Genomic DNA, 72,089 nt, shown 5'->3' on the forward strand with positions numbered 1-72,089 from the left:
CTGGGAACGCGTTCGCACGGTAGGCTCTGGGGCTTTCTTGCCGTGGGATCAAAACGACAGAGGAAATAAAACTGCTTGCTCCTTTTTGTTTTGTCAACATTTCAATGGGGATGTTATGTTTCATAGCGGAGGTACGAGGCATGCCTTGAAAGCAGTAAACTTCAAAGCAGTGTGCTGATGCCTGTATCACTTTATCAGCAGCATGTCATCAATGACGTCGTTTCATCGAACAACCACCTGATTGGCACTACATTGTTTGTTTGCTTGTTTGACTCTGTAGGCGACTGCCAACTGACTGATCTTCAAATCACCTTACATCATAAATAACGACTCATTATTATTTAAGCAGTGTGTCCCTTTATCAGCATTGATCAATGACTTTTGAAGATTAATTTTCTCCCATCATTCTCTATGTCTCTGATCTTTTGATCTGCAAACACGTTCAGGTTTTGTTAGTTTGGTTCAAAATGGTCTCGGTGCTGGTTGGCTTTTTTTGTTGTTGATACAATTGTCTGGAAAGAGCCAATGCTTCAGGAAGCTTTTAGTAGTTGGTCTCGCTGACCATAACCGTACTGGTTGGCGACACTGGTTAGGCTAATAGCTAGTTGGCTAAATAGCTAACGTTAGCTGTTTGGCTAAGATAACTGCATATAGCTAATATTATTATATTAGCTAATATTATTTGATATTTGGTTAGATGGCATTATGTATTTTCAAAACTGTGGGTTTATTTTAATAACGCAAGTCATGAGCGCAAATTATTGGTTTATTGGTTTAATTTAAAGTTATACATTTTAAATTATTTATGTTGTATTTTACATTATAGGGACTAGGCTGGTCATGCATATTACTTCACACCTGACTTTGGCATTCTTCTGAATTCTGATTGGTTTAATGTAATAACTCCAAACATAGAACTGTGAGGGGTTACGATGCATTGGAAATGTTTTAATATTTTATTTGAGATTTTATAAACAATACAAAACATACACATACAAACATGAACTACATCACACCTGCCCAGACCCACGAGAACACACCCCCATCTCCATTAACTCCATCACACCTGCCAAGACCCACGAGAACACACCCCCGTCTCCCGTATCAGCACCATTTTATTTCTCTACGTCCACTCACTTTAACCCCAAGAAAGAAGACTCTCTGGATTGATCACTGGAGTCAGATGTGAAGGAGAAGGTTGATCATCAGGAGTCAGATGTGAAGGAGGAGGTTGATCATCAGCAGTCAGGTGTGAAGGAGGAGGTTGATCATATACCTATACTAAAAATACTATACATTCCTCTATTTGACAACCCTATGTTTTGGCGCAGCACTTAGCTAAAACCATTCTTTTGTTTGTGTTATCTAGGATCAGCAGACGATGTGTCTCCTCAGTTTCTAGCGTCTCTACGTCCTACAAATATGTGAACTATGTCTATTGGTCATCAGTTAGTCATTTGACTGACCCCCTCCTTTGTATATCCCTCTGGCCTTGGTATGTCCAGCTATTCTGTCACCTATGTGTCCTTCTCTTCATGTAGTCTGGTTTTAATGTTCAGCTATTCTGTACATCTTATGCATTTGTCTATGTGTTATATTTGCTCCCACAGTTGAAATTAAGTGTAATGTGATGAAATACTCCACCTATCCTGTGTTTATCAGATCAATGCAGATGAAGGGCATTAGATGTTGAGATGAACCAGTGTTAGAGTATTTACATGATGCATAGGAAGTGTAGTGTAGTGTTTAAAAAATATATATTTCTGTATATATGAATTAACTAGTTAAATCCTGTTTGTAGTCTTAATTACAATGTGTAACCATTAATGTCCCAGGACCAAGATTGGTAAACACTGTTGAAGTGTAGAATTGTAATACATACAAGCAGACACAGCGTCATTCAAATTCATTCCGTGTGCTGAACCGATAGGACGTTTAAGATGCGATGGAACGGTTGACGAAAAAAAAAAATAACAGAAAAAATATATTGACTGATATTGATTTATTTAGGTGGGGATAATTAATATTTTAGCACAAGCGTCGTCTCTGATTCCTACCCTTTAACTTTTTGTCTGAAAATTCAATAAACATTTTACTCAACTGCGTTACCCACTCCAGTCAGCAGATGGTGGTCTGGGAATTTATGGTTATGCTGTTGGTGTGACGTATAATCTAGTGGACGGAACGCTTCTTTCATCAGCAGCAACAGTGAGTCAGCCACCTCGGTAGCTTGCTAGACAAACTAGCCGAACCAATAAAGCTCTTTAGACGCTTTCGTGTATATGAGCCACTGTGTTTTAAACCCATTTCTGTCGTCTAGTTAGTTATCCGATGTAATTTCATATTTACGGCGTTGTTGTTATTATTCAGCTAGCGGGGTGGTTAAGTTAGCATTAGCCTAGCTAACATCCCCGACCATGCGGTCACTAAGCTACTCTCCTTCTAATGAAGAGAAGGATATCACAGTAAAACAAGAAGTAGAGAGTGGGGCCTTTGCTGTGAAAGAAGAGGATGACGCGTTCAGGGTGAAAGAGGAGGAGGATGTTACAGTGAAAGGAGAGGATGTAGTTTATGGCGTGAAAGAGGAGGGGGAGGAGATGACTGTTACGTCGAAAAAGGAGGAGGGAGAAGAGGAGGAACCTGGATATCTGGGCCCGTTTTCCCAAACGCATCTTGAGGCATCCAATGGTTCTAACGAAGAATTTAGCCATAAGATGGTTTTGAGAAACCATTCCCTGATTAACACTGGTAAGTACTGTCTTAACAACAGAGGCACAAACTCTGCAGTTGAACTGTTGTTTGGCGGAAATCTCCAATGCTACATCCATATTGTGACCTTTAAATTATTTATTTACAGCCATTGATTCTTGAAGAATATAACACATGCCTCATGAGCTTAGTTCAACTGTTGTACCCCATCAGAACTCCAAATAAGTTTTTTTACTATAATGTTTAGAAACAATGAAAATCAACACTGTATAGCAGTTAAGAACAAATTCTTATTTTCAATAATGGACTAGGAACTGTGGGTTAATTGCCTGTTTAGGGGCAGAACGACAAATTTGTACCATGTCAGCTCGGGCATGTGAAGTTGCAACCTTCCGGTTACTAGTCCAACACTCTAACCACTAGGCTGCCTCAACATAGTTAAAACTATAATGTTGATATCATGGATGGTCAGTCCTTGCATCCATAGATCAGTCTGTAGTTACATTTTTCCAAACCCATAATCATTTTATTACCAAAATAGTGGTGGAATGACAGATTTGTTATTGTTTGAACTGCAGATTGCTGGGTTGTGTGGGGTTTTTCAAAAGCAACAAAATGGCTGCCCAGAGACTTGGTTAACAGCTGAGGGATGGGGGAAGGAGAAGTGTAACCACTCTCAAATTCATAGAGAACGATATTGTAGAAACCTTAACCCAACAACTAGCGACCTCATCAAGAAGTTCAGACATCCAACAGTTATAAGGTGTTGATTTGACTGTCCCTGGGCCCAGGTTTGAGTTCAGCTCAGGGCTACCCCCTGAATTCAATACACTATGAATACAACGACTGGCCATCCATGAGATCATAATGATAATTTAACCAGGTTTCTAGGCTATATAGTATATTCTAGAATTCATCCATGTCATCAAAATGATAGTTTAACCAGGTTTCTAGGCTATATAGTATATTCTAGAATTCATCCATGATGTCATAATGATAGTTTAACCCGGTTTCTAGGATATATAGTATATTCTAGAATTCACCCATGATGTCATAATGATAGTTTAACCAGGTTTCTAGGATATACAGTGTGGGGGAGAAAGTATTTAGTCAGCCACCAATTGTGCAAGTTCTCCCACTTAAAAAGATGAGAGGTTGAAGTGTACCTATGATGAAAATTACAGGCCTCTCATCTTTTTAAGTGGGAGAACTTGCACAATTGGTGGCTGACTAAATACTTTTTGCCCCACAGTATGTCATGCAACAACAACCAAAGTGCTTCTTCGTTCATTACAGGTATATTTGTTGTTAGGTGAAGTTGTGGGCCAATTTGGCAAACAGTGTACAAACCCTCATTGTCAGGTTGATGGAAAAGCCAAAAAGCATTTTACTGGTTGAAGTGTTTTTTGATTTGTGATGATGACACAAACATGATTTTAAGCAGGACATTCAATCGATCCTTACAATTAACATCCAAAGTAGTGTGAAATGCTCTCATAAGCAACCTGGAAATGGAGGTTACTTCCCTGAGTTTTTTCACATTCAGAATACATTGTGAAAAACTAAAATTTTTGCTCCTGGCAGATATACTACATCCATAACTAGTGGTTTCCTCATTAGCAGATATACTACATCCATAACTAGTGGTTTCCTCATTACCAGATATACTATATCCATAACTAGTGGTTTCCTCATTACCAGATATACTACATCCATAACTAGTGGTTTCCTCATTACCAGATATACTACATCCATAACTAGTGGTTTCCTCATTACCAGATATACTACATCCATAACTAGTGGTTTCCTCATTACCAGTGTCACGGTGCTGACATTTGCCTTATACCTTATTCTATTGGTTATTATGCTCGTCAGCTAGTAGTCACTTGGAAACTAGTATTGGTATATGTTTTGACTCTCTTAAAGATATATTATTGTCCACACAATGAAATATTCTTTAGTGCAATCACTTTAACCTATAACCAGGGTCACTTTCTGTTCAGTGAGAGTGTCAAAGGCGTTTGCTCTCCAGATCGTTAACCTCTTGAATCTAGGGGCGCTATTTCATTATTGGATAAAAAAACGTGCCCGTTTTAAGCGCGATATTTTGTCACAAAAAGATGCTTGACTATGCATATAATTGACAGCTTTGGAAAGAAAACACTCTGACGTTTCCAAAACTGCAAAGATATTATCTGTGAGTGCCCCAGAACTGATGCTACAAGCGAAACCAAGATGAAACTTCAAACAGGAAATGAGCAGGATTTTTGAGGCTCTGTTTTTCATTGTCTCCTTATATGGCTGTGAATGCGCAAGGAATGAGCCTGCCCGATCTATCGTTTCCCCAAGGTGTCTGCAGCATTGTGACGTATTTGTAGGCATATCATTGGAAGATTGACCATAAGAGACCACATTTACCAGGTGTCCGCCCGGTGTGCGCCGAAATTGGTGCGCAATCCTCAGCTGCAAGTATTTTTCCATGGGATTCAGAGAAGAAAGCAGGCTTCCACGGACGATATATCAATGAAGAGATATGTGAAAAACACCTTGAGGATCGATTCTAAACAGCGTTTGCCGTGTTTCAGTCGATATTATGGAGTTAATTTGGAAAAAAGTTTGCCGTTTTGATGACTGCATTTTCGTTTTTTTTGGTACCCAAACGTGATGTACACAATGGAGCGATTTCTCCTACACAAAGAATCTTTCAGGAAAAACTGAACATTTGCTATGTAACTGAGTCTCCTCATTGAAAACATCCGAAGTTCTTCAAAGGTAAATTATTTTATTTGAATCCTTTTCTGTTTTTTGTGCAAATGTTGCCCGCTAAATGCTACGCTAAATGCTAATGAGCTTGAGGCTATAACTGGATACAGGTTTTTTTCATAGCCAAACGTGAACAAAATGGAGCGATTTGTCCTACACAAATAATATTTTTTGAAAAACTGAACATTTGCTATCTGAGAGTCTCCTCATTGAAAACATCTGAAGTTCTTCAAAGGTAAATGATTTTATTTGAATGATTTTCTTGTTTTTTGTGAAAATGTTGCTGGCTGAATTCTAGGCTTATAGCTATGCTAGCTATCAATACTCTTACACAAATGCTTGTTTAGCTATGGTTGAAAAGCATATTTTGAAAATCTGAGATGACAGTGTTGTTAACAAAAGTCTAAGCTTGAGAGCAAATATATTTATTTCATTTCATTTGCGATTTTCATGAATAGTTAACGTTGCGTTATGCAAATGAGCTTGAAGCTATAAATAGGATCCCGGATCCGGGATTGCTCGACACAAGAAGTTAATCTAGCCTAGTTGTCAAAGTTTCAAGCTTTTATTAACTTTTTGGATATAGGGGGGCGCTATTTTAATTTTTGGATGAAAAACATTCCCGTTTTAAACAAGATATTTTGTCACGAAAAGATGCTCGACTATGCATATAATTGACAACTTTGGAAAGAAAACACTCTGACGTTTCCAAAACTGCAAAGATATTGTCTGTGAGTGCCACAGAACTGTAGTTACAGAAAAGACCCAAATAAAAATCCAATCAGGAAGTGCCGCATTTTTTGAAACCGCCTCATGCCAATGACTCCTTATATATGGCTGTGAAGGAGCTAGGAGTCAGCTTACGTTTTCCACTTTTTCCTCAAGGTGTCTGCAGCATTGTGACGTATTTGTCGGCATATCATTGGAAGATTGACCATAAGAGACTACATCTACCAGGTGGTCGCTTGGTGTCCTCCGTCGCAATTATTGCGTCATCTCCAGCTGCATTATTTTTCTGTTTACTTCTGATGAGAAGCCAACTGCCACCACTGATAGATTATCGAATAGATATGTGAAAAACACCTTGAGGATTGATTCTAAACAACGTTTGCCATGTTTCTGTCGATATTATGGAGCTAATTTGGAAAAAAGTTTGGTGTTGAAAGTGACTGCATTTTCCTGTCTTTTTCATTTTCTTTTTCATCAAACGTGATGAACAAAACGGAGCTATTTCGTCTACACAAAAAAAATGAACATTTGCTATCAAACTAAGAATCTCGTCATTGAAACATCCGAAGTTCTTCAAAGGTAAATGATTTTATTTGAATGCTTTTCTTGTTTTTGTGAAAATGTTGCCTGCTTAATGCTATGCTAGGCTATCAATACTCTTACACAAATGCTTGTGTAGCTTTGGTTGAAAAGCATATTTTGAAAATCTGAGATGACAGTGTTGTTAACAAAAGGTGAAGCTTGTGTTGGAATATATTTATTTCATTTGCGATTTTCATGAATAGGAAACGTTCCGTTATGGTAATGAGCTTGAGACTATGATTTTCTCCCGGATACGGGATTGCTCGCCGCTAGAGGTTAAGTCACTCTGTTTTTTGTCTTATACACGTTATTACAATTCAATGGTTCTACAGTTTCAATGGTTCTACATCAATAATGCTCAATCAATCCTTAATGCTTTAAGCTATGCCAGATAATATTGCAAAACTTTAAATGCGTTAACACTTCTGACAATATTGACTAAATAGCGAAAATAGTTCAATTACCTTAAATGCTCAGCCCCCTGGTCACTTTCCTGTAATTGGTATTCTCACAGCACTAACACTAGATTCCGAATTCCAATATCTTAATACACTTCCAACTCTGTGTATGGACTCAATATATTGTAACCGGTACTTGGCTGTGTCCTTGTATTGCTAATCACATCTGTACCTGATGTCTCACTGTGTGACTGCCGCTTTGTCTGTGATCAAGAGGTGTCTAGACCCCTGTGTTTCGTAGACTCAGTTTCGGGTTCACAAAGTTCAACCAAGTAGCTTCATATAGTGATCCAATAAGTACTTAGGCAAAATTATCCAGTTCTCAAATATTGTTCTAGTCCAACAAAAAGCATATATCCTAATACTATTCACTTCCAACTCTGTGTATAGACTCAATATATTGTAACTGGTACTTGGCTGTTTCCTTGTATTGCTAATCACATCTGTACTTGATGTCTCACTGTTTGACTGCCGCTTTGTCTGTGATCAAGAGGTGTCAAGACCCCTGTGTTTCAAATATGGTTCTAGTCTGACAAAAAGCGTATAGTGCAATAGTAAACATTTAAATTTACCTATGATGATTCTCCATATGAAGTCTGTCTCATATGTCAGTGAGGATCATGCCTCTCTTATGATCTCTGTTCTCTTTATATACCTTTTTACAGGGGAAGTTCGCAAGTTTCTGGAGCTGTGGCTAAACCACACTTTCACACTGACACTGCCCTGCTGCTTGCACCGGCCGCTTACTCGGGGATTGTAGATTGCTTACACTGAGTGCTTACACTGGGACTGTAGATTGCTTACACTGAGTGCTTTCTCGGGGACTGTAGATTGCTTACACTGAGTGCTTACTCGGGGACTGTAGATTGCTTTCACTGATCGCTTACACTGGGACGGGAGATTGCTTATTGCGTCATCTTAGACCTGTGTCTAAATGGAAGCTTCTTATTCTAAATCTAGGTCATGCACTACTAACTCCCATTCTGCTGCTTCCGTGTTACTGTTGGCAGATTCTACTTACTGATACCAGCTGGTTGTTTCTACCACTTGAGGCGGCGTAGGTGGCATGTCAAGCGTCAGCTGGGAGAAGTCTATGATAGGTATCTCCTCTGCTTCCCCTTGTTGTCCAGTTTCTGCAGGTGTGGTCCATGTTTCCATGAGGTCCCGTGAATGCCCTGTGTTGCTGTACCCATTGCTTGATGGAGTGGGCAGATTATTTTCATCTCTTGTCACACCAGATATACGACATCCATAACTGGTGGTTTCCTCATTAGCATGGAGGAGTTTATGCAATCAAATTGCCCTCGTGCCGCAATTTTAGAAAACACAAAGGGGCCTGTATTGTAGACCAAAAGTCTTCTACCACACTGCTTAGAGCACATATGTCAAGTCAAACATGAAGAACTTTTTTACGGCCCCTGGGATGATCTTGATTTATTATTAGATGCCCGCAGACCGCAGCAAGCCGGCAGCCCGCAGATCTTTTACAAAATACTGACATTTCCTTGCTCATTTTAAGAGCAATAGGCTGCTTCATTTAATATTTATTACAGACATCAGCATCACAGTAAAATTAACTTTCAGATACCCATCAAAAATGGCAATGCGGAAGGTGGACACTGAGAACCGGGGTTTCAAACAAGGTGGGAGTCGGGTATATGTTCACGGAGGTAGCTGGAAAACCTGTGTGTCTTCTGTGGAGAAAGTGTGGCGGTACTGTTGTATAATCACGACATTAGAAACGAAACACGCGGACAAAAACAAGAATATGGACATGGAACAAAGGCTACAAAAGGCAGAGGAATTAAAACGAGGCCTCAAATCTTTTCAGTAAATTTAGCCCACTTTTCTAAAATAGAAAATATGCTACTGATGGTGCCTTGAAGAGTTTCTTTCATTTAATGTTCATGTTATGGGGATTTTTATATAAAGGAAATTTGTCTTTTGTGTCTGTTGAAAATTAAAGATTACTGACAGAGCCATAAGAAAATATTGCTTTATTTATCTGATCATATTGGAATATATTTGTTAGGTTTTCAGTAGGTTCAATTAGGTTCACTAGACTAGGTCATTTAAAAAAATTTCAATGAACATTCGAACAGTCCTGTCGGATCTAAATTTGGGTCCATTTGACTTTGACACCCCTGGCTTAGAGTTTCAACAACATGAATAACTTATTTCTAGTCTACAATCTTAGATGTTACTACTAATGTGAAAACAAGACAAAATATATGACTTCTTGCTCATTTTAAGACAATAATTTTAACATTCATTACAGACATCAATTGTTGTACAACATCATGGCTATGCTGTTGGCATCAAATTTTACACTGGATTACCGCTGTTGTGGGCCTTTAATCATCTGTCTGACTTTGTTGTTCACACAGGAGAGAGACGTGACTATCGTGGATCCTCTGCTGAGCCTCAACAACCTCATGATGCTGAGGAGACAGAGAAGAGTCTCTCCAGGTCAGAACACCTCAATAAACACCCGCAGAGACCCACAGGGAAGAGAACCTACTGCTGCTCTGACTGTGGGAAGAGATTCACATCATCAGGCATTAAAATTCATCAGAGAACACACACAGGAGAGAAACGTTATAGCTGTGATCAATGTGGTAGGAGTTTTAGTCGATCTGGAGATCTGACAGTGCACAAGAGAATACACACAGGAGAGAAACCTTATAGCTGTGATCAATGTGGGAAGAGATTTGCTACACCTGGCCACCTGACTCTACACCAGAGAACACACACAGGAGAGAATCCGTATAGCTGTGATCAATGTGGGAAGAGATTTGCAACATCTGGCCACCTGACTCTACACCAGAGAACACACACAGGAGAGAAACCTTATAGCTGTGGTCAATGTGGGAGGAGTTTTAGCCGATCTGGAGATCTGACAGTGCACAAGAGAATACACACAGGAGAGAAACCTTATAGCTGTGATCAGTGTGGGAAGAGATTTACTCAGTCACACAGCCTGATACACCACCAGAGAATACACACAGGAGAGAAACCTTATAGCTGTGATCAATGTGGGAAGAGATTTGTGACACCTGGCCACCTGACTCTACACCAGAGAACACACACAGGAGAGAAACCTTATAGCTGTGGTCAATGTGGGAGGAGTTTTAGTCGATCTGGTTATCTGACAGTGCACAAGAGAATACACACAGGAGAGAAACCTTATAGCTGTGATCAATGTGGGAAGAGATTTGCTACACCTGGCCACCTGACTCTACACCAGAGAACACACACAGGAGAGAAACCTTATAGCTGTGGTCAATGTGGGAGGAGTTTTAGTCAATCTGGAGATCTGACAGTGCACAAGAGAATACACACAGGAGAGAAACCTTTTTGCTGTGATCAGTGTGGGAAGAGATTTACTCAGTCACACAGCCTGATACACCACCAGAGAACACACACAGGAGAGAAATCTTATTGCTGTGATCAATGTGGGAAGAGTTTTGTTCAAGCTTGCCATCTGACTCGACACCAGAGAACCCACAAGATTGAAATCTCATAGCTGTGACCAGAGATAATCTGATAAAAGATCTCTGATCAAATATTAAAAAATACATACATGAAGGAGTTGTTTCATGATTTCAATGAATTAATGTCACAATGTAGAATTTTTTAACATTGTAGTAGGAGTATTGTAATGATTTCACAATGTAGAAGCCTAAACGTGTGCCCACTTATGAATTGATATCAACATGTTATGGATATTAGACTCATGGGGAAAAATCCAGGCTCTGAAATGGAAGAGTACTATTTATGTGATCTAACAAAAATTGACAAACAAAAAAAGACTGGTTCATATCAAATGTATTTATAAAGCCCTTCTTTTATCAGCTGATATCTCAAAATGCTGTACAGAAACCCAGCCTAAAACCCCAAACAACAAGCAATGCAGGTGTAGAAGCACGGTGTATAGGAAAAACTCCCTAGAAAGGCCAAAACCTAGGAAGAAACCTAGAGAAGAACAAGGCTATGAGGGGTGGCCAGCCTTTTTCTGGCTGTGCCGGGTGGAGATTATAACAGAACATGGCCAAGATGTTCATAAATGACCAGCATGGTCAAATAATAATAATCACAGTAGTTGTCGAGGGTGCCTCAGGTCAATACCTCAGGAGTAAATGTCAGTTGGCTTTTCATAGCCGACCATTAAGAGTATCGCTTCCATTCCTGCTGTCTCTAGCGAGTTGAAAACAGCAGGTTTGGGACAGGTAGCACATCCGGTAAACAGGTCAAGGTTCCATAGCCGCAGGCAGAACAGTTGAAACTGGAGCAGCAACACGGCCAGGTGGACTGAGGACAGCAAGGAGTCATCGTGCCAGGTAGTCCTGAGGCCTGGTCCTAGGGCTCAGGTCCTCCAAGAGTGAGAAAGAAAGAATTAGAGAGAGCATACTTAAATTCACACAGGACACCGGATAAGACAGGAGAAGTACTCCAGATATATCAAACTGACCCTAGCCCCCTGACACACAAACTACTGCAGCATAAATACTGGAGGCTGAGACGGGAGGGGTCATGAGACACTGTGGCCCCATCCGATGATACCCCCGGACAGGGCCAAACAGGAAGGATATAACCCCACCCACTTTGCCAAAGCACAGCCCCCACACCACTAGAGGGATATCTTCAACCACCAACTTTTTAAGTTTGTGGGTTTTTCTTTTGTTTGCCTCTTCTTGGGCAGATTTAGTGGGTCTCATGGTGGGTGTCTTTTAGGTCCCATTTGTTGTTACTAGTCAACTTTCAGTGGACACTTAGAGCAAAACTTCAACATTATGTTATTGTACTTTTATTGTATCAAATGGTTGTTTTATGCAACATAATAGAGGGTTCTTGCAACTATTGTGTCTGTTCTACTGAGGATGGGCCTCTGGGAGAAAACACTGACAGGAGATTTACAATGTCTTTTGGGTGATTAAAACCTAGAGACAGTATTCCAGATTATGAGTGAATGTTTCTGTTCTATATGTAACCAGGGAGAGATGACCCCAGGGCCAGACCCTGGTTTCTACACAGAGTACTGTTTTTACAGCAGATACTGTCTGCTGAGAATTATAAGTATCTTTCATACAATTCTTAACCTTGTGACCCGTTCTATACATCTGTTGTTGGTCATGTAGGTTGAAAGGGGTGTATCTTAGCTATAAAAGACCTTTGTACTTTTGTCTCGTGGCTCTCAACGAATCATCTGGGGGTGATTTGTTGACCAGCCAATATTATCGTAGAGCACTCAATTGATTCACTTTATATGTGTGTGCTGTATTGACCTGCTCCCTTATTAATAAGTGAATAAAGATTTAGTTTAAGAATAAATCTGACTTGTGTGATAAGTTTGTTTCTCATTTGATATTAAAGAAATTAACAACCACATTTGGCAATGTGAATCTTGACTTGGTGACCGCTCCTGACGACCTGGGTAAATCGTCCTCGAGGGATCCCTCAAACTTGGAATCTCATGGAGACCACACTTCGGGAACAGAGCAGATGGACCCACCTGAGGCAGCGAGCAGATTCTATACACCTAATTTTTTTTAAAGTGAGTTTTTAGAATATCCTCGTAGGCTCTGAGTGTATATTCCTGTGTGAGGGGGGCACCTTGGAAATGTAAACGGAGCCGAGGCCTTAGGCTCTGAGTGTGTATTCCTATGTGAGGGGGCACCTTGGAGGCGTAAACCGGGCCGAGTCAGGACCTGAGTGTGTATTCCTGTGTGGAGGTGTAAACGGGGCCCAGTCAGGAGGCTTGGAGTATAAATGTATGAGTTGCATTATTCTAGGAACTAACCATGAGATAGAATGGTGAAAATATTCCTGCAGGTAAAAATATTGTTGAAAAACTAATTGATTAGGTATGTTTGGGAATAGCATTGTGTGACTGATATGAGAGTTGTGTGAATGTGGAAATGAGTCTTAATCTGACGTTTGGATAGTAACATATAGAAATATGCCCACTCAGATTATTGAAATTTGGATAATAAACAGGATGATATTTTAGAAAGCAGCAGAAGGTCTATAGTTCCTGGGAGGCTTGATTTTGCCGTGGTCTCTGAAAGGTTAGAGAACTGTTGAGGATCCTATGGTCATTGTCTGGTCTCAGAGGTTAGAGAACTGTTGAGGATCCTATGGTCATTGGGAAACAAGTTTTTTTTTATTCTGCTGGGAGTATGTTTAGAGAGCTGCTGTGTTGCTATGGAGAGTCCTTGAAAAAGCAAATGGAATGGTTGTCACAAGTCGCTGAGTATTTCTTACGTTTTTTATGGATTCTGTGAATATGAAAATATGATGAATTGTATGTGGGTATTGATTACTATAGATTTGACAAAGTAAAACTGGGAATGTAATTAGATACAATTTAAGCAACCCATATGTAGATGAACGTAGGTTTTGCGTTGGTATCTTTAATGGATAATTGGATAAAGATGAGGTTTAAGCATTATTAAACAGTCTACAAAGTCTGGGCAGTTGTCTCAGAAACTGATGGGAGTGTGTCCACTTTTGGATAAATTACCCTAACGATGAAACTATAAAACGCTTACTGGATTTCTCCGACCGGGTACGACAATCGAAATAAAACTGCCCTTAAGGCCTGAAAATTTAGGGGGGTGGCGGGGTGTCTTCCCAGTATGAGAGGAGTTGATATTGTAATAGTATCGCTTCCGTCCCACTCCTCGCCCCGACCTGGGCTGGGCTCGAACCAGGGATCCTCTGCACACATCAACAACAGCCAACCTCGAGGCAACGTTACCCATCGCTCCACAAAAGCCGCGATCGTTGCAAAGCAACTACTTCAAGGTCTCAGAGCAAGTGACGTCACCGATTGAAACGCTAACTGGCTAGCCATTTCACATCGGTTACACTATATTTATTGAATACACATTTTTCCATACAGTTAGAGTGAACCATGGTGGCTGACTAACTGTTGATGTTGAAGAATCGTCCCGTCACTATATGTCACAGTAGCAGAATCACCTGAAAGACACACCTCGCCATCTGCTGACTGGAGTCGGTATCGCAGTTGAGAAAATACTTTCAGACAAAAAGCTGAAAAGCGACTGCCCCTAAAATCCAATGACTCCCTTTGAAAACGGGCGATGTGGCATCAGAAACATTTATCATTGTGTAAAAATGTACTACAAAGTGTAGCTAAATATAATCTTTGGTCAGACCCCCTCAGCACGTGACGTCCAAGGACTTCGAATTATGGGGCGATATCAGGTCTGTCTGTTGTGGCCGCTATTTCACCCCATAATAGTCATCCCAAATTGGGCTGTGTATAACTATGGAACATTTTTCAGTTTTGATTTGTTAAAAAAGTTTGAAATATCCAATAAATGTCGTTCCACTTCATGATTGTGTCCCACTTGTTGTTGATTCTTCACAAAAAAATACAGTTTTATATCTTTATGTTTGAAGCCTGAAATGTGGCAAAAGGTCGCAAAGTTCAAGGGGGCCGAATACTTTCGCAAGGCACTGTATATCATATTCACTTAGTTATGTTTGGAAGTTTGCCATCTTTATGACCGGCCCTGGTAACTTCACCCAACTTCTCTTATCCCCAGAACACAGTAACTTAATAACATAAGTGTTTTTCTGACATTTTTGGGAAATTTAAGGGAAAATAAAAAAATACAGCCCTAACAGAGCCCCAAGTCCCATGGGGACGTCCTCGAGGGCGTGGATGTTCTCCCCATCAAAGGCCAGCGGGATTTCACTCTCATGGTGAAATGGATTTCCGCCGATATGCAGTAAAGGAGTGAAGAGCGGTGAAATCTGGGTCAACAAAAGTAAGAAAAGATTAATACACATACAATTAACAAAGACCATAACAAATGTTCAGCTGTAGTTTATATAAGTATGCACACCTTTGTTTATGAAGAAACAGATGAATGGTGCATAAGCATACCATGTCACGGACATAAAGGCCACTCGGGGCCTCATTGAAGAGGTAGGGCAGGAGCAGGATCGCTGCTGTGGTCTCCAGTCCTAGTAAAGCATTGATCTTACTACACTTGCTAATTCTATTACAAAATATATTAGAGAAAGGGAAGGAATAAGAGCAAATCCCTCTTCTGTATTGCCCTTCGGGGATGATGTCCTCACCCCTGCCTCACCTCTCTACCTCTGCTAGTCCTTGAATTATCTTTTTGTCTATATCCATTCCATGCACTTGAATCATTTCTGAGAAGATCTGAAATCTGTGATATGACTGTCTTTAAGCAGGTACTGATGTAACTGTCACTTAATATTTTTTTCTTGAAGTCTACAAACGCTCTACATTTATTCACATTGTGAGGGTTGGTTCAGAGTGAAAGAGGAGGAGGATGTTACAGTAAAAGAAGAGGAGGAAGAGAAAGAGGAGGATGCGGTTTTTGGAGTGAAAGAGGAGGAGGAGGAGGTGACTGTCACATCCAAAAAGGAGGAGGAAGAAGACGAGGAAACTGGATATCTGGGCCCGGTTTCCCAAACGCATTTTCAGGCGTCCAATGGTTCTAACAATGTACTTAGCCTTAAGATGGTTTTGAGAAACCGGGCCCTGATTAACACTAGTAAGTACGGTCTTAAAAACAGAGGCACAAACTCTGCAGTTGTTGGACTTATGTTTGGTGTTAAAGGGGAAATTTGCAATGCTACATCCATTGTTTTACTTTTAAATTATTTATTTATAGTCATTGATTCTTGAAGAATATAACACATGCCTCATGAGCTTAGTTCAACTGTTGTACCCCATCAGGACCCTAATAATACAAAGACTGGCCATCCATGAGGTCAAAATTATAGTTTAATTTCGAAGCTATATAGTATATAGTATATATACTAGAGTTCATCCATGATGTTATAATGATAGTTTAACCACATTTCTAGGATATATAGTATATTCTAGAATTCGTCTATGATGTCATAATGATAGTTGAACCAGGTTTATAGGCTATATAGTATATTCTAGAATTCATCCATGATGTCATAATGATAGTTTAACCAGGTTTCTAGGATATATAGTATATTCTAGAATTGATCCGTGATGTCATAATGATAGTTTAACCAGGTTTCTAGGCTATATAGTATATTCTAGAATTTATCCATGATGTCATAATGATAGTTTAACCAGGTTTCTACGCTATATAGTATATTCTAGAATTTATCCATGATGTCATAATGATAGTTTAACCAGGTTTCTACGCTATATAGTATATTCTAGAATTGATCCATGATGTCATAATGATAGTTTAACCAGGTTTCTACGCTCTATAGTATATTCTAGAATTGCCAGTGTAGATTTCCTGTGAGGGTCAAATTGTTATAGCTGTTGACAAGTCATTGTATAATATTCAGCCAATTTATTTTAAGACGAAACATACCTAGATTCAATTACATTCCTGAATTGGTTTGAAACATTTGTTTTAAAACCTTCTCAAAGTTGGTGCCTTGACAGATTCATAGAAAATGTTTTGTCATAAAATTTCAAACAAGCCTCACAATTCTAATCCAAAGTAGTGTGAAATGCCCTCATAAGCAACCTGGAAATGGAGGTAACTTCCCTGAGTTTTCCCCCATTCACATTCAGAATACATTGTGAAAAACTAAAATCTTTGCTCACCATTTTTGCTCCAGGGAGAAATACTACATCCATAACAATCGGTTTACTCATTAGCAGGGAGGAGATTCTACAACCAAATTGCGTGTGCATTGACCTCATGCCACAATTTTAGCACAGAATGGGCCCTGTATTGGAGACCAACAGTCACCTGGCACACTGCATAGGATTTCAACAACTTGAATAACTCATTTCTAGCCTACAATCATCAGTTACTACTAATGTGAAAACAACACAAAATATGACTATTCTTGCTCATTTTGTGGGCCTTTAACCATCTGCCTGACATTGTTGTTCATGCAGGAGAGAGAAGTGACTATCTTGGATCCTCTGGGGAGCCTCAACAACCTCATGATGCTGATGAGGCAGAGAAGAGTCTCTCCAGATCAAAACACCCCAAGAAACACCAGCAGAGACCCACAGGGAAGAGAACTCACTGCTGCTCTGACTGTGGGAAGAGTTTTGTTTCTTCAGGACATTTAAAAGCACACCAGAGAATACACACGGGAGAGAAACCTTATAGCTGTGCTCAATGTGGGAAGAGTTTTACGATGTCTAGCAAGCTGACACGACACTATAGAACACACACAGGAGAGAAACCATATAGCTGTGATGAATGTGGAAAGAGTTTTGTCACATCTAGCAGTCTGATTATACACCGGAGAGCACACACAGGAGAGAAACCTTTTATCTGTACTCAATGTGGGAAGAGTTTTACTCAGACAACCAGCCTGATATCACATCAGAGAACACACACAGGAGAGAAACCTTATAGCTGTGCTCAATGTGGGAAGAGTTTTACTCATTCAACCGGCCTGATATCACACCAGAGAACACACACAGGAGAGAAACCTTATAGCTATACTCAGTGTGGGAAGAGTTTTACTCATTCAAAAGGCCTTATATCAACACCAGAGAACACATACAGGAGAGAAACCATATGGTTGTGTTCAATGTGGGAAGAGTTTTACTACTTCTAGCAAGTGGACTAGGCACTATAGAACACACACAGGAAAGAACCCTTATAGCTGTAATGAATGTGGGAAGAGTTTTACTACATCTGGCAGTCTGACTGAACACCAGAAAACACATACAGGAGAGAAACCTTTTATCTGTACTCAATGTGGGAAGAGTTTTCTCAGTCAACCAGCCTGATATCACATCAGAGAACACACACAGGAGAGAAACCTTATAGCTGTGCTCAATGTGGGAAGAGTTATATTACGTCAAGCAAGCGGACTGAACACCAGAGAACACACACAGGAGAGAAACCTTATAGCTGTAATGGATATGGAGCGTCTATAGCCTCAGTTACACCTGGCACCTAAATGTGACTTCTGTCATCTGATCACTCCTAACTGCATTAGGTTCAGATCTACCAGGATGGGACTTTGACAGTCTGGATGCAGTCAGGCCACTGAATATAAATAAGCAACGTAAAGAAATGGGGTGAATGAGTGGGGAAAAGTACTATCTACACAAATGACCATAATAGCAAAGAACAAATGTGTGTGTCTGAGGGGAAATTAACTTTCATACAGCCAAAAGGGGTGAGAAATTACACCAATATCAGTGGTCAATTTGCACTAATGTAAATAAACATGGATGATGGAACATATTACCTTTTGCTGATGTGATGAACCACTAAGGGGACATAAATATTTACCATCTAAACCGTGTGTGACCTCTCACCTCTCTGGCTGTAGAAGTGTTCTTCCTAACCAGTCCCTCAACAGCTCTCTGACTGAGCTCCACCCTCACTAAGTCTTCAGAGGGGAGGAAGGCTGTGTAAGGTTGGAAGGATGAATGGATCAGTCACTCAATAGTGTAGAGCTGCTGTCTGACAAAATCACAATTTTAGTAGTTCATTAAAATAAGGCTTTATGACTGCTGAATACCAACTATCAATCACTTAGATTGTGTAATTTCAGGTAGCGATACATCCTTGGGACGTCCCTAGCCCATTGTAGTTCACATTTAAAATGGTTAAGTTAGGGTTTAGGGTAGGGATGTCCCAAGAATCCCAGATAGCATTGACCATTGTGCATTTGAAACCGATGTGAAATGGCTAACTAGTTAGCGGGGTGTGCGCTAATAGCGATGGTAAGGATGTTTCGTGGGAGGCAGTTGTTTATGTGTGCAGAGTCCCTGGTTCGAGCCCAGGTAGGGGCGAGGAGAGGGACGGAAGCTATACTGTTACACATTCTTCAGTCTCTTTTACGTAGCAGGTGTAAAAGAAACACAGACAAGACAAGCAGGCGCTCATGTCATTATGGTCATTGTAGTTAAAAAAATAGCATCTAATTATGTGTAACTGTATGTGGGGTTGTTCGAGAAGAATGTGATTGTCAGCCCTAACAACCCTGTCTAGCATCTCATCAGGCTCTGAAAAAGTCTTCATTGATGACGTGTTCTTTCTATTCCAGTGGACAGCAGAGGAACTTCATCGATTCCACTCCTTCATCAATACAAGCAGTGAACATCTGAAATTCACCCTCACCTTTGATGTGCATGAAACAAGTTACCCGATGGTTGGACGATACTTTTCTCATCAATCATCTTAAATACCATACTTAAAAACTGGAAATCAACCAATCCTTACCTATGATGTTAACTACAACAGAAATAACTTAAAATGTATAACTTTAAATTAAACCAATCGTTTGCACTCATGACTTGAGTGATTAAAGTAAACCAACGTTTTGGAAATACATTATGCCATCTAACCAATCAAAAAATGTTAGCTATATGCAGTTATCTTAGCCAGCCAGCTAACGTTAGCTATTTAGCCAACTAGCTATTAGCCGAAACAGCATAACCAACCAGCACGGTTATGGTCAGCAGAGACCGCCGACCGGAGACCAATTAGATCCCAACTAACAGTAAGCCAAGGTGGAAAAAGTTACAAAACTCCCGAAGTCGAATTCACAGAAAACATGCTGAAAAGTAGTGATGGGGAAACAAAGCTTCCTGAAGCATTGGCTCTTTCCAGATAATTGTTTTAAAAAAATAGGTTCATTACTCAAAGCTTTGAGCGACACAGAATTTAGAACAGCCACATTTTTAAAGATGACGTCCCACACCGTAGCAGCGTCGCTTTCATGTCTTCCACGAAACCACTGGCCTTGATCGAGAGCATCAAGTCTATGCTGCATTGTGGGTAAACTGTGACTGGCTGACTGATTTATAAATAATAATGAGTAGTTATTTATGATGCAAGGTGATTTGTAAATTAGTCAGTCAAGCAGTCAGCAGTCAGCAGCCACCTGCACTGTCGGCTGCAATGTCGGACGATCCCAAATTAATCAATACCAAACCAATCAGGTGTTCGACGAAATGATTCTTCAGACGTCATTGATCACGTGCTGCTGATAAAGGGACACTGCTTTGAATTATACCGCTTAACGACTTCAGTACATGCCTCAAAGCTCCAGTCTCAAACTTAACCCCGTTCCTGATGATGAAGAAGAGGTGGTCTGCCTGCTGGATGAAGAAAGAAGCTCTCGTGAAAGAGGAGGAAGAGGGGGCTGTTACAATACAAAAACAAGTAGAGGTTGAGGCTGTTCCCGTGAAAGAAGAAGAGAAAGAGGTCCCAGTTAAAGAAGAGGAAGACTTGTTCAGAGTCAAAGAGGACGGCGACGTTTCAGTGAAAGAAGAGGAGGGGGAGGTGACTGTCTCATCGAACAATGAAGAAGAGGAGGAAACTGGAATTCTGGGCCCGGTTTCCCAAACGCATCTTAAGGCGTCCGATGGTTCTAACGATGAACGAGCCCTGATTAACACTGGTAAGTATTGTTTTAAAAACAGAAGCACAAACTCTGCGGTTGTTGAACTGATGTGTGGTGTTAAAGGGGAAATTTGCAATTGTTACATTCATATTTTGGCTTATTTATTTATAGGCATTGATTCTTGAAGAATATAACACATGCCTCATGAGCTTAGTTCAACTGTTTACCACATCAGAACCCCAAATAAGCTTTTTTTTACTCCAATGTTTAGAAACAATGTAAACCAACACTATCACCTCAACATGGTTAAAACTATAATGTTGATATCATGGATGGTCAGTCCTTGCATTCATAGGTCTGTCTATGAATTTGCGAGAAGTTACATTTCTCTAGCCCCATCCATCATCTTATTACCAAAATAGTGGTGTAATTACAGCTTTGTTATTGGTTGAACTGCAGATTGGTTGATTGAATGTTTGGCTTTTTTAAAGGGGCCACCTAGTTTTTAAACAAAATGGCTGCCCAGAGACCTGAGCTGTGTTAGAATACTCATACTAACTGCACTATTTGTGATGTTAATTGAGTATATAGTTTGCTTATTATAGTATGATGTAGTTAGTATGCCAAAAGTTCCCGGATGTCGTACTAAATTCACCAAAATATGACGCAGTACTTTACGGCCCATAATGCAATTCTTCAGGAAATGGGCGTGCCTTCACATCAATTTCAGATTTGAAGAACATGGAGGAAAATATTCAGCCAAAGTCCAATGAGAGCAGATACAAATGAACTACTTTAAAAACCTGTTGGTACTTGGGGGCAGTATTTTCATTTTTGGAAAATTAACGTTCCCAAAATAAACAGGATATTATGTCAGGACAAGATGCTAGAATATGCATATAATTGACAGCTTAGGATAGAACACTCTAAAGTTTCCAAAGCTGTAGAAAATATTGTCTGAGTATAACAGAACTGATGTTACAGGCGAAAGCCTGAGAAAAATCCAATCCGGAACTGACTCATCTTTTGAAAGCCCTGCGTTCCGATCTGTCCCTATTGAGCTGTGAATGCCCTATCAACCAGATTATGCTTTCTACATATTCCCCAAGGTGTCTACAGCATTGTGACATAGTTTTACGCATTTATGTTGAAAAATACCCGTAGGCGGCTTCATTGCGCAAGTGGTCACCTGATGCTCCCCTACAAATTCTCGCATAAAATACAGAGGTAGCCATTATTCCAATCGCTTCTACTGAGAAACCAATTGTCCCGGTTGATATATTATCGAATAGATATTTGAAAAACACTGAGGCTTGATTATAAACAACGTTTGCCATGTTTCTGTCGATATTATGGAGCTAATTTGGAATATTTTTCGGGGTGTTGTCGTGACCGCAATATCCGGTTGATTTCTCAGTCAAACGTGAAGAAAAAACGGAGCTATTATGCCTACAAAAATAATCTTTTGGGAAAAAATGAACTTTGGGTATCTACCTAAGAGTCTCGTGAGTGAAAATATCCGAAGTTCGTCAAAGGTAAACAATTTAATTTGATTGCTTTTCTGATTTTCGTGACAAGGTTGCCTGCTGCTAGCAAGGCATAATGCTATGCTAGGCTATCGATAAACTTACACAAATGCTTGTCTAGCTTTAGCTGTAAAACATATATTTAGAAAATCTGAGATGACAGGGTGATAAACAAAAGGCTAAGCTGTTTTCCAATATTTCATGAATAGGAAGACTTTCTAGGAAGATTTGTCTGTTGCGTTATGCTAATTAGTGTCAGATGATGACAACAGTCCCGTTCACGGGATGGGGTGTCACTTGAGGTTAAATAATTATGACAAATGTTGAGCAATGTAATAAAGTAATGACTTTTCAAATAAGTTACGTTACACGTTATGTGAGATATGCGTTTTGTAAGGATAGTGTATCTTTACAGCAGTGTGTATCGGTATGTTAATTAGCTACCTAACATTAGTTGGCAACTTATACATCAAACTTGCCAGTTTAGTAACTATATTCCTAAATAACTGATGGATTTAATAACCCGTTGAATATGGCCAGTGTCAGTAAACATCTGCAAAAATGCCCAAATTAATTTGTTGCCAACAGCACAGTTTGTCATCAACGCTCTGGATAACATGAAAACAGCCTAACCAGCTCTGCTAGGGCAAGTAAAATGGTTAGTGAGGTTTTCTCTGATTTGTGTCTAGCAAGCTATCCAACGTTAGCCAGTTAGCTTGGGTGATTTACTGTCATTGTGAGGTCAGAACGCTTGGATCGACCCTACTCCTCAGCCATATAGTATTCGTTTACAAACAGTGGCGTTATACGAGCTTATATTTTGGTTTCTGGTGGGGTGATACGGTTGAAACATTTGAGGCATTTATAAGTTATATTCTTCAAGAATCAGTGGAATCAATGGTTATATAATAAATGGATCTTTCTATAACTGCCAGTGTAGATTTCCTGTTGGGGTCAAATTGTTAGAGCTGTTGATAAGTTATTGTATACTATTCCAGCAATTATTTTCATGCCATTACATTTAAAGGCGAAATATTGTCTTTTCTTAGCAAGGTGTTGCTCAAATAATGTTAGCTGCTAATCGCTAGTTAGCGGGCTAGCTAGCTTGCTAAATGTATTAAGAGTGAGCAAGCTAATACTGTCTTGTACCAGTGCTGGTGTAGGCCTAGATAAGCATGTTTGTGCAGCGGTATCTTATCAGAAAGGAGTAAGTGAAGTATGATGATGTTGGTTAGCTAGCAGGCTACATGAAGTAAGAAAACAACATGTAATGTAACATCTAATTAGGGTCAACTGGAAACAATGACCAACACTTTGGTTCCTACCATGTCCTTTCTCTGAGGTATTAACAGACTACACTCATCAGGTGTATTGCTGCCACCTACTGTACGGGGTTGTAAAAAAATGGGATTAACAAATCATACAAATTACGTAAATAAACACTAACCAAGTTCACTCCATTACCCTGAATTTCAAACCAAAATGGTACTATTCAGATCCCTACACAGGTTCAGGAACCTGGGAGGGGGGAACTTCTTCATTCAGTACTCCCTGTAACATTTTCTCTGAATTCCTGGAGATCCAGATATCTATTTGCCGCCTTCACAATGATGTCTTGCTTCTTAGATGTCTTATTAGTTTATTATTAAGGCAATTTATCACTGGGGCAGTGAGGGCAATGCAAACGCAATTTTGGAAACTGCTAGTTTTGGCCGAAGGTTACTAATAATTTATTAATGCATTTTATCACTTGCTCTATAAACACAACAAAGTCCACCTCTTTCACTATTTGTCTGGTGGGATCCTTCTCCTGCATGGCTTCACTGAAGACTGTGGGACATGAACTACCTTCTCCTCTCAAATCCTTTGGCTATTTTCACTGCCTCCACATAGGACATCTGCTGGATGGACCTGATCATCCTAGCTACTACGACCTCCTTCATCCGTACAGGGCACTCCGGGAACTCGGGAACGTGATTCCCATCACAATTACTACATGCTTCATCTGACTGCATTTACATTTACATTTAAGTCATTTAGCAGACGCTCTTATCCAGAGCGACTTACAAATTGGTGAATTCACCTTCTGACATCCAGTGGAACAGCAACTTTACAATAGTGCATCTAAATCATTTAAGGGGGGGGGGGTGAGAAGGATTACTTTATCCTATCCTAGGTATTCCTTGAAGAGGTGGGGTTTCAGGTGTCTCCGGAAGGTGGTGATTGACTCCGCTGTCCTGGCGTCGTGAGGGAGTTTGTTCCACCATTGGGGGGCCAGAGCAGCGAACAGTTTTGACTGGGCTGAGCGGGAACAGTACTTCCTCAGTGGTAGGGAGGCGAGCAGGCCAGAGGTGGATGAACGCAGTGCCCTTGTTTGGGTGTAGGGCCTGATCAGAGCCTGGAGGTACTGCGGTGCCGTTCCCCTCACAGCTCCGTAGGCAAGCACCATGGTCTTGTAGCGGATGCGAGCTTCAACTGGAAGCCAGTGGAGAGAGCGGAGGAGCAGGGTGACGTGAGAGAACTTGGGAAGGTTGAACACCAGACGGGCTGCGGCGTTCTGGATGAGTTGTAGGGGTTTAATGGCACAGGAAGGGAGCCCAGCCAACAGCGAGTTGCAGTAATCCAGACGGGAGATGACAAGTGCCTGGATTAGGACCTGCGCCGCTTCCTGTGTGAGGCAGGGTCGTACTCTGCGGATGTTGTAGAGCATGAACCTACAGGAACGGGCCACCGCCTTGATGTTAGTTGAGAACGACAGGGTGTTGTCCAGGATCACGCCAAAGTTCTTAGCGCTCTGGGAGGAGGACACAATGGAGTTGTCAACCGTGATGGCGAGATCATGGAACGGGCAGTCCTTCCCCGGGAGGAAGAGCAGCTCCGTCTTGCCGAGGTTCAGCTTGAGGTGGTGATCCGTCATCCACACTGATATGTCTGCCAGACATGCAGAGATGCGATTCGCCACCTGGTCATCAGAAGGGGGAAAGGAGAAGATTAATTGTGTGTCGTCTGCATAGCAATGATAGGAGAGACCATGTGAGGTTATGACAGAGCCAAGTGACTTGGTGTATAGCGAGAATAGGAGAGGGCCTAGAACAGAGCCCTGGGGGACACCAGTGGTGAGAGCGCGTGGCGAGGAGACAGATTCTCGCCACGCCACCTGGTAGGAGCGACCTGTCAGGTAGGACGCAATCAAGCGTGGGCCGCGCCGGAGATGCCCAACTCGGAGAGGGTGGAGAGGAGGATCTGATGGTTCACAGTATCGAAGGCAGCCGATAGGTCTAGAAGGATGAGAGCAGAGGAGAGAGAGTTAGCTTTAGCAGTGCGGAGCGCCTCCGTGATACAAAGAAGAGCAGTCTCAGTTGAATGACTAGTCTTGAAACCTGACTGATTTGGATCAAGAAGGTCATTCTGAGAGAGATAGCGGGAGAGCTGGCCAAGGACTTCACGTTCAAGGGTTTTGGAGAGAAAAGAAAGAAGGGATACTGGTCTGTAGTTGTTGACATCGGAGGGATCGAGTGTAGGTTTTTTCAGAAGGGGTGCAACTCTCGCTCTCTTGAAGACGGAAGGGACGTAGCCAGCGGTCAGGGATGAGTTGATGAGCGAGGTGAGGTAAGGGAGAAGGTCTCCGGAAATGGTCTGGAGAAGAGAGGAGGGGATAGGGTCAAGCGGGCAGGTTGTTGGGCGGCCGGCCGTCACAAGAAGCGAGATTTCATCTGGAGAGAGAGGGGAGAAAGAGGTCAGAGCACAGGGTAGGGCAGTGTGAGCAGAACCAGCGGTGACGTTTGACTTAGCAAACGAGGATCGGATGTCGTCGACCTTCTTTTCAAAATGGTTGACGAAGTCATCTGCAGAGAGGGAGGGGGAGGGGGAGGAGGATTCAGGAGGGAGGAGGATTCAGGAGGGAGGAGAAGGTGGCAAAGAGCTTCCTAGGGTTAGAGGCAGATGCTTGGAATTTAGAGTGGAAGAAAGTGGCTTCTGCAGCAGAGACAGAGGAGGAAAATGTAGAGAGGAGGGAGTGAAAGGATGCCAGGTCCGCAGGGAGGCGAGTTTTCCTCCATTTCCGCTCGGCTGCCCGGAGCACTGTTCTGTGAGCTCGCAATGAGTCGTCGAGCTACGGAGCGGGAGGGGAGGACCGAGTCGGCCTGGAGGATAGGGGACATAGAGAGTCAAAGGATGCAGAAAGGGAAGAGAGGAGGGTTGAGGAGGCAGAATCAGGAGATAGGTTGGAGAAGGTATGAGCAGAGGGAAGAGATGATAGGATGGAAGAGGAGAGAGTAGCGGGGGAGAGAGAGCGAAGGTTGGGACGGCGCGATACCATCCGAGTAGGGGCAGTGTGGGAAGTGTTGGATGAGAGCGAGAGGGAAAAGGATACAAGGTAGTGGTCGGAGACTTGGAGGGGAGTTGCAATGAGGTTAGTGGAAGAACAGCATCTAGTAAAGATGAGGTCGAGCGTATTGCCTGCCTTGTGAGTAGGGGGAAGGTGAGAGGGTGAGGTCAAAGAGGAGAGGAGTGGAAAGAAGGAGGCAGAGAGGAATGAGTCAAAGGTAGACGTGAGAGGTGAGCCGTCCTCAGGAAAGGAGCTTATCAAGGCATCAAGCTCATTGATGAACTCTCCGAGGGAACCTGGAGGGCGATAAATGATAAGGATGTTAAACTTGAAAGGGCTGTTAACTGTGACAGCATGGAATTCAAAGGAGGCGATAGACAGATGGGTAAGGGGAGAAAGAGAGAATGACCACTTGGGAGAGATGAGGATCCCGGTGCCACCACCCCGCTGACCAGAAGCTCTCGGGGTGTGCGAGAACACGTGGGCGGACGAAGAGAGAGCAGTAGGAGTAGCAGTGTTATCTGTGGTGATCCATGTTTCCGTCAGTGCCAAGAAGTCGAGGGACTGGAGGGAGGCATAGGCTGAGATGAACTCTGCCTTGTTGGCCGCAGATCGGCAGTTCCAGAGGCTACCGGAGACCTGGAACTCCACGTGGGTCGTGCGCGCTGGGACCACCAGATTAGGGTGGCCGCGGCCACGCGGTGTGGAGCGTTTGTATGGTCTGTGCAGAGAGGAGAGAACAGGGATAGACAGACACATAGTTGACAGGCTACGCTAATGCAAAGGAGATTGGAATGACAAGTGGACTACACGTCTCGAATGTTCAGAAAGTTAAGCTTACGTAGCAAGAATCTTATTGACTAAAATGATTGACAAGGACTTATTCATTCCTTCGACAAGCACTTGCCACATGTTCAACCTTTTTTACAATTGTAACACTGCAGCGGCTTCTGTATATCTCACTTACCCAGGTTTTACATAAGACAATTCACCAAACCACAGTAAAACCTTCCGACTCTCATTCATTTTAATCCACCTACCTGAAATGTTTAACCTAAACCACACAAAGCTTTCTCCTTTTGCGCTGTTGACACACAATCGGCATCATACCACTCCTGGTCACTCGAACCGATTCCATTTTACCCAATTCATCCTTCACCATCTTTGAGACTGTTAACAGGTCACCCACAAAAACATCCTTGCTGATGATTCCCACTCCGACCCAAAACTGCTGTTTATTACCAAAGTTAGCCCTTTTCACTCCACTCTTCTTCACCATCGTCCACTCAGTCTCACCAACTGTACTCATGCCAAGATAATCCCTCAATGCTTCCTCCATTGCTCCTCCAGTCATCCCCCAGACTCCCTCGCTCTGTGCTGTGAAAGATGTGAGAGTTTGTGTTCTCAAAGTAGCACCAATATTGTTTTCATTCCAGCACATTGGTTGTGTCACCAACTTGTTAACCCTTTCGTCTGCACTACTTGCTGTCATTCCTCTTCCTGATTTTCCTCTCTTGGATGTCTCCACCATGCTCCTACTCTGTCAGTAAATCCTCCCTGTTTTATTAATTGGTAGTCATGTCAAACAACAATATATTAAAGGTGCTGCACATTCTATTCCAAATCTAGAATTAGAATCATCATTATGTTTTCATGACTTCAACAGTTCACCAGTTAACTAAGCCTATAATGTGGACACAAAGGATGTGGATACCAAGGAACTTGAAGCTCTCAACCTGCTCCACTACAACCCCTTCGATGAGAATGGGGGCGAGCTCAGTGTTTAGTTCCAGGGTCCTTCGCTTAGTGATGCGCTTTGAAGGACTATGCTGTTGGACGCTGTGCTGTGTGGGATTCATTGCTGATTCCTACCTGTAGCTCACTATGAAGTGTCTATGGTTACAGGTAACGGGCCCTGTTGGAGATTTGTGGTTGGTAGCTGAGTCGAGGGAACAAGCAGAGTTGGACAAGGCCATGTTATTATCCCACACAGTCTCTGTGGTCCGTATGAACCCCGTTCCTGGGAATTAGATTTGATTAGAAATCGTCCCAGTCTGTTTCCACAGAAGGGGTCCGTTTGTCCCATTTCCAGCAAGGTTAAGAGGCGCTTTGTCATTTCCATAGTCAGTTTATTTTGGTACTGTCCATATGTAGCTTGTTTTTGGTCACAGAATGGCTGAAATGAGTGTAACATTTTTCCTGGAGCTAACTATGCAGAGCATAGCACATGTCAAATGACTTTAGCTTCCTTCCAGGCCTGAGGGCACACTCTCGAGTAGGCTTAAATTAAAGATAAGGAAAATAGGAGTGGCAATATCGTCCACTATTATCCTCAGTAATTTTCCATCTAGATTGTCAGACCCCGGTGGCTTGTCATTGTTGATAGACAACAATTTTTTCACCTCTTCCACACGGAATTCTAAATTACAAGGCTTGTCTTTCATAATTTGGTCAGATATACTTGGAAGTGTTGTCAGTGTTTGTTGCTGCTCTGACATGCCTACGTTTGCTAATCTTGCCAATGAAAAAAATCATAAAAGTAGTGGGCTTTGTGATGAATGAGCCATCTGATTCAGTTAATTCTTTCCCAACATTGTATGTAAGGTTCTCAAAAGCTTTTTACTATAATTCTTTGTCATTTCTTTGTTTCATTGTCTTTCTTTTTATTCAGTTTGTCACATGATTTCTCAATTTGCAGGACGTTTGTCAATCGGTTGTACAGCCAGACTTATTTGCCATTCCTTTTGCCTCATCCTTCTCAACCATACCCTTTTTCAATTCCTAATCATTCTACTGGGATTTAACAGCTTGTACAGTAATTTTCTTAATGGGTGCATGCTTATTAGTAACTGGAATAAGCAATTTCGTAAGTGCGTGCAGCGTCTGGTTGCTCCTCATTACACACCACAGAGCAGCAAATATTCTTTACATCGTCAACATGGGAATCACATGTTTTATTAAATAATTGAGACACAAATGACTCGAGGGAACCAGAGATCAAGATAGCCTAACCATAAGAAGAAGAGAACTATTCCTCCTCCCGCTGCTATTGGCCTTCGTAAATTCTGATGTTATGCTCCTGAAGTTTCCAATAATAGGCAACAACAGCAGCCGGCAACCTTTTCCATTTGGAGTGCAAATTCTGACCATTTCTACTGATCTGGTGCCAGTTATGATTTTCATATTCACGTTTTACTGGAACAGTTTAATTTAATTTTTAATCGTATCAAAATCATTGTCTGTGATTAATCTACATTCTATAAAAATAGAAATGAAAATGATATAAATCTAAATAATGTTTACTGCCATTGCCAACTATGTAAAAATAGCCTACATAAAGCCAACAAATAAAAACATCTAGAAAATATCCAGATAAAAATAAATCACATTGGCTGCGCATGGGCTGTATACATAGTTGATACACTGTTTAAAGTTCTATCACATCGGTCTGTCCGAAATGTGATAGCAACATTGTATGAAATAGTTTGGTACAGACACAGCTGTAAGCTATTTGTGAAAGGGATAAGAAGTAATCAGGTATTGTATGATATTTTCACTGGATCAGAGCAGAGAATTACATTTTTCCCTTTCCTGTCGAGTGGTTATCAAGAGTGAGAGCTGGAAATATTTTACTCTAATCAATAGTTCCTCAAAGTATTTGTAAGACTTTGTTTACTTGATATTTGAGGTCTAGAAAAATTACTTTGAATAGCTCCACAAATCATTAGTGGTGGTGCGTAAATACTATCAGACATCCCCAAATAGGTGCATCGCTCTCTGCCCTCTGTTCGCTAAAACGCAATTTGGTTGCAGAAACTCCTCCATGCTAATGCGGAAACCGCTAGTTATACCATAGACATACTGTAGGACCCATAACTTCACCTAACAACATAGACCTCCAGAAAGGTGCCTATATTGGAGACCAAAAGTTGTCTGGCACACTGCTTAGGATTTCAACAATTTTAAAATCGTATTTCTTGCATAAAATCGTCGATGTTACTACTAATGGGAAAACCAGACAAAATATGACTATTGTTGTTCACTTGACTGTCTGAAGACACATGTCAAATAATTAACATTCATTACAGACATCATTGTTTATACAACATAATGGCTTCGCTATTGGCATCACCTTTTTACAGTGTATTTTTGCCGTTGTGGGCCTTAAACCACCTGTCTGACTTTTTGCTCACACAGGAGAGAGACGTGACAATCCTGGATCCTCTGGGGGGCCTCAACAACCTCATGATGCTGACAGGGCAGAGAAGAGTCTCTCCACTTCAAAACACCTCAAGAAACACCAGCAGCGACCCACAGGGAAGAAATCTCATTGCTGCTCTGACTGTGGGAAAGGTTGCAAATCTTCATCAGAACTTAAAGTACACCAGAGAACACACACAGGAGAGAAACCTTATAGCTGTGGTCAATGTGGGAGGAGTTTTACCACATCTAGCGGCCTGACATTACACCAGAGAACACACACAGGAGAGAAACCTTATAGCTGTGGTCAATGTGGGAGGACTTTTACTTCATCTAGCGGTCTGACATTACACCAGAGACAACACACAGGAGAGAAACCTTATAGCTGTGATCAATGTGGGAGGAGTTTTGTTAAATCTAGCCATCTGACAGTACACCAGAGAACACACACAGGAGAGAAACCTTATAGCTGTGATCAATGTGGGAGGAGTTTTGTTCAAGCTAGCCATCTGACTCAGCACCAGAGAACACACACAGGAGAGAAACCTTATAGCTGTGATCAATGTGGGAGGAGTTTTGTTAAATCTAGCCATCTGACTTCACACCAGAGAACACACACAGGAGAGAAGCCTTATAGCTGTGATCAATGTGGGAAGAGATACTCTGAAAAAAGATCTCTGATCAAACATCAAAAAATACATACATAAAGAAGTTAGATATCAATGAAATAATGTCAGAATGTAGAAATTTTTTTTAAAAACATTGTAGTTGGACTATTTTAATGATGTCACAATGTAGAATGTTTTAACATTGTAGTAGGAGTATTTTAATGATGACCTTATCGTTTGCACTGTTCAATTGATTGCAGCATGATATGGATATTAGCCTCAGGGGAAAATCCAGGCTCTTAATTGAAATATTATTTAACAAAAAGTGAGTAACAAAAAAAGAGCTGTGTTACACTTACTGCGTTGGTGACCCACTAATCAAAATGCAGCACTTCAAAATGTAGCTCGCTGTTTTCTACTAGTTGGAAAAAGCTGCTTGTTTAAAAAAATACATTTAATATAATAATTGTTGCAGATGTTTGTATTTTCACACATGAAAGCAGTATAATAAATTGGTCTATAATCAATTTTATTAACAATTTGACATCACTCCAGTATTTCTTGACAACATTCAAATGCTAATTGTCTTTGTTCCACTACTGAAGACGCATGACTCAAATCACCTCATATTTCAAATATTCAGCCTGACAAAATATGTTTTATTATTCCATGCCTCACCAGTAAGTGCTTTTAGAATTTCAGGATTCATTCTCAGATGTGCTAACCCAAATGCATGACATTGGGGACTGGGCCCGATCCAACAACATGCCCATTGAGTGAACCCTAAAAAGAGAGCGAGAAGTAAGGTGGAAAGTTACTACGGATATTGCAGGAGTTGGTTGCTGATTGTCTCAAGGGTGGGCAGTCAACAAGTTTTGCGTTTAGCCAGTGCGTTGCCATGGATCACAATTTATTTTGACTGCACTTATTATATTGTATATTATTATTTATAAATACATGTTTTTTCTTGTTTTTAATTATTGACAGCCAGTAGACACCATGTTTTATATTGTAGAAGCTTTGTAGATGATTATGTGAAATGGAAGTTTTCTGTTGGGGGTGAGCAAACATGTCCAACAAAAATATAGCATATATTTGTTGTCTAAAGGGGTATGGTGTTACAGGCTTTGGTCTTTCCATTTATGTTTTGAGGTTGGACTTTAGCACATATAGCTCGTTAGCACGTAGGGTGCACTGATTGGTGTCACCTCCTTAGTCCGTATGTGTTACACCTGTGCTGGCTTGTCCATCTCGTTCGTGGGAAGGCGTTTCACCTGAGCTGGTCCAGGTTCTATTTAAGTGTTTGGCCCAGTGCTCCAGTTGTCTTGATAGATGTGGAGAGGCAGCACCTTTAGTTGCTCCACCTTTTCCTATTAAAGATGTTTTTCATTTCAGGTTAAAGCTTCTTTTTGAAGAGCTTATTTTTTTGAAATGAATCAATACAGATCGTTTCCGGGGATTGGTATGGCAAATACCTTACGATTTGCCTGGTCTGAAAAGGAGATGGAGCCGTGGAGTAGAGAGACATTTGGAAGGACCATTTTGATGGGGTGCCTCAGGATAGAGGTGAAGGAAGTGCTCTGCCTTCAAGGGAACCCGATTGAGAAGGCTTTCGATGTGACGTTTCAAAAAGAAGAAAAACATGACGAAGTGATGAAGATGGCAAAGGAAGCGGAGAAAACGGGACCCCTGTGCCATTATGCGGTGACCAGCCTGGCGAAGAACAACTTCAGGGTGGTCACCGTAACCATGTACAATCCGCATGTGAAGGATGAAGAGGTGAGGGCCTTTCTGGGGAGATATATGGACAATGTCTCCTCAGCGAGGTACCTCAGGGACTCCCTGGGTTTCTGGAACGGAAAGAGAGGTTTCCAGGCGTTACTCAGGGAGTCCCCGAAGAGTGTGGATGGCTACCTCCATCCTCCGGCGATGTTCTCCCTGGGGGCTGACAGGGGAACACTCTACTATGCACGTCAGCCCCCGTTCTGCAGGCGTTGTATGGCCTACGGTCATACCCTGGCCTCGTGCAGTAACAAGAAATGTCGGTTTTGTGGGTCGGAAGAGCACGAGGCCAGGGAGTGTGACGAGCCCAAGGCTTGCCACGGGTGTGGCTCCAGAGAACACCTGTGGCGTGATTGCCCGGCTCGTCACAGGTCATACGCGTCTGCAGCTGGGGGGAGCGGGGGATGGGGGAGAAAAGAAAGGACGCGTGCGGATTGTACGGATGGCACAGGGGAAAGGACGGAGAAGGACGAAGAAGGGAAGAAGGAAGAGGCGAAAAGAAAGAGGAGAGAAGATGGAAAGAAGGAAAAAAAGGAGAGATTAAAAGAAGGTGGAAGAACGTGGAGGAGAAGAGAAGGGGACAGTGGTACGAGAAGGAGTGGAAGAGGGAACGGGGACAGTGACGGAGAAGGAGGTGGGAGGGGAGGGGGTGGGAGGGGGAGATGGGAAGGAGTGGGGGGACAGCCTGCCAGGCTTCCTCGAGGTCGAAATGAGGGATTTGGTGGAGGAGTTAGCGGGGATGGGGCGTTGTGTCTCCCCGCTACCTCCTTCACCAAAGAAGAAAGGGATGAAGAGGGGGAGCTTGGCAGGAAGTGAGAGGGAGGGGGTGTGGAGGGGGAGGGGGGGCTAAGAGAGTGGCGGGGGGAGGGGAGGGTAATTTGTCCTCCCGGTTTGCCTCAGCCCCTTGCATTTTAGTGGATGACTCCAGTGAGGGTCGGTGGGCTGTTTGTTAGAGGGATCCCAACTCCTGTTTGAGGAGATGGGGTCCCCTACATGCAGCCCTGAGGCAAACAGGGAGGGGGATGGTGGGTGGGGAGGGAGGACCCAACACACTCCCTGGGTCATGGGTTGGGATGGAGGACGGGGGCGTCAGGAGAGGAGAGGACGTCCCCGCCGGTGGAGATGGACCAGGGGAGCATCGGGTGAGTCTCCTGTTTTTTCTTTGGTTTTTGAGGGTTTTATTTGTTAATATTTAAATGAATAGTTCTGTTTCTTTTTTTAGTCTAAATGTTAGGGGTTTAAGGAATAATGTTAAAAGGAGGGTGGTTTTTTGTTATTTAGAGGGTGTGGGGTTTGATTTCTGTTTTTTACAGGAGGTTCACCTGAGGGATGGTGGGGATGTGTGTAGATTTAAGAGGGAGTGGGATAAGGGGGAATCTTTTTGGGGCATAGGAGGGGTGCACTCAACAGGAGTAGGGATTTTGTGTGGGCATAGAGAGGTTAAAATAGAGAACACTTTTGTAATAATGCAGGGTAGAGTTTTGGGGATAGATGTTAAGTTTAGAGAAGCTAGATATAGGTTAATTGGGGTGTATGGGCCACAGGTGGCGGCAGACAGGAGGGAGATGGTGGACTGTCTGGCGCCCCTGTGTGTTACAAACAGGCACTTGGTGATAGGAGGAGACTTTAATATAGATTTAGGGGTAGGCGGTGATAGCAGTGCAGGTGCCATCTCTGGGCTAATGGCTTGCCATGGTCTGGTTGATGGTGGCCTGCACACTACTCCGGCAATGGTCGGTCCTACATGGCGCAACTCCAGGGGGTTGCGCGGAGGCTCGACTACATTTTTGTATCCAGGTCTTTGGGTCAGTTGTCTGGGCGGCTGTTTCCTGTTTTCTTCACGGATCACGACGGGGTGTTCCTGCAGGTGGGGTCGCCAGTCTGCCTCTTCGGTAGGGGGTACTGGAAGTTAGATCGGGATATACTGGAGGAGCAGGCTTTCGTTGACGCATTTTTTTGTTTCTTTCGGAGGCTTGACGGCCTCCGGTCCATGTGCGAGGGGGTGTTAGAGTGGTGGGATTTAGTTAAGGGGAGGATAAGGGCTTTTATAATAGGATATTGTAGAAGGAAAAAAAGGGAGGAAAGGAGGGAGGTGGATCGTATCCAAAGGTTAATTGAACTCGAGTACGAGGCAGGCAACCTCGGCGGGTCGATTGACTGGGAGAGATTCGCAGCCCTAAAGGCGCAGCTCAGGGAGCTGCAGGAGCAGAAGGCTCGAGCTTTCCTGGAGCGTGCGCATAGTGGCTTTCTAGAACATAATGAGACTTGTTCCGCTATGTTCTTTAAGTCGGTTAGGGCCAGGCAGAGTAGGAAGGTAATGCATGGCGTTAGAAAAGAAGATGGTAGTATAGTTAGAAAACCAGAGGAAATGGTCAGGGAGACAACTGATCATTTCCGAGGGTTTTTTAAAGAAAGGGAGATAGATGTAGAGCAGGGAAACGTGTTTTTAGAACACTTGTCCCGGCGGTTGCCGGAGGACATTAGAGACGTGATGGAGGCCCAGATCTCACTAGAAGAGGTTGAGAGCGCTCTTCGGAGGATGGGAAAAGGGAAGGTGCCTGGGATGGATGGGCTGCCGGCTGAGTTTTACCTCAAGTTTTGGGGTATACTTGGTCCAGTGGTCCTCGAAGTCTTGAAGGCCATCATTGAGACGGGGGTCCCGGGGGATCAATGGCTGTTGGTGTGCTGTCACTTCTTTATAAGAAGGGGAAGCAACTGACCTTGGCAACTGGCGGCCGTTGACCATGCTGTGTGTAGACTACAAGATTCTTGCAAAGGTTTTAGCAGACCGGTTGCGCACAGCCCTTCCCTACGTCGTCCATGAGGATCAGACGTGCGGGGTAGAGGGCCGCTCAATAAGATGGAACCTACAGTTGATCAGGGACTCCATCGCCTGGGTTGAAGATAGAGGGCTGCCTTTAATGGTAGCAGCGCTAGATCAGGCGAAAGCCTTTGATCGCGTGAATAGATCTTTTCTATTCAGGGTGTTAGGTAGATTAGGATTTGGGGAGAAGTTTATAGGATGGATCCGTACATTATATGTCGGAGCGGGGTGTCGAGTTAGTGTAAATAGTCGCTTAGGTGACGTTTTGACCTCTCGTCTGGGGTCAGGCAGGGATGCCCACTCTCGGCCCTCCTCTTCGTACTGTACATGGAGCCTCTGGGGGCTGCCATTAGGGCAGACACAGGGGTGGAGGGCTTGTTGATCCCTGGGAGCGGTGGGCTGCGTGTTAAGATGACGCAGTACGCCGCGACACTTCTTTGCTGTTATGTAAGGACTCGTGCCTGACAAGGTCCCTTGCCATCATTGGGGATTTCACCCAAGCGTCGGGGGCAGTTCTGAATCATGCAAAATCTTCCGTTAAGTATTTCGGAAGATGGCGCGGTAGGACGGATGTGCCCGGGGGGTTATCTCTCTGTGAAGGGGCCCTGAGGATTCTCGGGGTCCATTTTGAGACCTCTGGCTCAGCGACGCTAAACTGGAACATTCGTATCGCAGTGGTACAGAGGAAGCTAGCAATGTGGAAGGCTAGGTATTTGTCTTTTATGGGCAAAGTCCTGGTCCTAAAGGTGGATGTGTTGCCGTCTCTTCTGTATTTGGCATACATCTACCCATTGCCGGCTTGTCTGAGGAGGCCTCTAGTGAGGCTTGTATTTCAGTTTATGTGGAGTGGCAGGTGCGAGTGGGTCGCCAGGGCACGCATGATCTGTCCCATCGGGGAGGGAGGTAGGGGGTACCACATTTCCCCTCAAGCTGGACTCAATTTTTGTTTCTTTCTTGTTAGCGGAGCTTGCTCTGCCAGTGATACACCCGTCCGGTTACCTCCTGCGGGTGTTCTTCTCGTACCAGGCGAGAAGCGCAATGGTGTGGTCTAACGCGGGTCCTCGGGCGGAACAGCTGCCGTGGCACTTTGGCCATGCGGCAAAGTGGCTGCGTGCGCACCCCGAGGTTGAAGTTGCCCGAGTAGGTTTAGATCACAGGCACCTGTACGAAGAGGTCAGGCAGGCAGGGTGTCCTGCGCCTGTAGCGGGCATCTCGTCAGTGGTCTGGGAGGGAGTGCAGGCACGGGGCCTGGACAACAGGCTCAAGGACCTGAATTGGTTGGGCCTCCATAAGTGCTTGCCGGTACTTTCCATCTTGTACCGGTATAGTGTGGTGCGATCCCCCACCTGTCCAAGATCTGCTTGTGGCAGGGAGGAGACTGTGCGCCATGCCTTCTGGGACTGTGCCTGTGCCGGACTAGTATGGGCTAGGGCACGGGTGATGCTAGGTGTGGTTAGGAGGGATTTTGTTTTGACATGGGCTAGGCTAGAGAGAGGCGTAGGGAGAGCAAAGGGAACGGATAGGGACAGGTTTCTGCTCTGGCTTCTCATGAGTCTCTTTAAAAAGGGACTGTGGGAAGCCAGGCAGAATTTAGTCAAGACAGGGAGAGATTGGGGGGTGGAAGGGATAGCGAGAAGGGTGGAAGGTGATTTGAGGGGGAGAATGAAGAGGGAGGAGAGGAAGTGGGGGAAGCATGCGGCACGGGAGAGGTGGAAAGGGGGTTTAGGGCTGGGAGTTTTAGAGTGAGTTTGGTAAGGGGATAGATTAGGGAAAGGGTTAGGTATTGGTTAGGTATGACAGGGAGGGATGATGCTCCCCTGAGGTTTGTTTTTGTTTGATGTTTTTGTAAATAGAATTAATTAAGAATGAATGAGAATTATGATTTTGTAATAGTATGAATGGTATTGATTGTAATAAATTATTTTAACCACCTTTTTGTTTTGCTTCCTGTTTTTATGCTTGGTGTGGGTTTTTCTTTTGTTTTCCTTCTCTTGGGCAAATTTAGTGGGTGTCTTTTAGGTCCCAGATGTTGTTACTCGTCAATTTTCAAAGCCCCTCCTAAAAAACAAGCTTATATTTTTGGGTTGGATATTGCATCCAATTAATATTTTAACCAAATGGCAATCCCTAAGAATGCCCGTTAGTCTTTCAGTTATTGTTTGTGGACAAGTGTTTATTTTCATTGTTTTTTCCTGTGAATCTGTTGTGCTGTATAAATAAAGCTTGATTTGAACATATTGTAAGACACATGAACCCAATGACTGACAATCAACAGACTTGCAAAACCAATGAACAAAATATGTGCAACAGCAACACATCTTTGTATGAAGAACAGTATATCTTCCACTGTTAAAATAGTACATGGTATGTACGTTGGGTATCACTTTTCAACCAACCCAGTTCATTTGTTGAAACTGAAAAGTTTGGAAATCAACAATACGCCAAAGGATTCAACTACTAGATCAATCCCACTTTTCCAGCCTGCTAAAGGCGTGGTCGAGTGGTAAACACCACCCCCGGCTCTACCAAGGGGCTTGAGGTGGTCTCCCACAGATCTGCTTATGTCATGTTCTGTGGCCTTGCTGTTCCATTTCTTGACTGCCCCTGCAACACAAACACGTTTAGTCATATTATATAAAACACTCAAAGTAATGGATATGGAGCATCTACAGCCTTAGTTACACCTGGCACCTAAATGTGACTTCTGTAATCTGATCACTCCAAGCTGCATTCGGTTCAGATCTGCATGACCAGACCAGGATGGGCATTGTGTTCGGAATTTGAGTCTGGCCACTGAATATGCATAAGCAACGTAAAGAGGTGGGGTGAATGAGTGGGGAAAAGTACATTCTACACAAATGACCTTAATAGCAAAGAACAAATGGGTGTGTCTGAGGGGAAAGTAACTTTCATACAGCCAAAAGTGGTGAGAAATTACACCAATATCAGTAGACAATTTACACTAATGTAAATAAACATGGATGATGGAATATATTCCCTTTTGCTGACGTGATGAACCGCCAAGGGGACATAAATATTTACCATCTGTGACCTCTCTGGCTGTAGAAGTGTTCTTCATAACCAGTCCCTCAACAGCTCTCTGACTGAGCTCCACCCTCACTGGGTCTTCAGAGGAGAGGAAGGCTGAGGAGGGATGGAAGGATCAGTCAGTCAATAAAGTGTAGAGCTGCTGTCTGACAAAATCACTATCTTAGTAGTTCATTAAAGTAAATAAGGCTTTCTGACTGCTGAATACCAACTATCAATCACTTAGATCATGTATTTTCAGGTAGAGATAGATTCTTGGGACGTCACGAGCCCGTTGAAGTTGACATTTACAATGGTTAAGGTAGGGTTTAGGGTAGGGGTGTCCCAAGGATCCCAGATAGCATTGACCATTGTGCATTCTTGTGCATTCTTCTGTCTCTTTTACATAGCAGGTGACTTCTGGACTTTTAAATATGAAATATCTTTATTATGTGAAACTGAATGAAACAATAATGTATGTTGATGCTAATATGATGTACAATAGTCCATGATGTTTCTATATGACAACAATAGAGTAATGTATTTAATATGCCATATACTATTTTTTAACAGTTTCACTAATTAATTATAATTAACTTAATTATTATGATTCAACATCAGTTCACCATCTCATCTTATACTGTATTGGAGCAGCTGCAGCTGACTGCCCAGTTCAACGTCTCACCTCATACTGTATTGGAGCAGCAGCCGCTGACTGCCCAGTTCGACATCAGTTCACCGTCTCACCTCATACTGTATTGGAGCAGCAGCAGCTGACTGACTTAAAGGAAATATTAGAAAGCCAGGTTTGACCGTCGGCGTTGTATGAGCTACAGTACAGTACCGTTATCCAGCTAGATAACGTTATGTCCTAACGAGGCACAACGAGGTTTGGATTATTTCACTCAACTATATTTGTTCACATATATTGTATATCGTTTCCATAAAGCCAACATGGCTTTACACTCTAATTAACGTAAGTTTCCAATCAAGAGCAGTTCTCAGTTTTGTGAGAATGATCGAGCAAACTAAGTAAGGACGGTGAACTGTCCAGACGAGATGTAACAACGAACTGAATCGTCAATGGAGGCCTTTCTCTTTATATATCCTGCTACAGCCAGCAATACTATTAACTCACAAGGGGGCATAACGTTACATGGACAATACTGTCCCATTTTGGAAACGTTACATGGACAATACTATCCCATTTTGGAAACGTTACATGGACAATACTGTCCCATTTTGGAAACGTTACATGGACAATACAGTCCCATTTTGGAAACGTTACATGGACAATACTGTCCCATTTTGGAAACGTTACATGGACAATACTGTCCCATTTTGGAAACGTTACATGGACAATACAGTCCCATTTTGGAAACGTTACATGGACAATACTTTCCCATTTTGGAAACGTTACATGGACAATACAGTCCCATTTTGGAAACGTTACATGGACAATACTGTCCCATTTTGGAAACGTTACATGGACAATACAGTCCCATTTTGGAAACGTTACATGGACAATACTGTCCCATTTTGGAAACGTTACATGGACAATACTGTCCCATTTTGGAAACGTTACATGGACAATACTATCCCATTTTGGAAACGTTACATGTACAATACTGTCCCATTTTGGAAACGTTACATGTACAATACTGTCCCATTTTGGAAACGTTACATGGACAATACTGTCCCATTTTGGAAACGTTACATGTACAATACTGTCCCATTATCTTATTTATCTTTTCAGAAATTCTCTGAAATTAATCAAGTCCATGGAATGGATATAGACAAAAAGAGACTTCAAGGACGAGCAGAGGAAGAGAGGCGAGGCAGGGGTGAGGACATCATCCTGCTATATGATATACACACTAAAGCTGAAAAATCTGCATTTATTATCAAGTCTACAATGTTGTTAGTTTACCTTTGATTCATTTTTAATGTATGTTGTTTTTATGTTATTTTTATTGTACATCATCATTTTTTAGACATTGTGTTGGGTAAATTGTTTTGTAAATATTAATTCACATTTGTCGTGCCACTAAATAAACAATGAATTATTTAAGTCAATATTGTCAATATTATTATAATATGTTTTTATAATGGAGGGAGGGTGGACAGGGAGTTAAAAAATTAACCCCAAAGGTTCTTTGAGGAACCATGTTAAGGGGTTCTTCAAATAACTTAGAGGGGTTCCCACAAAAGGTTCTTCAAATAACTTTTTTAGCTTTTTGTCTGAAAGTTATTTTCTCAACTGCGATACCAACTCCAGTCAGCAGATGGCGATGTGTGTCTTTCAGGTGATTCTGCCACTGTGACGTATAATCTCGTGGACGGGACGCTCCTTCAACATCAACAGTTTGTCAGACACTTTGGTTCACTCAAACTTGATGGAAAAAAGGTTTATTCAATAAATCTAGCAACTCCTCTCATACTGGGAAGACCCCCACAGGCCTTAAGGGCAGTTTTATTTCAAATGTAGTACCCGGACTGAGAAAATCCTATAAGCGTTTTATAGTTCCATCCTTCGGGTAACTTACCGTAAGTGGACACACTCCCATCAGTTTCTGAGACAACTTTCCAGACTTTGCAGACTGTTTAATAATGCTTAAACCTCATCTTTATCAAATTATCCATTAAAGATACCAACTTAAAACCTACGTTTGTCTACATACGGGTTGCTTAAATTATATCTAATTATATTCCGAGTTTTACTTTATCAAATCTCTAGTAATCATTAAACACACATACAATTCATCATATGTTCATATATTCACAGAATCCATATAAAAATAAATTCTTAGCTACTCACGAAAACCATTCAATTTGCTTTTTCAAGGACTCTCCATAGCTAAGAAGCAACTCTCCAAACATTCTCCCAGCAGAATAAAAAAATAAACTTTTGTTTCCCAGACAATGACCATAGGATCCTCAACAGTTCTCTAACCTTTCAGAGACCACGGCAAAATCAAGCCTCCCAGGAACTATAGACCTTCTGCTGCTTTCTAAAATATCATCCTGTTTATTATCCAAATTTCAATAATCTGAGTAAGCATATTTCTATATGTTACTATCCAAACGTCAGATTAAGACTCATTTCCACAACTCTCATATCAGTCTCACAATGCTATTCCCAAACATACCTAATCAATTAGTTTTTCAACAATATTTTTACATTTCTATCTCATGGTTCGTTTCTAGGATAATGCAACTCATACATTTACACCCAGAGCCTCCTGACTCGGCCCTGTTTACGCCTCCAAGGTGCCCCCGTCACATAGGAATACACACTCAGAGCCTACGAGGATTTTCTAAAAACTCTCACCTTTAAAAAAAACTTGGTGTATAGAATCTGCTCGCTGCCTCTCAGGTCTAAGGTGGGTCCATCTGCTCCGTTCCCGAAGTGTGGTCTCCATGATATTCCAAGTTTGAGGGATCCCTTGAGGACGATTTACCCAGGTCGCCAGGAGCGGGTCACCAAGTCAAGATTCACATCCCATTGCCAAATGTGGTGGTTAATTTCTTTAATATCAAATGAGAAACAAACTTATCACACAAGTCAGATTTATTCTTAAACTAAATCTTTATTCACTTATTAATAAGGGAGCAGGTCAATGCAACACACACATATCAATTGAGTGATCTACGATAATGATGGCTGGTCAACAAATCACCCCCAGATGATTCGTTGAGAGCCACGAGACAAAAGTACAAAGGTCTTTTATAGCTAAGATACACCCCTTTCAACCTACATGACCAACAACAGATGTATAGAACGGGTCACAAGGTTAAGATTTGTATGAAAGATACTTATAATTCACAGCAGACAGTATCTGCTGTAAAAACAGTACTCTTTGTGTAGAGACCAGGGTCTGTCCCTGGGGTCATCTCTCCCTAATACCATAGAGAACAGAAACATTAACTCATAATCTGGAATGCGGTCTCTTTAGGTTTTATCACACAAAAGACATTGTAAATCTCCTGTCAGTGTTTTCTCCCAGAAGCACATCCTCAGTAGAACACAGACACAATAGTTCTAAGAACCCTCTATTCTGTTGCATAAAACAACCATTTGATACAATAAAAGTACAATAACATAATGTTGAAGTTTTGCTCTCAGTGTCCACTGAAAGTTGACTAGTAACAACAACTGGGACCAAAAAGACACCCACCATGAGACCCACTACATCTGCCCAAGAAAATAAACAAAATAAAAACCCACAACAAACTTAAAAACAGGAAGCAAACCAAAACGGTAGCGCAACTAAAGGTGTTGATTTGTCACATCTATCAAGACAACTGGAGAACCTGGACCAGCTCAGGTGAAACACCTTCCCACTAACGAGATGGACAAGCCAGCACAGGTGTAACACATACTGACTAACGAGGCAAGACGTGCTAAAGTCCAACCTCAAAACATAAATGGAAAAACCAAAGCCTGTATCACCTTCCCCCTTAAGACAACAAATATAACCTATATTTTTGTTGGACACATTGTGACATTAATTCATTGAAATCATGAAACAACAACTTCATGTAAGTATTTTCTAATATTTGATCAGAGATCTTTTATCAGATTATCTCTGGTCACAGCTATGAGATTTCAATCCTGTGTGTTCTCTGGTGTTGAGTCAGATGGCCAGATATAGTAAAACTCTTCCCACATTGATCACAGCTATATGGCTTCTCTCCTGTGTGTGTTCTCTTGTGCACTGTCAGATTGCCAGATCGACTAAAACTCCTCCCACATTGATCACAGCTATAAGATTTCTCCCCTGTGTGTGTTCTCTGGTGTTGAGTCAGGCTGCCAGATGGACCAAATCTCTTCCCACATTGATCACAGCTATAAGATTTCTCTCCTGTGTATATTCTCTTGTGCACTGTCAGAGCTCCAGATCGACTAAAACTCTTCCCACATTGATCACAGCTATAAGATTCAGATGTGCAAATCTCTTCCCACATTGATCACAGCTATAAGATTTCTCCTGTGTGTGCACTGTCAGAGCTCCAGATCGACTAAAACTCTTCCCACATTGATCACAGCTATAAGGTTTCTCTCCTGTGTGTGTTCTCTGGTGTCGAGTAAGGGTGCCAGATGTAGCAAATCTCTTCCCACATTGATCACAGCTATAACGTTTCTCTCTTGTGTGTGTTCTCTGGTGTACTTTCAGAGAGATTAATGTTGTAAAACTCCTCCAACATTGACCACAGCTATAAGATTTGTGTGTTCTCTGATGAATTGCAATGCCTGACGATGTGAACCTCTTCCCACAGTCAGAGCAGCAGTGAGTTCTCTTCCCTGTGGGTCTCTGCGGGTGTTTATTGAGGTGTTCTGATCCGGAGAGACTCTTCTCTGTCTCCTCAGCATCATGAGTTTGTTGAGGCTCCCCAGAGGATCCACGATAGTCACGTCTCTCTCCTGTGTGAACAACAAAGTCAGACAGATGATTAAAGGCCCACAACAGCGATAATCCAGTGTAAAAGTTGATGCCAACAGCATAGCCATGAAGTTGTACAACAATTGATGTCTGTAATGAATGTTAAAATTGTCTTAAAATGAGCAAGAAGTCATATTTTGTCTTGTTTTCACATTAGTAGTAAAATCTAAGACTGTAGACTAGAAATAAGTTATTCATGTTGTTGAAACTCTAAGCAGTGTGGTAGAAGACTTTTGGTCTACAATACAGGCCCCTTTGTGTTTTTGTGCGACACGAGGGCAATTTGATTGCATAAACTCCTCCATGCTAATGAGGAAACCACGAGTTATGGATGTCGTATATCTGGTGTGACAAGAGATGAAAAGAATCTGCTCACTCCATCAAGCAATGGGGACAGCAACACAGGGCATTCACGGCACCTCATGGAACCATGGACCACACCTGCAGAAACTGGACAACAGGGGGAAGCAGGGGAGATACCTATCATAGACTTCTCCCAGCTGACGCTTGACATGCCACCTACGCCGCCTCAAGTGGTAGAAACAACCAGCTGGTATCATTAAGTAGAATCAGCCAACAGTAACACGGAAGCAGCAGAATGGGAGTTAGTAGTGCATGACCTAGATTTAGAATAAGAAGCTTCCATTTAGACACAGGTCTAAGATGACATAATAAGCAATCTACAGTCCCTGAGTAAGCGGCTGGGGCAAGCAGCAGGGCAGTGTCAGTGTGAAAGTGTGGTTTAGCCACAGCTCCAGAAACTTGAACTTCCCCTGTAAAAAGGTATCTAAAGAGAACAGAGATTATAAGAAAGGCATGATCCTCGCTGACATATGAGACAGACTTCATATGGAGAATCATCATAGGTAAATTTACTATTGCACTATACGCTTTTTGTTAGACTAGAACAATATTTGAAACACAGGGGTCTTGACACCTCTTGATCACAGACAAAGCGGCAGTCACACAGTGAGACATCAGGTACAGATGTGATTAGCAATACAAGGACACAGCCAAGTACCGGTTACAATATATTGAGTCCATACACAGAGTTGGAAGTGTATTAGGATATTGGAATTCGGAATCTAGCGTTTGTGCTGTGAGAATACCAATTACAGGAAAGTGACCAGGGGGCTGAGCATTTAAGGTAATTGAACTATTTTAGCTATTTAGTCAATATTGTCAGAAGTGTTAACGCATTTAAAGTTTTGCAATATTATCTGGCATAGCTTAAAGCATTAAGGATTGATTGAGCATTATTGATGTATTGGGAAACTGTAGAACCATTGAATTGTAATAACGTGTATAAGACAAAAAACAGAGTGACTTAATAAATGCTTGAAACTTTGACAACTAGGCCAGATTAACGATCTGGAGAGAAAACGCCTTTGACACTCTCACTGAACAGAAAGTGACACTGGTTATAGGTTAAAGTGATTAGGAGAGTCAAAATATATACCAATACTAGTTTCCAAGTGACTACTATCTGACGAACATAATAACCAATAGAAGAAGTTATTAGGTATTGATATATACAGAGGTAAAATAAACTTGAAGGTAAGGAAATACAGGAGGAATCCATAACACTCAGAATATTTAAATAGGAGTATATCTATCCAAGACCTCATACTAGACTGGAAAATAAGGGAGTGACAACGTGAACGAAGGAACAAACCCAACTCACGCGAAGGGCCATTACGAAGAAACAGAAGGGTTGGTAGGGCCGCACACCTTGGCCCTTGTTACACCGCAGTAACTAAAATCCTAAAGTACTCTGCCCAGCCAGAAGACGGGTAGAGGCATTTGCTGCAGGTATTAGGCAAAAGTCAGCACCATGACACTGGTAATGAGGAAACCACTCGTTATGGATGTAGTATATCTGCTAATGAGGAAACCACTAGTTATGGATGTAGTATATCTGCTAATGAGGAAACCACTAGTTATGGATGTAGTATATCTGACAAGAGCAAAAATGGTGATCAAAGATTTGTTTTTCACAATGTATTCTGAATGTGAATGGGGGGAAAACTCAGGGAAGTAACCTCCATTTCCAGGATGCTTATGAGAGCATTTCACACCACTTTGGATGTTAATTGTAAGGATCATTTGAATGTCCTGCTTAATATAATGTTTGTGTCATCATCACAAATCAAAAAACACTTCAACCAGTGCTTTTTGTCTAGCTTTTCCATCAACCTGACAATGAGGGTTTGTACACTGTTTGCCAAATTGGCCCACAACTTCATCTAACAACAAATATACCTGTAATGAAAGAAGAAGCACTTTGGTTGTTGTTGCATGACATACTGTGGGACAAAAAACTATTTTTTCAGCCACCAATTGTGCAAGTTCTCCCACTTAAAAAGATGAGAGGCCTGTAATTTTCATCATAGGTTCACTTCAACTGTGACAGACAAAATGAGAGAAAAAAAATCCAGAAATCACATTGTAGGATTTTTAATGAATTGATTTGCAAATTATGGTGGAAAATAAGTATTGGTGGCTGACTAAATACTTTTTTGCCCCATTGTATATCCTAGAAACCTGGTTAAACTATCATTATGACATCATGGATGGCCAGTCCTTGTATTCATAGTGTAGTGAATTCAGCGGCTGTCAAATCAACACCTTTTAACTGTTAGAAGGTCTGAACTTCTTGACGAGGTCGCTAGATGTTGGGTTAAGGTTTCTACAATATCTTTCTCTATGAATTTGAGAGTGGTTCACTTCTCCTTCCCCCATCCCTCAGCTGTTAACCAAGTCTCTGGGCAGCCATTTTGTTGCTGTTTAAAAACCCCACACAACCCAGCAATCTGCAGTTCAAACAATAACTAATCTGTCATTCCACCCCTATTTTGGTAATAAAATTATTATGGGTTTGGATAAATGTAACTACAGACAGACCTATGGATGCAAGGACTGACCATCCATGATATCAACATTATAGTTTTAACCATGTTGAGGCAGCAGGGTAGCCTAGTGGTTAGAGTGTTGGACTAGTAACCGGTTGCAAGTTCATATCCCCAAGCTGACATGGTACAAATCTGTTGTTCTGCCCCTGAACAGGCAATTAGCCCACTGTTCCTAGTCCGTTATTGAAATCAAGAATTTGTTCTTAACTGCTATAGTGTTGATTTACATTGTTTCTGATGGGGTACAACATTTGAACTCAGCTCATGGGGCATGTGTTATATTCTTCAAGAATCAATGGCTGTAAATAAATAATTTAAAAGTCACAATATGGATGTAGCAATTGCAGATTTCCGCCTTAACACCAAACATCAGTTCAACTGCAGAGTTTGTGCTTCTGTTGTTAAGACAGTACTTACTTGTGTTAATCAGGGAACGGTTTCTCAAAACCATCTTAAGGCTAAATTATTCGTTAGGACCATTGGATAACTTAAGATGCGTTTGGGAAACCGGGCCCAGATATCCAGGTTCCTCCTCTTCTCCCTCCTCCTCCTTTTTCGATGTTACAGTCATCTCCTCCCCCTCCTCTTTCACGCCATAAACTACATCCTCTCCTTTCACTGTAACATCCTCCTCCTCTTTCACTCTGAACGCGTCCTCCTCTTCTTTCACAGTAAAGGCCCCACTCTCTACTTCTTGTTTTACTGTGATATCCTTCTCTTCATTAGAAGGAGAGTAGCTTAGTGACCGCATGGTCGGGGATGTTATCTAGGCTAATGCTAACTTAACCACCCGCTAGCTGAATAATAACAACAACACCGTAAATATGAAATTAAATCGGATAACTAACTAGACGACAGAAATGGGTTTAAAACACAGTGGCTAATATACACGAAAGCGTCGAAAGAGCTATATTGGTTCGGCTAGTTCGTCTAGCAATCAACCGAGGTGTCTGACTCACTGTTGCTGTTGATGAAAGAAGAGTTCCGTCCACTAGATTATACGTCACACCAACAGCATAACCATAAATTCGCAGATCGCCATCTGCTGACTGGAGTGGGTAACGCAGTTGAGTCAGATGTTATTTAATTTTCAGACAAAAAGTTAAAGGGTAGGAATCAGAGACGACGCTTGTGCTAAAATATTAATTATCCCCCCCTAAATAAATCAATATCAGTCAATATATTTTTATGTGATTTCTTTTTTTCGTGAACCGTTCCATCACATCTTAAACTTCCTATCGGTTAGGCACACGGCCCGGGGCAGGCTGCTGCTGCACACGTGGCTGTTGGACTTTCTTCAGCAAAGATGGCGGACAGAAATACTAGGATGGAAGCAAATGTAAGGGATTATAACGTCATAACGAATCATGTACATTTAATATATTCATTGATCATGTACTTTTCCATGGCAAATTAATGTGCAGTTTAGGTATGAATGTCTTTGAGGTGATCAAATTCCTGTCTTTGAATGACGCCGTGTCTGCATGTATGTATTACAATAATACACTTCAGTGTTTACCAATCTTGGTCCTGGGACATCAATGGATACACATTGTAACTAAGACTACAAACAGGATTTAACTAGTGTTGATGAATAAGTATATGGGAAATGAGATCAAGTTGAGACTCTGGACAAGGCGGATAAGGTATAATAAAAGACCGTTTATTCAATGCGTAATGATGTCTGGCAAAACGTGCGCACGGCTCCTTCGTCCAGCTCTTATGGAACTTTCGGAAAAAGAGGCCCGAAACATGATATGCAGTCCCTTAAATACATTGAAATGACGTAGGTAGATTCTGGTAGTCCTGGTTTCTGGTAGGTTGCTTGTAGGTGATAGACAGTCCCCTCCCCGTTGGTTCTTGACAGAGTTCTTTGTCTTTGGAGCCCATCCCGAAGGAGGTCGGGTGTTTGTGTTTTAGGAATTTCAGTATATATGTTCAGTATATGTGTTCTCAATCAGCCACCCGTACAGGGTTGTACCAGTGCGATTAGTATCTACAGAAGAACAGAGGGAGGGTAGGGTTATGACACAGTGTGCAAGCCACAATTGCATGGTTAGGCCACAGGCAGACAACAGTCAGTAAATGCGTTATTACATGCGTTTAATATGTTTATTACAAATCCCCCTCTTCACGTCTTAATAGACGTGACAAAAACTAAAGTAAGAAAAATATAACAGGAAAATTGTAGTCCCCCTCTTCACGTCTCCAAAGATGTGAAAACTACTCATATGTGCATGTGTCAAACTCCACCGGAGGATCCTCCTGTAGTAGGAGGGGAAACATCAGTGCAGGGTCAATATTAGGCGCAATAGCAGAGGTAATAACTTGAGAAAGCAGAGAGCGTGCACATGGTATGCAACAACAGCCACAGAGGGTTAATATAGCAACAAACACAGAGATAGAGACCAGAATAGAAGAGACCAGGACCTTATATTTACCAAATGCATCCATCCAGGAGTCCCACGTGACAGTATCAACCCCAGAGTGGGATTTCATTTTACCATTAAGGGTACGCAGGCCTTCTAATGCCACAGTGAGGCTGCCATCAGAGGCTGTGTTATTGGGGATAAATGTGCAACATTGCTCCCCAAACATAAAACATACCCCACCCTTCTCAGCCAGCAACATATCAACGGCAATGCGATTTTGGAAAGCCATAAGGGAGGTGGCAGCCAGTTGACCATGTACGGCCTCAAAACCTTGTTGAGTCCAGTTACCTAATTTTTGAACATTGAAATGTATATAGTTAATGCGGTCCACATTTTTATTAACAGTGCACCACCAGCAGAGAGATGATTCAAAACCTGCTGCGACCTGGTCCACCAGCTTGTACTCATCAGGGACCCCCCTAGGAACACCTATGGCATCAATATACGTGGGATCCCTGACAGTCAGGGCTGCTGCCCGCTTGGTTCTGGTAGGCAGAAACTGTGGGTCCACAGCCTGTATCCGGGTCACCAAATCACCCACACCATATCCCCTTTGGTTATATACCAGTTAAAACTGGAATAGGTCCAGGCAGGTAGCCCCAGGCTATTTCGCGCATGACCCAAAAGGCTCCAAGGCAGGTAAGCGGTGGTGGTGGCATTGAAAGGCAAACACAAGGTGGTGCTCTCCAACTCCTGGGGGGTGCACTCAGTGACCCCCACCTCACGCCTAGAAACGGTATGGTCTTGTGGTAGATAAGAGGGAAGAGAGAGAGAGTTAGTTTCACCTGGCAGAGTAGAATTCAGGGTGTGAGTCTGTAGTGGGTGCATCTGTTAGTCTATAAGCCATGTGAGTGTGCCTACAGTGACTCCCCCTATGAGAAGAAAAATAACAAACAGGGGTCCTGAGATCCCCAAACGTTCCCAGGGGGAAAAGTGTAATTTAGTCAAAGAGTATGGGGGTGCACCTCCAATTTTCCTTGGCTAAATATATGTAGAATTTGGGACCGAATGTAGACGACTTAGGTCAGTTCTGACTTCCGTCAGTGTTCTGGAAGGAGTTGGGGCTGGGGTGCAATGTGTAAGGTGGTGCCAAGGTGCGCCTGATTTACCTTTGACCTGGACTGAGTGTGAAGTAACCTCCTTCACTTCGTACGGTCCAGTCCACCTGGGTTCCAGCCACTTTCCCTTGTGGACTTTAACCCTCACCCAGTCACCAACCTTTACCTTCAGTGGTGGCGTGTCCCCCGGCAGCTCCCCCTACTGGACCTTGTGAACCTGGGTAGAGAGTGCTGCAGAGAGAACTGTCAGTTTTTTTCACATAATTAGACATTACAATTTGATGTACATCAAGGGCAGGCATATGACCTCCCTCCCTTGGTGGACCAGCCATGACTCTCATGAGGAGAGAGATGGGTGCCTGCTCCTGGTGAGGCTCTCATGGCCATCAACACCAGAGACAGGACTTCAATCCATGTCAACTTCGTACCTGCACATACTTTAGCTATCTTAGCTTTCAGCTTTTGGTTTAACGTTCCACCAGAATTTGGGACTGGGAGTAGTACACAGAACCAAATCTGTGTGTTATGCCAAATCTTTCTTCCACCTGTCTCAGGTGTTTGTTAAATGTGAGCCATTTGTCAAATTTGATTTGTCTTGGGATGTCATACCTGGGTATTAGTTTGGTTTGTAGCCACTTAACGACTGACTTGGCATCCTCACGTGCTGTTGGTATTGCCTCAACCCACTTGGGAAACCTATCTACCATAACTAGGAGATAGTGTTTGTCTTTTAGAATACATTGTTGGGGCCCATGTCGGTGTAATCTATACTAATATCCTGAAAACATGCATCGGGTACTGGGTATGAGCCCATGGGTGTCTGATAGGGTTTCTTAGGATTGTAGCTACCACAAATGCTGCACTCGTCACAGAATAAGTCTGTCATATCTTTCATGTGAGGGTGCCACCAGATGTGAGACACCCTCTGCAAAGTCCTTAGTTTGCCTTCGTGGGTGGGCCCATGGGCTTCCCGTATTAGTTCTGGGCATAGATTGGCGTGAGCCACCAATCTGCCGTCATGGCATCTCCACAGTCCATCCGGTCCTTTGGTCGCCCCCTTCTGTCCCCAAACTGAATGTTCATATGGTCCTGCCGAGATCTGGAGCTCTTTTATGTGTTGTTCTGTTAGTTCAGTCTGGGGTGGTTAAGTCTGCAGCACCATTTGTCTTGGAGTGTAACCACCAGCTTCTTTGGCTGCTTTGTCAGCTGCATCATTCCCCTCACTGACTCTGTTTTTCAGTTGGTTGAACTTAAACTGGATGTGAGGGGTGGTAGGCCCTGTGGGTAGGCATTTTAGCCAGTACACGTCTTGGGTTTCAGACAGTGTGGGCATCTTTTATGGCCAGGGCATGGTGTTCCCTGCCATACCTTGAAACTGTGGTTGGTTGTAATCTTGCTGCTCCTGCTGCATGTGGCTAGATTCTGGGTGGTTGTATGCTGGCTGTTGCTGAGGTCCTGGGTGGTTGTAGTGAAAAGGGGGTGGTGGTGTGTTGTGGTTGTTGATTGTGCCTTCTGTGACGTCAGCTGAGGCCTCAGCAAGCACACCCATCATATCAGGTTTCTTGTATGGGCGTGTTCTCTTTGTCTCCTCTATTGTCCATGTGCCTATTCTGCTCAGCCTCCGCTCTCTCTCTCTTTTGTTCCTTTCTTCTTGAATAAATGGCTCCTATTTCTTGCTGCCTCACTATCTTTTCCTCTATTCTCTGATCTAAATATTTGTTGAATTTGAGTTTGGGAACGTTAATTGAGGCCATATTGACGATGCACTATGTCTGGGTCCTATAGCTATCTTCGTGCACTTAGCCCGTCGCTTGGTCGAAACCAGCGATGTATTCCTGGTGCCGACACAAACTTCTCTCTTTTGTCTCACCCTCGTGCACAAAGAGCTTTGTAGAATTACTATACTATCGAAAAGGGATATTCGCGAGATAATTATGCATCTAGGGTAGTTTATTGGAGTAATCCTACAACTTCACACACTTCTACTGCCTGGCCAATTGTTAGTGTCCCAAACGCCTACTTTTGGGTCAATGACAATGCATTCAAATGCCTTCTGTAATATTTGACAAATTAATTCTAGGCAACACCAACAGCACCAAGGGAACAAAAATCAATTCGTTACACAGCACGGCGGCCGCACGCCCCCGCCCAAACTTTTGTCTCGGCGGTCAAATTTAGAGTCGGTGGTCGGTATCACTCGGTCTCATGAAACGGTCAATCAGTGACATTCATCTGGGGAGATCAGGTTTAATTCCTTCACTCCTAGTCCAATTCTTAACTTATTAACTGATTCTCCTAGTGGGATGTCAACTCCACTAGTCCCAGTCTTGCTTAATACGTCTCTATCAATTAACAAAACATTTCATCATCTCATTCACAATTCATTTCACTAATTCATCAAATTCCTCACTGTTCACTCAGTTGATCACATCCACTAGTGCCAGACTGTATGAATAAGATTTATCACATATCACATTTCATCTCACTAAGTCATCAAATTCCTCACTGTTCACTCAGTTGATCGTCACATCCACTAGTGCCAGACTGTATGAATAAGATTTATCACATAATTGCACAGATATCATTACGCAATGCCTTTGGTTATCGGATAATTTTTTCATAAATTTAACAGCAATTCATACTCACGCCTCAGTAGTACTGATCATAATTTGGGATATTGACTATAACATAATATGCAGATTTTGATTTAACAGGTTCTGCTTACCTTATAATTGTCGAGCTCTTGGATCAGTTTTCCTGAGGCGAGTTGAATCCCTGATGGCTCCTTTCAGACAGGTCGCCCGTCCTTTTGGAATCTGTCTTCAACTTGTCTTTTCTCTCATCAACTCTCTATGGACCGAATTCATGGGTTTAAACCAACCTCTGCTACCATTTGTTGATGAATAATATATGAGAAATGAGATCAAGTTGAGACTCTGGACAAGGCGGATAAAGTATAATAAAAGACAGTTTATTCAATGCATAATCATGTCTGGCAAAACATGCGCACGGCTCCTTCGTCCAGCTCTTATGGAACTTTCGGAAAAAGAGGCCGAAACATGATATGCAGTCCCTTAAATACATTGAAATGACGTAGGTAGATTCTGGTAGTCCTGGTTTCTGGTAGGTGTAACGACGTTCTTCGTTTGTCGAAAGAGAGTCGGACCGAAATGCAGCGTGTTGGTTACTCATGTTTATTAATGAAACAAATAATGGAACTATACATGAAATAACTAATAAATACAAAAACAACAAAACGGAACGTGAAACCTATTACAGCCTATCTGGTGCACACTACACAGAGACAGGAACAATCACCCACGAAATACAAAGCGAACCCCAGGCTACCTAAATACGGTTCCCAATCAGAGACAACGAGAATCACCTGACTGATTGAGAACCGCCTCAGGCAGCCAAACCTATGCAACACACACCCCTAATCAGCTACAATCCCAATAACTAAAGAACCCCACTAAGAATTACAACAAACAATAAACCCATGTCACACCCTGGCCTGACCAACTAATAAACTCAAACACAAAATACTAAGACCAAGGCGTGACAGAACCCCCCCCCTAAGGTGCGGACTCCCGAACGCACCTCAAAACCATAGGGAGGGTCCGGGTGGGCGTCTGTCCATGGTGGCGGTTCCGGCTCGGGACGTGGACCCCACTTCATAAATGTCATTGTTCCTCCCTTTCGCGTCCTGGGATGATCCACCCTCGCCGCCGACCATGGCCGAATAGTCCTCACCCAGAACCCCACTGAACTGAGGAGCAGCTCGTGACTGAGTGGCAGCTCGGCACTGAGGGGCAGCCCGGCACTGAGGGGCAGCCCGGCACTGAGGGGCAGCCCGGCACTGAGGGGCAGCCCGGCACTGAGAAGAAGCCCATTACTGAGAAGAAGCCCAGTACTGAGAAGAAGCCCAGTACTGAGAAGAAGCCCAGCCAGGCAGTTGAATCCGGCAGATCCCGGCCGACTGGCGGATCCCGGCCGACTGGCGGATCCCGGCCGACTGGTTGACTGGCAGATCTGGAAGAGTCTGGCTGACTGGAAGAGTCTGGCAGATCGGAAGAGTCTGGCAGATCGGAAGAGTCTGGCTGACTGGAAGAGTCTGGCTGACTGGAAGAGTCTGGCTGACTGGAAGAGTCTGGCTGACTGGAAGAGTCTGGCTGACTGGAAGAGTCTGGCTGCTCCATGCTGACTGGCGGCTCCGGCTGCTCCATGCTGACTGGCGGCTCCGGCTGCTCCATGCTGACTGGCGGCTCCGGCTGCTCCATGCTGACTGGCGGCTCCGGCTGCTCCATGCTGACTGGCGGCTGGGCTCCATGCTGACTGGCTGGGCTCCATGCTGACTGGCGGCTCTGGCTGCTCCATGCTGACTGGCGGCTCTGGCTGCTCCATGCTGACTGGCTGCTCCATGCTGACTGGCGGCTCTGGCTGCTCCATGCTGACTGGCGGCTCTGGCTGCTCCATGCTGACTGGCGGCTCTGGCTGCTCCATGCTGACTGGCGGCTCTGGCTGCTCCATGCTGACTGGCGGCTCTGGCTGCTCCATGCTGACATGGCGGCTCTGGCTGCTCCATGCTGACTGGCGGCTCTGGCTGCTCCATGCTGACTGGCGGCTCTGGCTGCTCCATGCTGACTGGCGGCTCTGGCTGCTCCATGCTGACTGGCGGCTCTGGCAGCTCCATGCTGACTGGCGACTGGCTGCTCCATCTGACTGGTTCCATGCAGCTCCATGCTGAACAACTTTGGCAGCTCCTTGCAGACTGGCAACTCCATGCAGACTGGCAACTCCATGCAGACTGGCAACTCCATGCAGACTGGCAACTCTGGCTGCCCCATGCAGACTGGCAGCTCTAGCTGCTCCATGCAGACTGGCAGCTCCATGCAGGCTGGCAGCTCTGGCTGCTCCATGCAGACTGGCAGCTCTGGCTGCTCCATGCAGACTGGCAGCTCCATGCAGACTGGCAGCTCTGGCTGCTCCATGCAGGCTGGCAGCTCTGGCTGCTCCAAGCAGACTGGCAGCTCTGGCTGCTCCAAGCAGACTGGCAGCTCTGGCTGCTCCAAGCAGACTGGCAGCTCTGGCTGCTCCATGCAGACTGGCAGCTCTGGCTGCTCCATACAGGCAGGAGGCTCCGGCAGCGCTGTAGAGGAGGAAGGCTCTAGAAACGCTGAACAGGCGGGAGACTCCGACAGCGCAGGAGAGGAAGAAAGCGCTGGCTGCGCTGAACAGGCGAGGCGCACTGAAGGCCTGATGCGTGGTGCTGGCACTGGTGGTATTGGGCCGAGGACACGCACAGGAATCCTAGTGCGGGGAGCTGCTACCGGAGGGCTGGGGTGTGGAGGTGGTACTGGATAGAGGACAGGCACAGGAAGCCTGGTGCGGGGAGCTACCATCGGAGGACTGGTGTGTGAAGGTGGCACAGGATGGACTGGACCGTGAAGGTGTACTGGAGAGCCTGAGAGCAGGACTGGCACAGGACGTGCAAGGCTAGGTAGGTACACAGGAGGCCTAGTGCGTGAGGCTGGCACATTTTTCACCAGCCGACTAACACGCACCTCAGGACTAGTATGGAGCGCTGACCCAGGTGCCATTAAATCCCGACACGCTCTGTCGGACGAATATTGTACCTAAAGCACCTCCCTCATTACTTTCTCCTCCAATTTCCCCATTAACTCCTTCACAGTCTCTGCTTCGCTCACCTCCAACACCGATTCTGGTCTCCTCCTTGGCTCTTCACGATAAACAGGGAGAGTTGGCTCAGGTCTGTCTCCTGGTCTCAGCCACTCCCCCTCTGAGCCCCCCCCAATAAATTTTTGGGGCTTCGCTCTGCGCCGCCGTGTCTTTTTTTCCGACTCCATTCTCCTATAGCCCTCTTCGCACTGCTCCAGCGAATCCCAGGTGGGCTCCGGCACTCTCTCTGGGTCGGCCGCCCACCTGTCTATTTCCTCCCACGTCGTAATATCCATACTGTACTCCTCTCTGGGTTGCTCCTGTTTCCATCCACGTCGCCGTGCTGCCTCCTCATACCAGCGCCTCTCCGCTTCAGCCGCTTCTAGTTCCTCCTTGGGGCGGCGATATTCACCAGGCTGAGCCCAGGGTCCTTCTCCTTCCAGTTCCTGTTTCCTCTTCGCCTGTTGCACCTTTGGGCGGCTACACTCCCATGGTTTAGCCCAGGGTCCTCTCCCGTCAAAGATTTCCTCCCATGTCCAGAAATCCTTAATACGCGGCTCCTCTTTGGGCTGCTCCTGCCTGTTGACACGCTGCTCGGTCCGTGTGTGGCGTGGGTGATTCTGTAACGACGTCGGACCGAAATGCAGCGTGTTGGTTACTCATGTTTATTAATGAAACAAATAACGGAACTATACATGAAATAACTAATAAATACAAAAACAACAAAACAGAACGTGAAACCTATTACAGCCTATCTGGTGCACACTACACAGAGACAGGAACAATCACCCACGAAATACAAAGCGAACCCCAGGCTACCTAAATACGTTTCCCAATCAGAGACAACGAGAATCACCTGACTCTGATTGAGAACCGCCTCAGGCAGCCAAACCTATGCAACACACACCCCTAATCAGCTACAATCCCAATAACCCCACTAAGAATTACAACAAACAATAAACCCATGTCACACCCTGGCCTGACCAACTAATAAACTAAAACACAAAATACTAAGACCAAGGCGTGACAGTAGGTTGCTTGTAGGTGATAGACAGTCCCCTCCAGCCTGGTGTCCTTTTCCCGTTGGTTCTTGACAGAGTTCTTTGTCTTTGGAGCCCATCCCGAAGGAGGTCGGGTGTTTGTGTTTTAGGAATTTCAGTATATATGTTCAGTATATGTGTTATCTCAATCAGCCACCCGTACAGGGTTGTACCAGTGCGATTAGTATCTACAGAAGAACAGGGGGAGGGTAGGGTTATAACACAGTGTGCAAGCCACAATTGCATAGTTAGGCCACAGGCAGACAACAGTCAGTAAATGCGTTATTACATGCGTTTAATATGTTTATTACACTAGTTAATTCATATATACAGAAATATATTTTTTTAAACACTACACCACACTTCCTATGCATCATGTAAATACTCTAACACTGGTTCATCTCAACATTAATGCCCTTCATCTGCATTGATCTGGTAAACACAGGATAGGTGGAGTATTTCATCACATTACACTTCATTTCAACCAGTAGAGAATGTGAAACGCTTTATTGAAAAGCTCATTATCCAAGTGTTATAAATACAAGTTCAATCTTTCCATCAATACACATCTGTTGTGAATTATAAAAACAGAGGAAGAAAGAGGAGGAGAGAGAGGTGTTAAAGACAGAAAGGGAAAGAGGTAAACACATAGGAGCAGGGAAGGCAGCACATGATTAATGAATCACAGTGCTACATAAATGTTCTCTTAGTTCATCACAATTACATAACCATTGGGCCGACTAGAGACACTTATCTTAAAACCTCTTGAAACTCTAGGGGCGCAATTTCATTTTTGGATGAAAAACGTTCCCGTTTTAAACAAGATATTTTGTCACAAAAAGATGCGACTATGCATATAATTGATAGCTTTGGAAAGAAAACACTCTGAAATTTCCAGAACTGCAAAGATATTCTCTGTGGGTGCCCTAGAACGGGAGCTACAGGCAAAACCAAGATGAAACGGCAACCTGGAAACCAGCAGGATTTTTGAGGCTCCGTTTTCCATTGTCTCCTTATATGGCTGTGAATGCGAGAGGAATGAGCCTGCCCTTTCTGTCGTTTCCCCAAGGTGTCTGCAGCATTGTGACGTATTTGTAGGCATCTCATTGGAAGATTGACCATAAGAGACTACATTTTTCAGGTGTCCGCCCGGTGTCCTCCGTCGAAATTGGTGCGTCTTTTTCAGCTGCTGGTATTTTTCCATGCGATTCTGAGGGGAAAGCAGGCTTCCACGAACTGCACATCAATGAAGATATATGTGAAAAAACACCTTGAGGATTGATTCCAAACAACGTTTGCCATGTTTCGGTCGATATTATGGAGTTAATTCGGAAAAAGTTTGACGTTGTCGGTGACTGAATTTTCGGTTCGTTTCGGTAGCCAAATGTGATGTACAAAACGGAGCGATTTCTCCTACACAAAGATTCTTTCAGGAAAAACTGAACATTTGCTATGTAACTGAGAGTCTCCTCATTGAAAACATCCGAAGCTCTTCAAAGGTAAATGATTTTATTTATTTGGATATCTGGTTTTTGTGAAAATGTTGCATGCTAAATGCTACTCAAAATGCTAGCTTAGCATATTCTTACACAAATTAGTGATTTGCTATGGTTCAAAAGCATATTTTGAAAATCTGAGATGACAGTGTTGTTAAGAAACGGCTAAGCTTGAGAGCAGGCGCATTATTTTCATTTTATTTGCGATTTTCAGAAATCGTTAATGTTGCGTTATGCTAATGAGCCTGAGGCTTTATTCACGATCCCGGATCCGGGATGGGGAATCTCCAGTTTGCTTATTTGCTTATTTGCTTATTTATATTCAGTATATTCAATGCTTGTGCTTCTAGTTTCGACAATGCAGTAATAACCAACGAGTAATCTAACCTAACAATTCCACAACTACTACCTTATACACACACAAGTGTAAAGGGATAAATAATATGTACATAAAGATATGAATGAGTGATGGTACAGAACGGCATAGGCAAGATGCAGTATATGGTATAGAGTACAGTATATACATATGAGATGAGTAATGTAGAGTATGTAAACAAAGTGGCATAGTTTAAAGTGGCTAGTGATATATTTTTTACATCAATTTACATTATTAAAGTGGCTAGAGTTGTGTCAGTATGTTGGCAACAGCCACTCAATATTAGTGGTGGCTGTTTAACAGTGATGGCCTTGAGATAGAAGCGGTTTTTCAGTCTCTCGGTCCCTGCTTTGATGAACCTGTACTGACCTCGCCTTCTGGATGATAGCAGGGTGAACAGGCAGTGGCTCGGGTGGTTGTTGTCCTTGATGATCTTTATGGCCTTCCCGTGACATCGGGTGGTGTAGTTGTCCTGGAGGGCAGGTAGTACCAGGCGGTGATACAGCCCGACAGGATGCACTCGATTGTGCATCTGTATAATATGACTAAATGTGTTTCCTTGTTACAGGGCAGGCAAGAAATGGAACAGCAAGTTCACAGGACAAGACATAAGCAGAGCTGTGGGAGACCACCTCAAGGCCCTGGTAGAGTCGGGGGTGGTGTTTACCTCTCCACCATGCCTTCAGCAGGCTGGAAAAGTGGGATTGATCTGTTTGATCCAGTAGTTGAATCTTTTGACTTATTGTTGATTTCAAAACATTTCAGTTTCAACAAATGAACTGGGTTGGTTGAAAAATGATACTAAACGTACATACCATGCACTATATTAACATAGTGGAAGATACTGTTTTTCATACTAAGATATGTTTTGCTTTTGCACATATTTGTTAATTGGAGGGGTTCTGAAAGACACTGAGGGTGTCAATTAAAATTGACTAGTAACAACAACTGGGACCTAAAAGACACCCACCATGAGACCCACTAAATCTGCCCAAGAAGAGGCAAACAAAAGAAAAACCCACACCAAACTTAAAGACAGGAAGCAAAACAAAAAGGTGGTTAAAATAATTTATTACAATCAATACCATTCATACCATTACAAAATCATAATTCTCATTCATTCTTAATTAATTCTATTTACAAAAACATCAAACAAAAACAAACCTCAGGGGAGCATCGTCCCTCCCCGTCATACCTAACCAATACCTAACCCTTTCCCTATCTCCCCTTCCCTAATCTATCCCCTTACCAAACTCACTCTAACACTCCCAGCCCTAAACCCACTTTCCACCTCTCCCGTGCCGCATGCTTCCCCCACTTCCTCTCCTCCCTCTTCATCCTCCCCCTCAAATCACCTTCCACCCTTCTCACTATCCCTTCCACCCCCCAATCTCTCCCTGTCTTGACTAAATTCTGCCTGGCTTCCCACAGTCCCTTTTTAAAGAGACTCATGAGAAGCCAGAGCAGAAACCTGTCCCTATCCGTTCCCTTTGCTCTCCCTACGCCTCTCTCTAGCCTAGCCCATGTCAAAACAAAACCACTCCTAACCACACCTAGCATCACCCGTGCCCTAGCCCAGACTAGTCCGGCAAAGGCACAGTCCCAGAAGGCATGGCGCACAGTCTCCTCCCTGCAACAAGCAGATCTTGGACAGGTGGGGGATCGCACCACACTATACCGGTACAAGATGGAAAATACCGGCAAGCACTTATGGAGGCCCAACCAATTCAGGTCCTTGAGCCTGTTTTCCAGGCCCCGCGCCTGCACTCCCTCCCAGACCACTGACGAGATGCCCGCTACAGGCGCAGGACTCCCTGCCTGCCTGACCTCTTCGTACAGGTGCCTGTGATCTAAACCTACTCGGGCAACTTCAACCTCGGGGTGCGCACGCAGCCACTTTGCCGCATGGCCAAAGTGCCACGGCAGCTGTTCCGCCCGAGGACCCGCGTTAGACCACACCATTACGCTTCTCGCCTGGTACGAGAAGAACACCCGCAGGAGGTAACCGGACGGGTGTATCACTGGCTGAGCAAGCTCCGCTAACAAGAAAGAAACAAAAATTGAGTCCAGCTTGAGGGGGAAATGTGGTACCCCCCTACCTCCCTCCCCAATGGGACCCACTCGCACCTGGCGACCCACTCGCACCTGCCACTCCACATAAACTGAAACACAAGCCTCACTAGAGGCCTCCTCAGACAAGCCGGCAATGGGTAGATGTATGCCAAATACAGAAGAGACGGCAACACATCCACCTTTAGGACCAGGACTTTGCCCATAAAAGACAAATACCTAGCCTTCCACATTGCTAGCTTCCTCTGTACCACTGCGATACGCATGTTCCAGTTTAGCGTCGCTGAGCCAGAGGTCTCAAAATGTACCCCGAGAATCCTCAGGGCCCCTTCACAGAGAGATAACCCCCCGGGCACATCCGTTCTACCGCGCCATCTTCCGAAATACTTAACGGAAGATTTTGCATGATTCAGAACTGCCCCCGACCGTTGGGTGAAATCCCCAATGATGGCAAGGGACCTTGTCAGGCACGAGTCCTTACATAACAGCAAAGAAGTGTCGTCGGCGTACTGCGTCATCTTAACACGCAGCCCACCGCTCCCAGGGATCAACAAGCCCTCCACCCCTGTGTCTGCCCTAATGGCAGCCCCCAGAGGCTCCATGTACAGTACGAAGAGGAGGGCCGAGAGTGGGCATCCCTGCCTGACCCCAGACGAGAGGTCAAAAACGTCACCTAAGTGACTATTTACACTAACTCGACACCCCGCTCCGACATATAATGTACGGATCCATCCTATAAACTTCTCCCCAAATCCTAATCTACCTAACACCCTGAATAGAAAAGATCTATTCACGCGATCAAAGGCTTTCGCCTGATCTAGCGCTGCTACCATTAAAGGCAGCCCTCTATCTTCAACCCAGGCGATGGAGTCCCTGATCAACTGTAGGTTCCATCTTATTGAGCGGCCCTCTACCCCGCACGTCTGATCCTCATGGACGACGTAGGGAAGGGCTGTGCGCAACCGGTCTGCTAAAACCTTTGCAAGAATCTTGTAGTCTACACACAGCATGGTCAACGGCCGCCAGTTGCCAAGGTCAGTTGCTTCCCCCTTCTTATAAAGAAGTGACAGCACACCAACAGCCATTGATCCCCCGGGACCCCCGTCTCAAGGATGGCCTTCAAGACTTCGAGGACCACTGGACCAAGTATACCCCAAAACTTGAGGTAAAACTCAGCCGGCAGCCCATCCATCCCAGGCACCTTCCCTTTTCCCATCCTCCTAAGAGCGCTCTCAACCTCTTCTAGTGAGATCTGGGCCTCCATCACGTCTCTAATGTCCTCCGGCAACCGCCGGGACAAGTGTTCTAAAAACACGTTTCCCTGCTCTACATCTATCTCCCTTTCTTTAAAAAACCCTCGGAAATGATCAGTTGTCTCCCTGACCATTTCCTCTGGTTTTCTAACTATACTACCATCTTTTCTAACGCCATGCATTACCTTCCTACTCTGCCTGGCCCTAACCGACTTAAAGAACATAGCGGAACAAGTCTCATTATGTTCTAGAAAGCCACTATGCGCACGCTCCAGGAAAGCTCGAGCCTTCTGCTCCTGCAGCTCCCTGAGCTGCGCCTTTAGGGCTGCGAATCTCTCCCAGTCAATCGACCCGCCGAGGTTGCCTGCCTCGTACTAGAGTTCAATTAACCTTTGGATACGATCCACCTCCCTCCTTTCCTCCTTTTTTTTCCTTCTACAATATCCTATTATAAAAGCCCTTATCCTCCCCTTAACTAAATCCCACCACTCTAACACCCCCTCGCACATGGACCGGAGGCCGTCAAGCTTCCGAAAGAAACAAAAAAATGCGTCAACGAAAGCCTGCTCCTCCAGTATATCCCGATCTAACTTCCAGTACCCCCTACCGAAGAGGCAGACTGGCGACCCCACCTGCAGGAACACCCCGTCGTGATCCGTGAAGAAAACAGGCAACAGCCGCCCAGACAACTGACCCAAAGACCTGGATACAAAAATGTAGTCGAGCCTCCGCGCAACCCCCTGGAGTTGCGCCATGTAGGACCGACCATTGCCGGAGTAGTGTGCAGGCCACCATCAACCAGACCATGGCAAGCCATTAGCCCAGAGATGGCACCTGCACTGCTATCACCGCCTACCCCTAAATCTATATTAAAGTCTCCTCCTATCACCAAGTGCCTGTTTGTAACACACAGGGGCGCCAGACAGTCCACCATCTCCCTCCTGTCTGCCGCCACCTGTGGCCCATACACCCCAATTAACCTATATCTAGCTTCTCTAAACTTAACATCTATCCCCAAAACTCTACCCTGCATTATTACAAAAGTGTTCTCTATTTTAACCTCTCTATGCCCACACAAAATCCCTACTCCTGTTGAGTGCACCCCTCCTATGCCCCAAAAAGATTCCCCCTTATCCCACTCCCTCTTAAATCTACATACATCCCCACCATCCCTCAGGTGAACCTCCTGTAAAAAACAGAAATCAAACCCCACACCCTCTAAATAACAAAAAACCGCCCTCCTTTTAACATTATTCCTTAACCCCCTAACATTTAGACTAAAAAAAGAAACAGAACTATTCATTTAAATATTAACAACAAATAAAACCCTCAAAAACCAAAGAAAAAACAGGAGACTCACCCAATGCTCCCCTGGTCCATCTCCACCGGCGGGGACGTCCTCTCCTCTCCTGACGTCCTCCATCCCAACCCCCGCTCTTATCCTCCATCCCAACCCATGACCCAGGGAGTGTGTTGGGTCCTCCCTCCCCACCCACCATCCCCCTCCCTGTTTGCCTCGGGGCTGCATGTAGGGGACCCCATCTCCTCAAACAGGAGTTGGGATCCCTCTAACAAACAGCCCACCGACCCCTCACTGGAGTCATCCACTAAAATGCAAGGGGCTGAGGCAAACCGGGAGGACAAATTACCCTCCCCCCCCCGCCACTCTCTTAGCCCCCCCTCCCCCTCCACACCCCCTCCCTCTCACTTCCTGCCAAGCTCCCCTCTTCATCCCTTTCTTCTTTGGTGAAGGAGGTAGCGGGGAGACACAACGCCCCATCCCCGCTAACTCCTCCACCAAATCCCTCATTTCGACCTCGAGGAAGCCTGGCAGGCTGTCCCCCCACTCCTTCCCCATCTCCCCCTCCCCCCCCTCCCCTCCCACCTCCTTCTCCGTCACTGTCCCCGTTCCCTCTTCCACTCCTTCTCGTACCACTGTCCCCTTCTCTTCTCCTCCACGTTCTTCCACCTTCTTTAATCTCTCCTTCTTTTTCCTTCTTTCCATCTTCTCTCCTCTTTCTTTTCGCCTCTTCCTTCTTCCCTTCTTCGTCCTTCTCCGTCCTTTCCCCTGTGCCATCCGTACAATCCGCACGCGTCCTTTCTTTTCTCCCCCCATCCCCCGCTCCCCCCAGCTGCAGACGCGTATGACCTGTGACGAGCCGGGCAATCACGCCACAGGTGTTCTCTGGAGCCACACCCGTGGCAAGCCTTGGGCACGTCACACTCCCTGGCCTCGTGCTCTTCCGACCCACAAAACCGACATTTCTTGTTACTGCACGAGGCCAGGGTATGACCGTAGGCCATACAACGCCTGCAGAACGGGGCTGACGTGCATAGTAGAGTGTTCCCCTGTCAGCCCCCAGGGAGAACATCGCCGGAGGATGGAGGTAGCCATCCACACTCTTCGGGGACTCCCTGAGTAACGCCTGGAAACCTCTCTTTCCGTTCCAGAAACCCAGGGAGTCCCTGAGGTACCTCGCTGAGGAGACATTGTCCATATATCTCCCCAGAAAGGCCCTCACCTCTTCATCCTTCACATGCGGATTGTACATGGTTACGGTGACCACCCTGAAGTTGTTCTTCGCCAGGCTGGTCACCGCATAATGGCACAGGGGTCCCGTTTTCTCCGCTTCCTTTGCCATCTTCATCACTTCGTCATGTTTTTCTTCTTTTTGAAACGTCACATCGAAAGCCTTCTCAATCGGGTTCCCTTGAAGGCAGAGCACTTCCTTCACCTCTATCCTGAGGCATCCCATCAAAATGGTCCTTCCAAATGTCTCTCTACTCCACGGCTCCATCTCCTTTTCAGACCAGGCAAATCGTAAGGTATTTGCCATACCAATCCCCGGAAACGATCTGTATTGATTCATTTCAAAAAAATAAGCTCTTCAAAAAGAAGCTTTAACCTGAAATGAAAAACATCTTTAATAGGAAAAGGTGGTTAAAATAATTTATTACCATCAATACCATTCATACTATTACAAAATCATAATTCTCATTCATTCTTAATTAATTCTATTTACAAAAACATCAAACAAAAACAAACCTCAGGGGAGCATCGTCCCTCCCCGTCATACCTAACCAATACCTAACCCTTTCCCTATCTCCCCTTCCCTAATCTATCCCCTTACCAAACTCACTCTAACACTCCCAGCCCTAAACCCCCTTTCCACCTCTCCCGTGCCGCATGCTTCCCCCACTTCCTCTCCTCCCTCTTCATCCTCCCCCTCAAATCACCTTCCACCCTTCTCACTATCCCTTCCACCCCCAATCTCTCCCTGTCTTGACTAAATTCTTCCTGGCTTCCCACAGTCCCTTTTTAAAGAGACTCATGAGAAGCCAGAGCAGAAACCTGTCCCTATCCGTTCCCTTTGCTCTCCCTACGCTCTCTCTAGCCTAGCCCATGTCAAAACAAAATCACTCCTAACCACACCTAGCATCACCCGTGCCCTAGCCCAGACTAGTCCGGCAAAGGCACAGTCCCAGAAGGCATGGCGCACAGTCTCCTCCCTGCCACAAGCAGATCTTGGACAGGTGGGGGATCGCACCACACTATACCGGTACAAGATGGAAAATACCGGCAAGCACTTATGGAGGCCCAACCAATTCAGGTCCTTGAGCCTGTTTTCCAGGCCCCGCGCCTGCACTCCCTCCCAGACCACTGACGAGATGCCCGCTACAGGCGCAGGACTCCCTGCCTGCCTGACCTCTTCGTACAGGTGCCTGTGATCCAAACCTACTCGGGCAACTTCAACCTCGGGGTGCGCACGCAGCCACTTTGCCGCATGGCCAAAGTGCCACGGCAGCTGTTCCGCCCGAGGACCCGCGTTAGACCACACCATTACGCTTCTCGCCTGGTACGAGAAGAACACCCGCAGGAGGTAACCGGACGGGTGTATCACTGGCTGAGCAAGCTCCGCTAACAAGAAAGAAACAAAAATTGAGTCCAGCTTGAGGGGGAAATGTGGTACCCCCCTACCTCCCTCCCCGATGGGACAGATCATGCGTGCACCTGGCGACCCACTCGCACCTGCCACTCCACATAAACTGAAACACAAGCCTCACTAGAGGCCTCCTCAGACAAGCCGGCAATGGGTAGATGTATGCCAAATACAGAAGAGACGGCAACACATCCACCTTTAGGACCAGGACTTTGCCCATAAAAGACAAATACCTAGCCTTCCACATTGCTAGCTTCCTCTGTACCACTGCGATACGCATGTTCCAGTTTAGCGTCGCTGAGCCAGAGGTCTCAAAATGGACCCCGAGAATCCTCAGGGCCCCTTCACAGAGAGATAACCCCCCGGGCACATCCGTTCTACCGCGCCATCTTCCGAAATACTTAACGGAAGATTTTGCATGATTCAGAACTGCCCCGACAGTTGGGTGAAATCCCCAATGATGGCAAGGGACCTTGTCAGGCACGAGTCCTTACATAACAGCAAAGAAGTGTCGTCGGCGTACTGCGTCATCTTAACACGCAGCCCACCGCTCCCAGGGATCAACAAGCCCTCCACCCCTGTGTCTGCCCTAATGGCAGCCCCCAGAGGCTCCATGTACAGTACGAAGAGGAGGGCCGAGAGTGGGCATCCCTGCCTGACCCCAGACGAGAGGTCAAAAACGTCACCTAAGTGACTATTTACACTAACTCGACACCCCGCTCCGACATATAATGTACGGATCCATCCTATAAACTTCTCCCCAAATCCTAATCTACCTAACACCCTGAATAGAAAAGATCTATTCACGCGATCAAAGGCTTTCGCCTGATCTAGCGCTGCTACCATTAAAGGCAGCCCTCTATCTTCAACCCAGGCGATGGAGTCCCTGATCAACTGTAGGTTCCATCTTATTGAGCGGCCCTCTACCCCGCACGTCTGATCCTCATGGACGACGTAGGGAAGGGCTGTGCGCAACCGGTCTGCTAAAACCTTTGCAAGAATCTTGTAGTCTACACACAGCATGGTCAACGGCCGCCAGTTGCCAAGGTCAGTTGCTTCCCCCTTCTTATAAAGAAGTGACAGCACACCAACAGCCATTGATCCCCCCGGGACCCCCGTCTCAATGATGGCCTTCAAGACTTCGAGGACCACTGGACCAAGTATACCCCAAAACTTGAGGTAAAACTCAGCCGGCAGCCCATCCATCCCAGGCACCTTCCCTTTTCCCATCCTCCTAAGAGCGCTCTCAACCTCTTCTAGTGAGATCTGGGCCTCCATCACGTCTCTAATGTCCTCCGGCAACCGCCGGGACAAGTGTTCTAAAAACACGTTTCCCTGCTCTACATCTATCTCCCTTTCTTTAAAAAACCCTCGGAAATGATCAGTTGTCTCCCTGACCATTTCCTCTGGTTTTCTAACTATACTACCATCTTCTTTTCTAACGCCATGCATTACCTTCCTACTCTGCCTGGCCCTAACCGACTTAAAGAACATAGCGGAACAAGTCTCATTATGTTCTAGAAAGCCACTATGCGCACGCTCCAGGAAAGCTCGAGCCTTCTGCTCCTGCAGCTCCCTGAGCTGCGCCTTTAGGGCTGCGAATCTCTCCCAGTCAATCGACCCGCCGAGGTTGCCTGCCTCGTACTAGAGTTCAATTAACCTTTGGATACGATCCACCTCCCTCCTTTCCTCCTTTTTTCCCTTCTACAATATCCTATTATAAAAGCCCTTATCCTCCCCTTAACTAAATCCCACCACTCTAACACCCCCTCGCACATGGACCGGAGGCCGTCAAGCTTCCGAAAGAAACAAAAAAATGCGTCAACGAAAGCCTGCTCCTCCAGTATATCCCGATCTAACTTCCAGTACCCCCTACCGAAGAGGCAGACTGGCGACACCACCTGCAGGAACACCCCGTCGTGATCCGTGAAGAAAACAGGCAACAGCCGCCCAGACAACTGACCCAAAGACCTGGATACAAAAATGTAGTCGAGCCTCCGCGCAACCCCCCTGGAGTTGCGCCATGTAGGACCGACCATTGCCGGAGTAGTGTGCAGGCCACCGTCAACCAGACCATGGCAAGCCATTAGCCCAGAGATGGCACCTGCACTGCTATCACCGCCTACCCCTAAATCTATATTAAAGTCTCCTCCTATCACCAAGTGCCTGTTTGTAACACACAGGGGCGCCAGACAGTCCACCATCTCCCTCCTGTCTGCCGCCACCTGTGGCCCATACACCCCAATTAACCTATATCTAGCTTCTCTAAACTTAACATCTATCCCCAAAACTCTACCCTGCATTATTACAAAAGTGTTCTCTATTTTAACCTCTCTATGCCCACACAAAATCCCTACTCCTGTTGAGTGCACCCCTCCTATGCCCCAAAAAGATTCCCCCTTATCCCACTCCCTCTTAAATCTACATACATCCCCACTATCCCTCAGGTGAACCTCCTGTAAAAAACAGAAATCAAACCCCACACCCTCTAAATAACAAAAAACCGCCCTCCTTTTAACATTATTTAACCCCCTAACATTTAGACTAAAAAAAGAAACAGAACTATTCATTTAAATATTAACAACAAATAAAACCCTCAAAAACCAAAGAAAAAACAGGAGACTCACCCAATGCTCCCCTGGTCCATCTCCACCGGCGGGGACGTCCTCTCCTCTCCTGACGCTCTTATCCAGAGCCCCCGTCCTCCATCCCAACCCATGACCCAGGGAGTGTGTTGGGTCCTCCCTCCCCACCCACCATCCCCCCTCCCTGTTTGCCTCGGGGCTGCATGTAGGGGACCCCATCTCCTCAAACAGGAGTTGGGATCCCTCTGACAAACAGCCCACCGACCCCTCACTGGAGTCATCCACTAAAATGCAAGGGGCTGAGGCAAACCGGGAGGACAAATTACCCTCCCCCCTCCCCCCGCCACTCTTAGCCCCCCCTCCCCCTCCACACCCCCTCCCTCTCACTTCCTGCCAAGCTCCCCCTCTTCATCCCTTTCTTCTTTGGTGAAGGAGGTAGCGGGGAGACACAACGCCCCATCCCCGCTAACTCCTCCACCAAATCCCTCATTTCGACCTCGAGGAAGCCTGGCAGGCTGTCCCCCCACTCCTTCCCATCTCCCCCCCCTCCCACCCCTCCCCTCCCACCTCCTTCTCCGTCACTGTCCCCGTTCCCTCTTCCACTCCTTCTCGTACCACTGTCCCCTTCTCTTCTCCTCCACGTTCTTCCACCTTCTTTTAATCTCTCCTTCTTTTTCCTTCTTTCCATCTTCTCTCCTCTTTCTTTTCGCCTCTTCCTTCTTCCCTTCTTCGTCCTTCTCCGTCCTTTCCCCTGTGCCATCCGTACAATCCGCACGCGTCCTTTCTTTTCTCCCCCCATCCCCCGCTCCCCCCAGCTGCAGACACGTATGACCTGTGACGAGCCGGGCAATCACGCCACAGGTGTTCTCTGGAGCCACACCCGTGGCAAGCCTTGGGCTCGTCACACTCCCTGGCCTCGTGCTCTTCCGACCCACAAAACCGACATTTCTTGTTACTGCACGAGGCCAGGGTATGACCGTAGGCCATACAACGCCTGCAGAACGGGGGCTGACGTGCATAGTAGAGTGTTCCCTGTCAGCCCCCAGGGAGAACATCGCCGGAGGATGGAGGTAGCCATCCACACTCTTCGGGGACTCCCTGAGTAACGCCTGGAAACCTCTCTTTCCGTTCCAGAAACCCAGGGAGTCCCTGAGGTACCTCGCTGAGGAGACATTGTCCATATATCTCCCCAGAAAGGCCCTCACCTCTTCATCCTTCACATGCGGATTGTACATGGTTACGGTGACCACCCTGAAGTTGTTCTTCGCCAGGCTGGTCACCGCATAATGGCACAGGGGTCCCGTTTTCTCTGCTTCCTTTGCCATCTTCATCACTTCGTCATGTTTTTCTTCTTTTTGAAACGTCACATCGAAAGCCTTCTCAATCGGGTTCCCTTGAAGGCAGAGCACTTCCTTCACCTCTATCCTGAGGCATCCCATCAAAATGGTCCTTCCAAACGTCTCTCTACTCCACGGCTCCATCTCCTTTTCAGTCCAGGCAAATCGTAAGGTATTTGCCATACCAATCCCCGGAAACGATCTGTATTGATTCATTTAAAAAAAATAAGCTCTTCAAAAAGAAGCTTTAACCTGAAATGAAAAACATCTTTAATAGGAAAAGGTGGAGCAACGAAAGGTGCTGCCTCTCCACATCTATCAAGACAACTGGAGCACTGGGCCAGACACTCAGAAATAGAACCTGGACCAGCTCAGGTGAAGCACCTTCCCACTAACAAGATGGGCAAGCCAGCACAGGTGTAACACATACTGACTAACCAGGTGACACCAATCAGTGCACCCTACCTGCTAACGAGCTATACCTGCTAAAGTACAACCTCAAAACAGAAATGGAAAGACCAAAGCCTAACACCTTCCCCCTGTAGACAACAAATATATCCTATATTTCTGTTGGACATGTTCTCACCCCCAACAGAAAACTTCCATTTCACATAATCAACAACAATGCTTCTACCAAATAAACATGGTGTATGGCTGTCAACAATTAAAACCAAGACAAAAACACATTTCTAAATAATATACAACAGTATTATTTTTTTAAATAATTTCTTTCAATAGAATCCTAAAACCCACTTGCTTCTAGAACTCTCGTCCCCTTGGAACGAGCCCAAACAAAACTAATCTCCAATACGGAAAAAACGTGCAGTCAAAATAAATTGTGATCCATGGCAACGCAATCGCTAAATGCAAAACTGGTTGACTGCCCACCTTTGAGACAATCAGCAACCAACTCCTGCAATATCCGTAGTAACTTTCCACCTTACTTCTCGCTCTCTTTTTAGGGTTCACTTGATGGGCATGTTGTTGGATCGGGCCCAGTCCCCAATGTCATGCATTTGGGTTAGCACATCTGAGAATGAATCCTGAAATTCTAAAAGCACTTACTGGTGAGGCATGGAATAATAAAACATATTTTGTCAGGCTGAATGTTTGAAATATGAGTAGGTGATTTGAGTCATGCTTCTTCAGTAGTGGAACAAAGACAATTAGCATTTGAATGTTGTCAAGAAATACTGGAGTGATGTCAGATTGTTAATAAAATTGATTATAGACCAATTTATTATACTGCTTTCATGTGTGAAAATACAAACATCTGCAACAATTATTATATTCCATGTATTTTTTTAAACAAGCAGCTTTTTCCAATTAGTAGAAAACAGCTAGCTACATTTTGAAGTGTTGCATTTTGATTCGTGGGTCACCAACTCAGTAAGTGTAACACAGCTCTTTTTTTGTTACTCACTTTTTGTTAAATAATATTTCAATTCAGAGCCTGGATTTTCCCCTGAGGCTAATATCCATATCATGCTGCAATCAATTGAACAGGGCAAACGATAAGGTCATCATTAAAATACTCCTACAACAATGTTAAAACATTCTACATTGTGACATCATTAAAATACTCCTACTACAATG

General features: G+C 44.3%; 3 protein-coding genes across 3 annotated transcripts; all 3 read left to right on the forward strand.

The window, feature by feature from the left end:
* The first annotated feature begins 2,192 nt into the window (after nt 1-2,192).
* On the forward strand, nt 2,193-12,572 carry LOC135532523 (zinc finger protein OZF-like). The gene is made up of 2 exons (XM_064960004.1): nt 2,193-2,748; nt 9,629-12,572. The coding sequence occupies exons 1-2, from the start codon at nt 2,418-2,420 to the stop codon at nt 10,765-10,767; spliced, it is 1,470 nt and encodes a 489-aa protein (XP_064816076.1). The 5' UTR covers nt 2,193-2,417; the 3' UTR covers nt 10,768-12,572.
* A 2,424-nt stretch (nt 12,573-14,996) lies between these two features.
* On the forward strand, nt 14,997-18,176 carry LOC135525947 (zinc finger protein 239-like). The gene is made up of 4 exons (XM_064953923.1): nt 14,997-15,001; nt 15,561-15,802; nt 17,152-17,727; nt 17,980-18,176. The coding sequence occupies exons 1-4, from the start codon at nt 14,997-14,999 to the stop codon at nt 18,174-18,176; spliced, it is 1,020 nt and encodes a 339-aa protein (XP_064809995.1).
* A 2,132-nt stretch (nt 18,177-20,308) lies between these two features.
* On the forward strand, nt 20,309-31,336 carry LOC135525954 (zinc finger protein 239-like). The gene is made up of 2 exons (XM_064953935.1): nt 20,309-20,633; nt 30,627-31,336. Exons 1-2 carry the CDS (start codon nt 20,309-20,311, stop codon nt 31,334-31,336), a joined length of 1,035 nt encoding a protein of 344 aa, XP_064810007.1.
* Nucleotides 31,337-72,089: the final 40,753 nt, after the last annotated feature.

The sequence above is a fragment of the Oncorhynchus masou genome, chromosome 5 (genome assembly GCF_036934945.1).
Source record: "Oncorhynchus masou masou isolate Uvic2021 chromosome 5, UVic_Omas_1.1, whole genome shotgun sequence".
NCBI classification, from domain to species: Eukaryota; Metazoa; Chordata; class Actinopteri; order Salmoniformes; family Salmonidae; genus Oncorhynchus; species Oncorhynchus masou.

Excerpts from the sequence above, each read along its gene's own strand:
- LOC135525947 (XM_064953923.1), top strand. Across the intron at positions 15,803-17,151 it reads CCGGGCCCTGATTAACACTA|GAGAGAGAAGTGACTATCTT; the intron begins GTAAGTACGGTC and ends TTGTTCATGCAG. Across the intron at positions 17,728-17,979 it reads CTATACTCAGTGTGGGAAGA|AGTTTTCTCAGTCAACCAGC; the intron begins GTTTTACTCATT and ends CAATGTGGGAAG.
- LOC135532523 (XM_064960004.1), top strand. The coding sequence starts at position 2,418 with ATGCGGTCACTAAGCTACTCTCCTTCTAATGAAGAGAAGGATATCACA. Across the intron at positions 2,749-9,628 it reads CCATTCCCTGATTAACACTG|GAGAGAGACGTGACTATCGT; the intron begins GTAAGTACTGTC and ends TTGTTCACACAG.
- LOC135525954 (XM_064953935.1), top strand. The coding sequence starts at position 20,309 with ATGAAGAAGAGGTGGTCTGCCTGCTGGATGAAGAAAGAAGCTCTCGTG. Across the intron at positions 20,634-30,626 it reads ACGAGCCCTGATTAACACTG|GAGAGAGACGTGACAATCCT; the intron begins GTAAGTATTGTT and ends TTGCTCACACAG.